Raw genomic sequence first — 72089 nt, forward strand, 5'->3', positions numbered from 1 at the left:
CACCAACTCTCCCCCCTCTATGCAGCAGTTGATAAGTCTCCAACGTATCTATAATTTTTGATTGTTCCATGCTATTATATTATCCATCTAGGATGTTTTATATGCATTTATATGCTATTTTATATGATTTTTGGGACTAACCTATTAAGCTAGAGCCCAGTGCCAGTTTCTGTTTTTTCCTTGTTTTTTAGTTTTACAGAAAAAAGAATACCAAACGGAGTCCAATTGACGTGCCAATTTTTTGATGATTTTTTATGGACCAAAAGAAGCCCCCGGAGTAAAAGAGTTGGGCCAGAAGAGTCCCTAGCCATCCACGAGGGTGGGGGGCGCGCCCTACCCCCTGGGCGCGTCCCCCTATCTCGTGGACGGCTCGGAGACCCCCCTGACGTGAGACCTACGCCAAAAATTCCTATAAATACAGAAACCTCCAGAAAATAACCTAGATCGGGAGTTCCGCCGTCGCAAGCCTCTGTAGCCACCAAAACCCAATCGGACCCTGTTCCGGCACCCTGCGGGAGGGGGGATCCCTCACCGGTGGCCATCTTCATCATCCCGGCGCTCTCCATGATGAGGAGGGAGTAGTTCACCCTCGGAGCTGAGGGTATGTACCAGTAGCTATGTGTTTGATCTCTCTCTCTCTCTCTCTCTCTCTCTCTCTCTCTCTCTCTCTCTCTCTCTCTCTCTCTTTCTCTGTCTCGTGTTCTTGATATGGAATGATCTTGATGTATCGCGAGCTTTGCTATTATAGTTGGATCTTATGATGTTTCTCCCCCTCTACTCTCTTGTAATGGATGTTGGAAATATGCCCTAGAGGCAATAATAAATGGTTATTATTATATTTCCTTGTTCATGATAATTGTCTATTGTTCATGCTATAATTGTGTTATCCGGAAATCGTAATACATGTGTGAATACATAGACCACAACGTGTCCCTAGTAAGCCTCTAGTTGACTAGCTCGTTGATCAACAGATAGTCATGGTTTCCCGATTATGGACATTGGATGTCATTGATAACGGGATCACATCATTAGGAGAATGATGTGATGGACAAGACCCAATCCTAAGCATAGCACAAAAGATCGTGTAGTTCGTTTGCTAGAGCTTTTCCAATGTCAAGTATCATTTCCTTAGACCATGAGATCGTGCAACTCCCGGATATCGTAGGACTGCTTTTGGTGTACCAAACGTCACAACATAACTGGGTGACTATAAAGGTGCACTACGGGTATCTCCGAAAGTGTCTGTTGAGTTGGCACGGATCGAGACTGGGATTTGTCACTCCGTATGACGGAGATGTATCTCTGGGCCCGCTCGGTAATGCATCATCATCATGAGCTCAATGTGACTAAGGAGTTAGCAACGGGATCATGCATTACGGTACGAGTAAAGTGACTTGCCGATAACGAGATTGAACAAGGTATTGGGATACCGACGATCGAATCTCGGGCAAGTAACGTACCGATTGACAAAGGGAATTGTATACGGGATTGATTGAATCCTCGACATCATGGTTCATCCAATGAGATCATCGTGGAACATGTGGGAGCCAACATGGGTATCCAGATCCCACTGTTGGTTATTGACCGGAGAGGCGTCTCGGTCATGTCTGCATGTCTCCCGAACCCGTAGGGTCTACACACTTAAGGTTCGGTGACGCTAGGGTTGTAGAGATATTAGTATGCGGAAACCCGAAAGTTGTTCGGAGTCCTGGATGAGATCCCGGACGTCACGAGGAGTTCCGGAATGGTCCAGAGGTGAAGAATTGTATATAGGAAGTCCAGTTTCGGCCACCGGGAAAGTTTCGGGGGTTATTGGTATTATACCGGGACCACCGGAAGGGTCCCGGGGGTCCACCGGGTGGGGCCACCTATCCCGGAGGGCCCCATGGGCTGAAGTGGGAGGGGAACCAGCCCCTAGTGGGCTGGTGCGCCCCCCATGGGCCTCCCCCTGCGCCTAGGGTTGGAAACCCTGGGGGTGGGGGGCGCCCCACCTTACTTGGGGGGGAAGTTCCCCCCCCCTTGGCCGCCGCCCCCCCATAGATGGGATCCCAGGGCCGGCACCCCCCCAGGGGGCCTATATAAAGGGGGGGAGGGAGGGCTGCAGTACCCTAGCCCCTGGCGCCTCCCTCTCCCTCCCGTGACACCTCTCCCTCCCGCTTGCGCTTGGCGAAGCCCTGCCGGGATTCCCCGCTACTTCCACCACCACGCCGTCGTGCTGCTGGATCTCCATCAACCTCTCCTTCCCCCTTGCTGGATCAAGAAGGATGAGACGTCGCTGCTCTGTACGTGTGTTGAACGCGGAGGTGCCGTCCGTTCGGCACTCGGTCATCGGTGATTTGGATCACGACGAGTACGACTCCATCAACCCCGTTCACTTGAACGCTTCCGCTCGCGATCTACAAGGGTATGTAGATGCACTCCTTTCCCCTTGTTGCTAGTAAACTCCATAGATGGATCTTGGTGATGCGTAGAAAATTTTAAAATTCTGCAACGATCCCCAACAGTGGCATCATGAGCCAGGCCTATGCGTAGTTACTATGCACGAGTAGAACCCAAAGCAGTTGTGGGCGTAGATGTTGTCAATTTTTCTTGCCACTACTAGTCTTATCTTGTTTCGGCGGTATTGTGGGATGAAGCGGCCTGGACTGACCTTACACGTACGCTTATGTGATACAGGTTCCACCGACTGACATGCACTAGTTGCATAAGGTGGCTAGCGGGTGTCTGTCTCTCCCACTTTAGTCAGAACGGATTCGATGAAAAGGGTCCTTATGAAGGGTAAATAGAAATTGGCATATCACGTTGTGGTTTTACGTAGGTAAGAAACGTTCTTGCTAGAAACCTATAGAAGCCACGTAAAAACTTGCAACAACAATTAGAGGACGTCTAACTTGTTTTTGCAGCATGTGCCTTGTGATGTGATATGGCCAGAAGATGTGATGAATGATATATGTGATGTATGAGATTGATCACGTTCTTGTAATAGGAATCACGACTTGCATGTCGATGAGTATGACAACCGGCAGGAGCCATAGGAGTTGTCTTTATTTTTTGTATGACCTGCGTGTCATTGAATAACGCCATGTAAATTACTTTACTTTATTGCTAAACGCATTAGCCATAGAAGTAGAAGTAATCGTTGGCGTGACAACTTCATGAAGACACGATGATGGAGATCATGGTGTCATGCCGGTGACGAAGATGATCATGGCGCCCCGAAGATGGAGATCAAAGGAGCAAAATGATATTGGCCATATCATGTCACTATTTGATTGCATGTGATGTTTATCATGTTTTACATCTTATTTGCTTAGTACGACGGTAGTAAGTAAGATGATCCCTTATAATAATTTCAAGAAAGTGTCCCCCCTAACTGTGCACCGCTGCGAAGGTTCGTTGTTTCGAAGCACCACGTGATGATCGAGTGTGATAGATTCTAACGTTCTCATACAACGGGTGTTGACGAGCCTAGCATGTACAGACATGGCCTCGGAACACACGCAATACACTTAGGTTGACTTGACGAGCCTGGCATGTACAGACATGGCCTCGGAACACGGAAGACCGAAAGGTCGAGCATGAGTCGTATAGAAGATACGATCAACATGGAGATGTTCACCGATCTTGACTAGTCCGTCTCACGTGATGATCGGACACGGCCTAGTTAACTCGGATCATGTTTCACTTAGATGACTAGAGGGATGTCTATCTGAGTGGGAGTTCATTGAATAATTTGATTAGATGAACTTAATTATCATGAACTTAGTCTAAAATCTTTACAATATGTCTTGTAGATCAAATGGCCCATGTTGTCCTCAACTTCAACGCGTTCCTAGAGAAAACCAAGCTGAAAGATGATGGCAGCAACTATACGGACTGGGTCCGGAACCTGAGGATCATCCTCATAGCTGCCAAGAAAGATTATGTCCTAGAAGCACCGCTAGGTGAAGCACCCATCCCAGAGAACCAAGACGTTATGAACGCTTGGCAATCACGTGCTGATGATTACTCCCTTGTTCAGTGCGGCATGCTTTACAGCTTAGAACCGGGGCTCCAAAAGCGTTTTGAGAAACATGGAGCATATGAGATGTTCGAAGAGCTGAAAATGGTTTTCCAAGCTCATGCCCGGGTCGAGAGATATGAAGTCTCCGACAAGTTCTTCAGTTGTAAAATGAAGGAAAATAGTTCTGTCAGTGAGCACATACTCAGAATGTCTGGGTTACACAACCACTTGTCTCAGCTGGGAGTTAATCTCCCGGATGACGCGGTCATTGACAGAATCCTTCAGTCGCTTCCACCAAGCTACAAGAGCTTTGTGATGAACTTCAATATGCAGGGGATGGAAAAGACCATTCCTGAGGTATATTCAATGCTGAAATCAGCGGAGGTGGAGATCAAAAAGGAACATCAAGTGTTGATGGTGAATAAAACCACTAAGTTCAAGAAAGGCAAGGGTAAGAAGAACTTCAAGAAGGACGGCAAGGGAGTTGCCGCGCCCGGTAAGCCAGTTGCTGGGAAGAAGTCAAAGAATGGACCCAAGCCTGAGACTGAGTGCTTTTATTGCAAGGGAAGTGGTCACTGGAAGCGGAACTGCCCCAAATACTTAGCGGACAAGAAGGCCGGCAACACCAAAGGTATATGTGATATACATGTAATTGATGTGTACCTTACCAGTACTCGTAGTAGCTCCTGGGTATTTGATACCGGTGCGGTTGCTCATATTTGTAACTCAAAACAGGAGCTGCGGAATAAGCGGAGACTGGCGAAGGACGAGGTGACGATGCGCGTCGGGAATGGTTCCAAGGTCGATGTGATCGCCGTCGGCACGCTACCTCTGCATTTACCTACGGGATTAGTTTTAAACCTCAATAATTGTTATTTAGTGCCAGCTTTGAGCATGAACATTGTATCTGGATCTCGTTTAATTCGAGATGGCTACTCATTTAAATCCGAGAATAATGGTTGTTCTATTTATATGAGAGATATGTTTTATGGTCATGCCCTGTTGGTCAATGGTTTATTCTTGATGAATCTCGAACGTGATGTTACACATATTCATAGTGTGAATACCAAAAGATGTAAAGTTGATAACGATAGTCCCACATACTTGTGGCACTGCCGCCTTGGTCACATTGGTGTCAAACGCATGAAGAAGCTCCATGCAGATGGACTTTTGGAGTCTCTTGATTACGAATCATTTGACACGTGCGAACCATGCCTCATGGGTAAGATGACCAAGACTCCGTTCTCCGGAACAATGGAGCGAGCAACAACCTTATTGGAAATCATACATACTGATGTGTGCGGTCCAATGAGTGTTGAGGCTCGCGGTGGCTATCATTATGTTCTCACTCTCACTGATGATTTAAGTAGATATGGGTATGTCCACCTAATGAAACACAAGTCTGAAACCTTTGGAAAGTTCAAGGAATTTCAGAGTGAGGTTGAGAATCAACGTGACAGGAAAATAAAGTTCCTGCGATCAGATCGTGGAGGGGAATATTTAAGTCACGAATTTGGCACACACTTAAGGAAATGTGGAATCGTTTCACAACTCACGCCGCCTGGAACACCTCAGCGAAATGGTGTGTCCGAACATCGTAATCGCACTCTATTGGATATGGTGCGATCTATGATGTCTCTTACCGATCTACCGCTCTCATTTTGGGGCTATGCTTTAGAGACTGCCGCATTCACATTAAATAGGGTTCCGTCGAAATCCGTTGAGACGACACCGTATGAATTATGGTTTGGGAAGAAACCTAAGCTGTCGTTTCTAAAAGTTTGGGGATGCGATGCTTATGTCAAGAAACTTCAACCTGAAAAGCTCGAACCCAAATCGGAAAAATGCGTCTTCATAGGATACCCTAAGGAAACCATTGGGTATACCTTCTACCTCAGATCCGAAGGCAAGATCTTTGTTGCCAAGAACGGGTCCTTTCTGGAGAAAGAGTTTCTCTCGAAAGAATTAAGTGGGAGGAAAGTGGAACTTGATGAGGTGATAGTCACTCCTTCCGAACCGGAAAGTAGCGCATCGCGGGAAGATGTTCCTGTGGTACCTACACCGACTGGGGAGGAAGTTAATGATGATGATCATGAAGCTTCGGATCAAGTTACTGCTGAACTTCGTAGGTCCACAAGGACACGTTCCGCACCAGAGTGGTACGGCAACCCTGTCCTGGAAATCATGTTGTTAGACAACGGTGAACCTTCGAACTATGAAGAAGCGATGGCGGGCCCGGATTCCGACAAATGACTAGAAGCCATGAAATCCGAGATAGGATCCATGTATGAAAACGAAGTATGGACTTTGACTGACTTGCCCGATGATCGGCGAGCCATAGAAAATAAATGGATCTTTAAGAAGAAGACAGACGCGGATGGTAACGTGACCATCTATAAGGCTCGACTTGTCGCTAAGGGTTATCGACAAGTTCAAGGGGTTGACTACGATGAGACTTTCTCACCCGTAGCGAAGCTGAAGTCCGTCCGAATCATGTTAGAAATTGCCGCATTCTATGATTATGAGATATGGCAAATGGACGTCAAAATGGCATTCCTTAACGGCTTTCTTAAGGAAGAATTGTATATGATGCAGCCGGAAGGTTTTGTCGATCCTAAGAATGCTAACAAGGTATGCAAGCTCCAACGCTCCATCTATGGGCTGGTGCAAGCATCTCGGAGTTGGAACATTCGATTTGATGAGATGATCAAAGCGTTTGGGTTTACACAGACTTATGGAGAAGCCTGTGTTTACAAGAAAGTGAGTGGGAGCTCTGTAGCATTTCTCTTATTATATGTGGATGACATACTATTGATGAGAAATGATATAGAATTCTTGGAAAGTATAAAGGCCTATTTGAATTAGTGTTTTTCAATGAAGGACCTTGGAGAAGCTGCTTATATATTAGGCATCAAGAACTATAGAGATAGATCAAGACGCCTCATTGGTCTTTCACAGAGTATGTACCTTGACAAGATATTGAAGAAGTTCAATATGGATCAGTCCAAGAACGGGTTCTTGCCTGTATTGCAAGGTGTGCAATTGAGCACGGCTCAATGCCCGACCACGGCAGAAGATAGAGAAAAGATGAGTGTCATCCCCTATGCCTCGGCCATAGGGTCTATTATGTATGCCATGCTGTGTACCAGACCTGATGTAAACCTTGCCGTAAGTTTGGTAGGAAGGTACCAAAGTAATCCCGGCATGGAACACTGGACAACGGTCAAGAATATCCTGAAGTACCTGAAGAGGACTAAGGATATGTTTCTCATTTATGGAGGTGACGAAGAGCTCGTCGTAAAGGGTTATGTCGACGCTAGCTTCGACACAGATCTGGATGACTCGAAGTCACAAACCGGATACGTGTATATTTTGAATGGAGGGGCAGTAAGCTGGTGCAGTTGCAAGCAAAGCGTCGTGGCGGGATCTACATGTGAAGCGGAGTACATGGCAGCCTCAGAGGCAGCGCAAGAAGCAATCTGGATGAAGGAGTTCATTACCGACCTAGGGGTGATTCCCAATGCGTCGGGCCCGATGACTCTCTTCTGTGACAACACTAGAGCTATTGCCCTTGCCAAGGAGCCCAGGTTTCACAGGAAGACCAGGCATATCAAGCGTCGCTTCAACTCCATTCGTGAAAGTGTTCAAAATGGAGACATAGATATTTGTAAAGTACATACGGAACTGAATGTAGCAGATCCGTTGACTAAACCTCTCCCTAGAGCAAAACATGATCAACACCAGAACTCTATGGGTGTTCGATTCATCACAATGTAACTAGATTATTGACTCTAGTGCAAGTGGGAGGCTGTTGGAAATATGCCCTAGAGGCAATAATAAATGGTTATTATTATATTTCCTTGTTCATGATAATTGTCTATTGCTCATGCTATAATTGTGTTATCCGGAAATCGTAATACATGTGTGAATACATAGACCACAACGTGTCCCTAGTAAGCCTCTAGTTGACTAGCTCGTTGATCAACAGATAGTCATGGTTTCCTGACTATGGACATTGGATGTCATTGATAACGGGATCACATCATTAGGATAATGATGTGATGGACAGGACCCAATCCTAAGCATAGCACAAAAGATCGTGTAGTTCGTTTGCTAGAGCTTTTCCAATGTCAAGTATCATTTCCTTAGACCATGAGATCGTGCAACTCCCGGATACCGTAGGAGTGCTTTGGGTGTACCAAACGTCACAACGTAACTGGGTGACTATAAAGGTGCACTACGGGTATCTCTGAAAGTGTCTGTTGAGTTGGCACGGACCGAGACTGGGATTTGTCACTCCGTATGACGGAGAGGTATCTCTGGGCCTGCTCGGTAATGCATCATCATAATGAGCTCAATGTGACTAAGGAGTTAGCAACGGGATCATGCATTACGGTACGAGTAAAGTGACTTGCCGGTAATGAGATTGAACAAGGTATTGGGATACCAACGATCGAATCTCGGGCAAGTAACGTACCGATTGACAAAGGGAATTGTATACGGGATTGATTGAATCCTCGACATCGTGGTTCATCCAATGAGATCATCGTGGAACCTGTGGGAGCCAACATGGGTACCCAGATCCCGCTATTGGTTATTGACCGGAGAGGCGTCTCGGTCAGGTCTGCATGTCTCCCGAACCCATAGGGTCTACACACTTAAGGTTCGGTGATGCTAGGGTTGTAGAGATAGTAGTATGCGGAAACCCGAAAGTTGTTCGGAGTCCCGGATGAGATCCCGGACGTCACGAGGAGTTCCGGAATGGTCCAGAGGTGAAGAATTGTATATAGGAAGTCCAGTTTCGGCCACCGGAAAAGTTTCGGGGGTTATCGGTATTGTACCGGGACCACCGGAAGGGTCCCGGGGGTCCACCGGGTGGGGCCACCTATCCCGGAGGGCCCCATGGGCTGAAGTGGGAGGGGAACCAGCCCCTAGTGGGCTGGTGCGCCCCCCATGGGCCTCCCCTGCGCCTAGGGTTGGAAACCCTGGGGGTGGGGGGCGCCCCACCTGACTTGGGGGGAAGTTTCCCCCCCTTGGCCGCTGCCCCCCCATAGATGGGATCCCAGGGCCGGCGCCCCCCAGGGGGCCTATATAAAGGGGGGGGGGGAGGGAGGGCTGCAGTACCCTAGCCCCTGGCGCCTCCCTCTCCCTCCCGTGACACCTCTCCCTCCCGCTTGCGCTTGCCGAAGCCCTGCCGGGATTCCCCGCTACTTCCACCACCACGCCGTCGTGCTGCTGGATCTCCATCAACCTCTCCTTCCCCCTTGCTGGATCAAGAAGGAGGAGACGTCGCTGCTCCGTACGTGTGTTGAATGCGGAGGTGCCGTCCGTTCGGCACTCGGTCATCGGTGATTTGGATCACGACGAGTATGACTCCATCAACCCCGTTCACTTGAACGCTTCCGCTCGCGATCTACAAGGGTATGTAGATGCACTCCTTTCCCCTTGTTGCTAGTAAACTCCATAGATGGATCTTGGTGATGCGTAGAAAATTTTAAAATTCTGCAACGATCCCCAACAATATTCACGTGATCTACTTGATGTATGTTTTGGTGATCAACTTGCGGGTTCAGTGACCTTGTGAACTTATGCATAGGGGTTGGCACACGTTTTCGTCTTGACTCTCCGGTAGAAACTTTGGGGCACTCTTTGAAGTTCTTTGTGTTGGTTGAATAGATGAATCTGAGATTGTGTGATGCATATCGTATAATGATACCCACGGATACTTGAGGTGACATTGGAGTATCTAGGTGACATTAGGGTTTTGGTTGATTTGTATCTTAAGGTGTTATTCTAGTACGAACTCTATGATAGATCGAACAGAAAGAATAGCTTCGTGTTATTTTACTACGGACTCTTGAATAGATCGACCATAAAGGATAACTTTGAGGAGGTTTCGTACCCTACAATAATATCTTCGTTTGTTCTCCGCTATTAGTGACTTTGGAGTGACTGTTTGTTGCATGTTGAGGGATTGTTATATGATCTAATTATGTTATCATTGTTGAGAGAACTTGCACTAGTGAAAGTATGAACCCTAGGCCTTGTTTCCTAGCATTGCAATACCGTTTACGCTCACTTTTACCACTCGCTACCTTGCTGTTTTCATATTTTCAAATTACAAAAACCTATATCTACCATCCATATTGCACTTGTATCACCATCTCTTCGCCGAACTAGTGCACCTATACAATTTACCATTGTATTGGGTGTGTTGGGGAAACAAGAGACTCTTTGTTATTTGGTTGCAGGGTTGTTTGAGAGAGACCATCTTCATCCTACGCCTCCCAAGGATTGATAAACCTTAGGTCATCCACTTGAGGGAAATTTGCTACTGTCCTACAAACCTCTGCACTTGGAGGCCCAACAATGTCTACAAGAAGAGGGTTGTGTAGTAGACATCAAGCAATTTATGGTGCCGTTGCCGGGGAGGTGAGTGCTTGAAGGTATATCTTTAGATCTTGCAATCAAATCTTTTTGTTTCTTGTTTTATCACTAGTTTAGTCTATAAAAGAAAACTACAAAAGAATGGAATTAAGGGTGCCTCATATGCTTCATCTTTTTAATGTCTTTCGTGAAAATGATGGGAAGGAAAATTGTGCTCAAGTACTAGAAGAACAATTACATAGAATGCTTGGCATAAAATATGTGAATGATGAGCATGATTGCAATGTAGTTACTATGAATTCTTTGAATACCCATGATGCTAATGATATGCAAAGCCACAAGCTTTGGGATGCTATGTTTGATGAAGATGATATTTTTTTCTCCCCCAAGTTTTGATGAGCAAATTTATTATGATGAAAGCATGCCACCTATCTATGATGATTATTGTGATGACATGTATGCTATAAAGAATAGTGATAACCATGGAACTTGTCATCATGATTTTAATTTTCAATTGGATTATGCTTCACATGATAGTTATTTTGTTGAGTTTGCTCCCACTACTATTCATGAGAAGAAATTTGCTTATGTGGAGAGTAATAAAAATTCTATGCTTGTGGCTCATGAAAAGAATGCTTTATGTGATGGTTATATTGTTGAATTCATTCATGATGATACTGAAAATTATTATGAGGGAGGAATATATGCTTGTAGGAGTTGCAATAATATCAAGTTTCCTCTCTATGCGCTTAAAGTTTTAAAGTTATGCTTGTTTTGCCTTTAAAGTTATGCTTGTTTTGCCTTCCTATGCTAGTTGATTATTGTTCCCATAAGTTGTTTGCTCACAAAATCCCTATGCATAGGAAGTGGGTTAGACTTAAATGTGCTAGTCATATTCTTCATGATGCTCTCTTTATGTTTCAATTCTTATCTTTTATGTGAGCATCATTGAAATCATCATGCCTAGATAGGGGCGTTAAACGTTAGCGCTTGTTGGGAGGCAACCCAATTTTATTTTTGTTCTTTGCTTTTTGCTCCTGTTTAGTAATAAATAATTCATCTAGCCTCTGTTTAGATGTGGTTTTATGTTTTAATTAGTGAGATTACATTCATCGTTCCAGCTGTAAACACAGTTTCTAGTTTGACTGAATGAGAGTCATGCAATAGGCATCAGTAGGGAGTGCGAAAGCAAAAGCTAAGTGATCGGACTAACACAGAGTGCATTTCTCCCGGGTAAGCTTATTTTCTGCCAAGTAGAACCTTTGGGAAGACTTGGGTGAAGTCTTTGTGATCTTGCTGTAAAAAACAGAAACTTTTGCGCTCACGAGATTAGCTGCCATTTTTTACTGGAGAGTGCTCTTAGGTCGATTCTTTTTGAGGAAGATTAATAGACAAATTCCTCACGTCCACCAACTTATTTCAGAATTTTTGGAGTTACATAAGTATTCGAATGATACAGATTGCTACAGACTGTTCTGTTTTTGACAGGTTCTGTTTTCTATGTGTTGTTTGCTTAGTTTGATGAATCTATGAGTAGTATCGGAGGGTATGAACCATAGAGAAGTTGGATTACAGTAGATATAACACCAATATTAATTTATAATGAGTTCACAACAGTACCAAAAGTGGTGATTTATTTTCTTATACTAACGGAGCTTACGAGTTTTGTGTTGAGTTTTGTATTGTGAAGTTTTCAAGTTTTGGGTAAAGATTCGACGGACTATGGAATAAGGAGTGGCAAGAGCCTAAGCTTGGGGATTACCAAGGCACCCCAAGGTAATATCCAAGGACAACCAAGAGCCTAAGCTTGGGGATGCCCCGGATGGCATCCCCTCTTTCGTCTTCATTCATCGGTAACTTTACTTGGAGCTATATTTTTATTCACCACATGATATGTGTTTTGCTTGGAGCGTCATTTTATTTTATTTTGTTTTGCTTGCTGTTTGAATAAAATACCAAGATCTGAAATTCTTAAATGTTCTTCACATAGTTAAATAATTATTCAACTACTCATTGATCTTCACTTATATCTTTCGGAGTAGTTTGTTGTTTGCTCTAGTGCTTCACTTATATCTTTTTAGAGCACGGCAGTGGTTTTATTTTGAAGAAATAGATGAACTCTCATGCTTCACTTATATTATTTTGAGAGTCCTAAACAGCATGGTAATTTGCTTTGGTTATGAAACTAGTCCTAATATTATAGGCATCCAAGATGGGTATAATAAAAACTTTCATATAAAGTGCATTAAATACTATGAGAAGTTTGATACTTGATAATTGTTTTGAGATATAAAGATGGTAAAATTAGAGTCGTGCTAGTTGAGTAATTGTGAAATTGAGAAATACTTGTGTTGAGGTTTGCAAGTCCCGTAGCATGCACATATGGTAACCATTGTGTGACAAATTTGAAGCATGAGGTGTTCTTTTGATTGCCTTCCTTATGAGTGGCGGTCGGGGACGAGCGATGGTCTTTTCCTACCAATCTATCCCCCTAGGAGCATGTGCATAGTGCTTGGTTTTGATGACTTGTAGATTTTTGCAATAAGTATGTGAGTTCTTTATGACTAATGTTGAGTCCATGGATTATACGCACTCTCACCCTTCCATCATTGCTAGCCTCTTCGGTACCGTGCATTGCCCTTTCTCACCTCGAGAGTTGGTGCAAGCTTCGCCGGTGCATCCAAACCCCGTGATATGATACGCTCTATCACACATAAGCCTCCTTATATTTTCCTCAAAACAGCCACCATACCTACCTATTATGGCATTTCCATAGCCATTCCGAGATATATTGCCATGCAACTTTCCACCATTACATTTATTATGACACGCTCCATCATTTTCATATTGCTTTGCATGATCATGTAGTTGACATCGTATTTGTGGCAAAGCCACCTTCACAATTCTGTCATACATGTCACTCTTGATTCATTGCACATCGCTGTACACCGCCGGAGGCATTCACATAGAGTCATATTTTGTTCTAAGTATCGAGTTGTAATTCTTGAGTTGTAAGTAAATAAAAGTGTGATTATTTTCATTATTAGAGCATTGTCCCATGTGATGAAAGGATGATGGAGACTATGATTCCCCCACAAGTCGGGATGAGACTCCGGACGGAAAAATAAATAAATAAAAGAGGCCAAAAAAGCCTAAATAAAAAAAAGAGGCCATAAAAAAGGAGAAGGACCAAATAAAAAAATGAGAGAAAAAGAGAGAAGGGGCAATGTTACTATCCTTTTTCCATGCTTGTGCTTCGAAGTAGCACCATGATCTTCATGATAGAGAGTCTCTTATTTTGTCTCTTTCATATACTAGTGGGAATTTTTCATTATAGAACTTGGCTTGTATATTCCAATGATGGGCTTCCTCAAAATGCCCTAGGTCTTCGTGAGCAAGCAAGTTGTATGCACACCCACTTAGTTTCTTTTGTTGAGCTTTCATATATTTATAGCTCTAGTGCCTCCGTTGCATGGCAATCCCTACTCCTTGCATTGACATCAATTGATGGGCATCTCCATAGCCCGTTGATTAGCCGCGTCAATGTGAGACTTTCTCCTTTTTTGTCTTCTCACACAACCTCCATCATCATATTCTATTCGACCCATAGTGTTATGTCCATGGCTCGCGCTCATATATTGCGTGAAAGTTGAAAGAGTTTGAAAAGGCTAAGTATGAAACAATTGCTTGGCTTGTCATCGGGGTTGTGCATGATGGGAGCATTTTGTGTGAAGAAAATGAAGCATGGCCAAACTATATGATTTTGTAGGGATGAGCCTTCTTTGGCTATGTTATTTTGAGAAGACATAATTGCTTGGTTAGTATGCTTGAAGTATTATTGTTTTTATGTCAATATTAAACTTTTGTCTTGGATCTTTCGGATTTGAACATTCATGCCACAATAAGGAAAATTACATTGAAAATTATGTTAGGTAGCATTCCACATCAAAAATTCTATTTTTATCATTTACCTACTCGAGGACGAGCAGGAATTAAGCTTGGGGATGCTTGATACGTCTCCAACGTATCTATAATTTTTGATTGTTCCATGCTATTATATTATCCATCTAGGATGTTTTATATGCATTTATATGATATTTTATATGATTTTTGGGACTAACCTATTAACCTAGAGCCCAGTGCCAGTTTCAGTTTTTTTCCTTGTTTTTGACTTTTACAGAAAAGGAATACCAAACGGAGTCCAATTGACATGCCAATTTTTGATGATTTTTTATGGACCAAAAGAAGCCCTCGGAGTAAAAGACTTGGGCCAGAAGAGTCCCGAGCCATCCACGAGGGTGGGGGCCGCGCCCTACCCCCTGGGCGCGTCCCCCTATCTCGTGGACGGCTCGGATACCCCCCTGACGTGAGACCTACGCCAAAAATTCCTATAAATACAGAAACCTCCAGAAAATAACTTAGATCGGGAGTTCCGCCGCCGCAAGCCTCTGTAGCCACCAAAACCCAATCGGGACCTTGTTCGGCACCCTGCCAAAGGGGGGATCCCTCACCGGTGGCCATCTTCATCATCCCGGCGCTCTCCATGATGAGGAGGGAGTAGTTCACTCTCGGGGCTGAGGGTATGTACCAATAGCTATGTGTTTGATCTCTCTCTCTCTCTCTCTCTCTCTCTCTCTCTCTCTCTCGTGTTCTTAATATGGCACGATCTTGATGTATCGCGAGCTTTGCTATTATAGTTGGATCTTATGATGTTTCTCCCCCTCTACTCTCTTGTAATGGATTGTGTTTTCCCTTTGAAGTTATCTTATCGGATTGAGTCTTTAAGGATTTGAGAACACTTGATGTATGTCTTGCATGTGCTTATCTGTGGTGACAATGGGATGTTCACGTGATCTACTTGATGTATGTTTTGTGATCAACTTGCGGGTTCAGTGACCTTGTGAATTTATGCATAGGGGTTGGCACACGTTTTCGTCTTGACTCTCCGGTAGAAACTTTGGGGCACTCTTTGAAATTCTTTGTGTTGGTTGAATAGATGAATCTGAGATTGTGTGATGCATATCTTATAATCATACCCACGGATACTTGAGGGGACATTGGAGTATTGAGGTGACATTAGGGTTTTGGTTGATTTGTATCTTTAGGTGTTATTCTAGTACGAACTCTATGATAGATCGAATGGAAACAATAGCTTCGTGTTATTTTACTACGGACTCTTGAATAGATCGATCAGAAAGGATAACTTTGAGGTGGTTTCGTACCCTACAATAATCTCTTCGTTTGTTCTCCGCTATTAGTGACTTTGGAGTGACTAAGGATTGTTATATGATCTAATTATGTTATCATTGTTGAGAGAACTTGCACTAGTGAAAGTATGAACCCTAGGCCTTGTTTCCTAGCATTGCAATACCGTTTACGCTCACTTTTACCACTTGCTACCTTGCTGTTTTAATATTTTCAGATTACAAAAACCTATATCTACCATCCATATTGCACTTTTATCACCATCTGTTCGCCGAACTAGTGCACCTATACAATTTACCATTGTATTGGGTGTGTTGTGGAAACAAGAGACTCTTTGTTATTTGGTTGCAGGGTTGTTTGAGAGAGACCATCTTCATCCTATGCCTCCCACGGATTGATAAACCTTAGGTCATCCACTTGAGGGAAATTTGCTACTGTCATACAAACCTTTGCACTTGGAGGCCCAACAACGTCTACAAGAAGAAGGTTGTGTAGTAGACATCAGAAGTGTAACACCTCTTCTCCCTGATGTAATTTCTACCTAAACATGGTGCTTAATGTTACATATTATTATCCAATGATGTGTTGCCATCCTATGAAATTTGAGTAGATTCGTTTTGTCCTATGGGTTGATGATGGTCATGATTGGTTTGGGTTGTTTGTTTTATTTTGTTGCAGTCCTATGGTGCCCTCGCTGTCACGCAAGCGTGTGGGATTACCGCTGTAGGGTGTTGCAATACATTCAAAATTCTCTTATAGTGGGTGGCTAGAGTGATAGAAGTTAACACCCGAGTATGGGGGTTGTTGCGTATGGGAGTAAAGAGGACTTGATACTTAATGCTATCGTTGGAAGTTTTACCTTAATGATCTTTGGTAGTTGCGGATGCTTGCTAGAGTTTCAATCATAAGTGCATATGATGCAAGAATGGAAATTATGTTAGCTCATGCCTCTCCCTCATATAAAACTGCAATAATGATTACCGGTCAAGTTATCGATTGCCTAGGGACAAATCTTTCTCTTTGTGTTACAAAAAGCTCTCTACTAAAACTAACTTAATTGCTTCTTTATCTAAACAGCCCCTAACTTTTATTCACGTGTTGTTTATTGTCTTGCAAACCTTCCCTTTACACCTACAAAGTACTTCTAGTTTTATACTTGTTCTAGGTAAAGCGAACATTAAGTGTGCGTAAAGTTGTATCGGTGGTCGATAGAACTTGAAGGGAATATGAATCCTACCTTTAGCTCCTCATTGGGTTCGATACTCTTATTTATTGAAAAAAGTTACAATTGAACTTCTATACTTGTGGGTTATCAAGACCTTTTTTGGGCGCCGTTGCCGGGGAGCAATAGCGTGTGGTTGATATTCTCGTGTATGCCTGTTTGCTTTATCACTAAGTACATTTTATTTTGTGCTCTTGTTTTCTACTTTAGTTATGGGTACAAAACTTAAAATACTTAAAAAAATAGTTGTACTTGCTAACCCAATGGTTGAAGAACCACCCAAAATCCATCATACTGTTGAAGCTTTCTATTTGGATAATCTTCGATCCCTTTGTGCTCGTGCTGAAAATCCAACTAGCTTAGTTGAGGGAAAATCATTAGATTAGCATGCTTATTTTGTGCAACACCGCTTGTCTCCAAAAGGGAAACAATTATGGGATCAAATGAATTGTTCGCAATGCTATGCTTGGAATTTATGCAAAATATACGGTCTTACTTGTTGTTCTGAAGACCCTAAAAAACACCTTCCTACGAATGTGATTTTAAGGATAATGGAATCTTATCTTCTTATGCCAAAGGTGTTTATATTTACTTTGATATTGAACAAATTGAAGGATTTGTTGCTTTTAAGGGTGCCTATGAAATTGCTTCTTTGATTGAAAGGTATGATGTTACTCTTTACAAATATGAAAATTTTGCCATACTTAAATATTGCTACGAAAACTATCTTATATCTTATATTTACTAATTGGAAGCACCAAATGAGCTCCCACGTTAATCCTGATAAATAAGAGAAATTGTCCGCTAGATCTCCTCATCAATTATGTTCAACCGTCGGAGGAAGTATATCACAGGAGTCCTTGCCCAATATCCCACGCAATAGTCTATTCCCTAGTGAACTCTTTTGTGCTCTACCGAAAAAAATTGCTTGCACGCCGGCTCTCTCCCCTATCCTCCTCGCATGACAGCTGATGCCCTAATAGTCGACTTTCCATTGATATTGCATGGGAGCTAGCTTAGGACGATGCTGCACGAGGGCTAGCTTAGGAAAGATCTGAGAATTGCATATTGACAGAGGATACTAGCAGCTAATATCATATCCGTGCTGGTCTTTGACGGCGGAGGTGGCAAGGTGTACACCAGAGGCAGCGGCGTGTATGGCATGCCGGCGCTCGACAACAATGGCAGGATGCATGCAGCAAGAAAAAAATATCCCTTGAAGATTGGTTCCATCAAGGAGAAGCGTCCTCGAAAAACCCTAGCGCCGTTCTTCTTCTTGCCATCGTCAACTTTAAAGTCCAACATGAGAGAGCAAGTTTCATGATGAGGGCGTCAGATTGGATGACCTCTAATCAGGACTGCATGCACGGCAGTGTCGGCACATCACCGATGCATGGATATGACTCGGCTTGATTCAGAGGCGCACAGACACGACTTGGCTTGATTCCTATTAGAGACGTAAGTGCACGGTCTAGATTTGGGTCAGGCTGCTGGATTAACTCGATGCAAAGCTAGCTACCTTTTGATCGGCTGGAAACACACGTAGCTAGCTAGCTTTCAATCAGCCCGAAACACACGTACGTACTATAATCAATTGGCCTCATCAATTGCTTTTGTTCTGCAGCAAAACGCACATGTGCCAAGCATGTTGCATGTGGGATGACGAGATGCTTGGCAGCACGCGGCCGTCAGCCGGGGACGCCCAGATGGACGAGACGCCGACCACAGCCTCGGATGTGCTCACGGTGCACTGCAAGCAACCTCGCAAATTCAGAATATGGTTTGTATTCTCTCATAGTCTATTCATTTATGTTCCCTTCATTGCCATATGTATATGGTTAACTGCATGTATAGGAAAGATATATATCTACAATATTACTTACATATAGGTTACCACATGTGTAAGAACATGCTGAATGCTGAGTAGTGTTAAGCATCTATCTATCTATCTATCTATTATTATATTATTAAAACAAGAGGCAAACAAAGCATTACGTTCTTCCACATATATTAAATTATACTAACCGTTAATTTTAGATATTAACGCCTGAGATTCAAAACAATTTGCGTTACATAGAAATAGTATTATTAGGTGCAAACACCATTGACATGTCACGTACAAAGAGTTCCACACGTTTTTGGGCCACCTCTTATATGGAAAAAAAAACAAAGAGTTCCACGTTTTTGGGCCACCTCATATAAGAAAGAAAAAAAAACAACCAAGTCACGTACAAGTACATGACATATAACACCCAGGCGAACAGGCTATGCATCGCGTGAGACATACCCAGCCGGACAAGAGTCTAAATTAGACACGGACATTAACACATGCATGCATATGGAACTTGACCCGGACACTCGGCCACGGCTGTAAGTCACGCCACCTGCAAGGCGCCAATGCTAACTGCATATTTCAAGCTACAAAGCATTGGAAAATTTTCAATTCTAAAAAAACATTGGAAAATAAAATAATCTGAGCATGTTTTAGTATTGAAAGTACGCATACATCCGAAACATAGTTGATCACAATGGACGCCATTCGGCCGCACAGCTTGGCGGATTAATTAGAGAATAAGAATGGCAGGAAGGGACGAATGTGTGCAAATTTTGTGCAGATAATTTATGAAAATTATTGATGGAAATAGAAGGGGCGGAAGATCGTATTAAACTATAGTTGCAGACATGCATTCAGTTTTCTACTGTTGAATAAGGGCTTTGCTGGCATCCAAATACACAATTATTATAATGCCTTAGATGGCCAAGAAATATTGTACGCGATGATTAGTAAAACAACAAAGTATGGAAGAATTATGAGGCACGAGTGTGTACAAACAAAAATACGCAACTACAATACAACCAGTATGAGGCAGGCAGAAAGAGAGAACACAAAGTCTTTGTACAAAAAAGTCAATGTTTAGATACAATTCTTAGTGTAAAAATCCTCAAGAGAGCGATGATGGTAACACATAAACCAACAGGTGCGCATACGTGGAAGAGAAAACTTAAATTATGGAACTCTAATTGTGTATATGGTGCACCATACAATGCCCTGAGCCTTTTAATTTACAAACTAACGATGTATCAATGAAATTCTCAGTCTAAAAAATTGCCACCAACAATTGAGAGAAGAATAAGTAGACAATTGCTATATGCGTGCAAGTAAAATTATCACACAAACCAAAATTATGTTGTAGGTGCAAGAATAAAAAGTTGGAAGCAACAAAACATGTCAGGTGTAAAAATAATTAGTTGGGCTTTACAGCAGAATGGGCACGATAACCGAGAGAAATGAGTAAGGTGCAACACATGAGAATATCTTAGCAATTTTTTATGATTATAAACAATTTTTATAATGCCTTGAATGACCAAGAAGTACTATAATTATGATTTGTAAAAAATCAAGCATGGAAGAATTATGAGGCACGAGTATGTACAAACAAAAATACACAACTAGAATACAAGCAATATGAGGCAGGCAGAGGGACAGAACACAAAGTCTTTGTACAAAAAAAATCCAATATTTATATGCAACTCTTAGTGTAATATTCCTCAAGAGAGCATTGATGGTAAGCCAGAAACCAACAGATCCACATATGTGGAAGAGGAAACTTAAATTATGGAACTCCAATTGTGTACATGGCCCACCATACAATGCCTTGAGGCTTTTAATATACAAACTATCGATGTATCGATGAAATTCTTGGTATAACAAATTGCCGCAAACAATTGAGTGAAATTAGACACCAATAGATACAGAGAAGTGGAAGATAAAAAAATAGAAAATATAACAAACAACAGGTTTGTGCATGGTTAAACGTGTCTTTGGTCTTTTGGTGACACACACCACGATGGTCTTATGAACCAACTAATACACCCTATTTGAAAAATGTGAAGACGTACTCCTTCCACCAGTCCAGTTACTGTTCCTAAAGATTTTCATCTTGGCTGCAACAATTTCCTATACTTTGATTAGGACATAAATACCCCATCTGTTTTTATTTTGAATGCCACTGTTTGTAGAGAACTATATAGACATTTATAATAACAAATCTATGCAGTGTAAAAATACAATATTATTGCTTGGGCATTGTAGATGTCAATACATCTTCTATAAGGTTGGTCAAACTTTACAAAGTTTGACTTCAGTCAAAACTAATATGCATAGTAAATAATAAAGGATGTAGTATTTATGAAGTGTCAACTTAAATAAGACCAAAATTTTAATTGGCACAGGATTACTAGAGATGAAACAATTGAAATAACCATTTTCTCATGATATATAAGATTTTATTAAATTTCAAGTAATACCTACGTCCTATCACAATATGCCAACCTAATAACAGAATAGATAGTCAAAACAAAAATAGAATTCTAGCCGCGCAAATGCGCGGGTCACCCCACTAGTTACGTATTATAACACAATTCTGTTACATTTGTGGCTTCTTTATTTTCCCATCATAAGAAAAGTGAAAGTGAACAAATGCTCAAGTTGGGTAAATGCATTGGTGTGTGTTATTTGTCAATAAAAAAATTATAATTTTTGTCCAATGGTTGATTATATTATATTTGAGAAAAAAACAGGAATTAGAAAATGAGATCATAACGTGGCAAGTAGAACACAGGGCAATGTCAATTTTTTTAAAATTGCAAATACTAGAGGAACAGACTCGCCTAATATAAACAAAATTACACAATAATTTTTTCATGACCGTTTACTTGATTTGATTTTTTTGTATGTAAGTTTTGCGCAATAACCTTTGTTCAACTACAAAAAAAAGGAGCACTAACTATAACATCAAATTTTACCAACAAACTTACACATTCATGTCTTAGATTTCAGATATTACAAGTTTGATCTGTAGCTCAGTATCTAATCCAGTGCTTAATCCTTTTTTTTATCATGGAACAACTTGAGTCCATTGCAATTATTAAATATTTTTTCCTTTCATGAAAAAACCATCAAAATTGTGCAGCGACACTGGAAGTTGCAGGTTTACATGCAACATGGCCAACATGTTTCAACTTTTGGTATTACAAGCAGTAGTGTATATTCAACCGTCTCCATGTTGTAGTTTTTTTTCGTTTCTTTCAGTCATCCTTCATTGCTCAGGGACAAGTGAGTTGTACGAATCCCTAAATGATTTGTATATGTAAAAATATTGCAACGTTTTAACACGTATGATCAATCCCTAAATGATATATATATATATGTATGTATGTATGTATGTATGTATGTATGTATGTATGTATGTGTGTGTGTGTATATATATATATAGGGTCGCGCTATTCGTCACCCCGGGTGAGGAATAGTTATTCTTCACCCCCCTCTATTTTAACATGAATGCACCGCAATTTTACGTTCCGTAAATTTTATCTTATTTCAGACATAAAAGGAGAATGTAAGAAAATATATAATCGCCGTAAAAAATATTTTATGTTACGCAAATTTCAAACGTAAAAACATAGTGTAAAATGTACATAAAATGTAATTTTTCTGGTCTTCTGACCTTTTTTATGCCAAATTTTACGCAGTAAATCAATATGACTGTAACTATTTGTATTTGAAGCATAATTTATTGATGAAATGATCGTAAGATTACCTGGGGTGAAGAATATATTTTTTCTTACAATTATAATAGTACTGATTGTAATTTAGTCAGTTTTCTTCCATCCATCTCAATACGACAATCTTCCTGGTGCGAACATTTTAACTTAGATTAAATGTATTTCTAAATTATATTTGTATTTGCAGAAACTAAAGAACATTTTTACACATTACCTGATAGGTAAAACTTCACACATGAGAAAATCAGTTGTTGTTTGTTGACCTGGATGAACTGGTACCTTCCATTTATGGCAGTGTTTAAATACAAGTATAGTTTATCACATTGCTACAATAACATCCGGTCTAATAGTAAACCCAACATGATTATTAAGCCTTGGTTTGACATTTACCACATCCACTTTTTTCTATTTGGTTTTTTCGCCCCACTCTTTCCGTCCTTTCATTGTTAGCTTTTCATGGTCATTATAAAATAACGACATGAAAACACAATTTATCAAATGCGAACCAAGCGTAGCCGAACAAAACATTGCTTCAAATTCTTTGCATCCATTTTATGGCATAATTATAGAAGGTTGAAGACATATTATTTATGTTTTCTATACATGATAGTAAGAATTCTTAGTACATTTCATTTTTCTTTCAATATTTCACGTTCCAAAAAATGCAAGTACAAATCAATATTTTTCATGAACTCGTAAGTATAACTATGTATACCGTGCTGACACGGGTTGATGACTAGTGCTTCTAATGCTTATGTTAAAGAATATATTGAGGATGCCTCCGCTGTCGAATAGGAGACTTACATTTTGCAGGAATATATGAAAGAAGAAATCAATGAAACTGTGAGCTCATTACATTAAAGAGATGACGAGGAGAGTGAAGAACAAACGGAGGAAGAGTGGATTGATCACCCGTGCCCACCTTCTGATGAGAGTAACTCTTTATCAAATCGATATGTCTCCAACGTATCTATAATTTTTGATTGTTCCATGCTATTATATTATCTATCTCGGATGTTTGATATGCTATTTTATATCATTTTTGGGACTAACCTATTAACCTAGTGCTCAGTGCCAGTTGCTGTTTTTTCCTTGTTTTTTTACTTTTACAGAAAATCAATACCAAACAGAGTCCAAATGGAACGAAACTTTACGATTATTTTTCTTGGATGACAAGACACCTAGGAAGCTTCGGGAGGAGGCCAGAGGACCTACGAGGAGGCCACAAGCCCTAGGGGCGCGCCCCGTAGGCTTGTGGGCCCCTCACAGACCTTCTAACCCTAACTGCCAAATATCCCCCCTACGTCAGAGGGCACACAAAAAAAAAACTTTTCTGCCACCGCAAGCTTCTGTTCTCGTGATATCTCATCTTGGGGCCTTTTCCGGCACTCTGCTGGAGGGTGATTTGATCACGGATGGCCTCTACACCAACCTTGTTGCCCTTCCGATGATGTGTGAGTAGTTTACCACAGACCTACGGGTCCATAGCTAGTAGCTAGATGGCTTCTTCTCTCTCTTTGATCCTCAATACAATGTTCTCCTCGATGTTCTTGGAGATCTATTCGATGTAATCTCCTTTTGCGGTGCGTTTGTTGAGATCCGATGAATTGTGGATTTATGATCAGATTATCTATGAATATTATTTGAGTCTTCTCTGAACTCTTTTATGCATGATTGAGATAGATTTGTATTTCTCTCCAATCTGTCGATTTGGTTTGACCTACTAGATTGCTTTTCTTGCAATGGGAGAGGTGCTTTGTGATGGGTTCAATCTTGCGGTGTCCTCACCCAGTGCCAGCAGGGGTAGCGAGGCACGTATTGTATTGTTGCCATTAAGGATAAAAAGATGGGGTCTTTACCATATTGATTGGATCTATCCCTCTACATCATGTCATCTTGCTTAAGGCGTTACTCTGTTCTTATGAACTTAATACTCTAGATGCAGCAGGAGTCGGTCGATGTGTGGAGTAGTAGTAGTAGATGCGGAATCATTTCGGTCTACTTGTCATGGACGTGATGCCTATATTCATGATCATTCACTACAAGAAATATGTCAACTTGTGACCCTCACATTGGCCGCTGAAAGGTCATTGTTTTTCATTTGCGACATTTTTTTGACCAAAAACAGAAGGTCAAAAGCTGGTGATCGTAAACTGAAATTAGTGACCTTCTTTGTGATATGTAAAAGGTCGTTGGTTCCACGACCAAATTTTTGGTCACTAGCAACCTCCCCAGGCCACGTAGGCATCCCGCGTGGCAAGCTGATGTGGCACAAGATTCAGCCCGGTCCAATTCGGTTTTCTACATGGGCCTAGCCCAACAATTCGTCCTTTTTACTGTATATTTTTTCTATTAATTTTCTCTAGCTACATGGGCCTGGCCCAACAATTTAGCCTTTTTATTTTCTATACATGGCCTTTTGCGGTCCATTTCATTTTTATTTTCAAGGGTTTTTTGCGGTCCAGTTTTTAGATGGGTCCCAATTGTCAGATTTTTCCTGGCAGTGGATCCACATCGCTTTTTAAGCAGTATATATCAAACAGAAAGAAGGAAAGAATATGAAAATCTTCAAATAACAACCAAAATAGGTTTATTACAATATATTCTGTACATAACAGAACATGTGAAACTCCATACACTCGTTCACATCACAACAACCAGTTTAACCTACAAATATTGCATGCCCGGGAACTTAAAACTTCACGTACATAACCATACAATATTCCACACAATCACAAATAATGCGATTGAAAAATAAAACGCTCTGCCAAGTTAAAGCTAGCTACTCTTGGATACCACGGAACATGCTCTTCAACATAGGAAGAAGTCATCAACGGTGTTCTATCAAAAACACAAGCTCCATTCACATACAAGAACAGAATGGAATATCAAGTACTTGGATCGTTCAAGCAGATTACAACCAACATATATATGTAGAAGTACATCAGGAAATATGATGGAGCAATCGGACAACAAATACATTAAGTAAACAGCCCACCGATGAGTGATGACGACAAGCAAAGAGTATAAACCCAGGTTTGGACATAAATAGTGTCAACTCAAGCAGAACATAATAAGGCAGTAAACTCAAGCAGAACATAATTAAGCACGATGAAAGGGACCATCCAATTAAATTCCATTCTTATCTTCTTCAGTAAGGACAGGCAAAACATCCGAGCATATCTCAAGTCGATGAATTATTCTAGCAATAACCAAATTAGAAACATCCCTCGTTGTTCCATTTAACCATACTACAGGACTGTAGAAGAATCACTCTTGGTGAATCAAATCATAACAAATCGAGCAATGGATACAAGAGGCACATCAGGCCTAGCCATTTTCGTTTCAGTAATTTAGAAAGGGGGGCGATGGGGCACAGAACCTTGAGGCCCTGTTATGGGGTTGTGTTTGATGAAGGTTGCCCTTTGGGGCGGCAGCTGCAGCTCCGCCAGATGCAGCAGCAGCACCTCCAACCGGCACGACGGCGGCGACAGCAGAAATGGTCACCTGTGTGACATTTCAGATCATCATTACAGAATTTTATTTATTTATTCAAGACACAAGCAGCAAAGATAGTGTCTACCTTCGCATATAGAACCGAGCATAGATTTACAGCACATCAATGATTCAAGTAGTTCAAGACTTAATTACTTTTTCAACATCAGGGTAAGAGATATGGAACAGAAATGGACAAATGGTGCCTATTGAGTGAGAGCAAGCAATATAAAGGGGCAGAACTGTGTGAAACTGTTATCAGTATTGTTTCAAAGTTTACTGTGGCATATTTTTCATGATCAGTATGACTTGTTATAAATAATAACCAATAGTACTGCCGCCAGATGAGCTGCTTATACATAACGATAAGTCAACTAACAACTATGTAAAGATGATGATAGGCCATCTGATGGCTCAGTATTTCCCAAAATAATTGAGCTCAGGTTCAACATGGGATCAGCATATATATATACCAAGACTTGGTGCGAGAGTATGGCATACAAGCGAAACGACATCACAGTGTTTTTGGCAACAGCAATGTGCTGTCTGATCCCACTAAGAAGACTTGTTGTCATCCTGATGATAAAGGAATAACAGATTCCTGAGGGCACGTGAGCAATCATTAGAGAGCATCAAATTTCAAAATCAACACTGACTCGTATAATACTACTTGTTCATGTACTTGTACTAGTGCAGGATGACTCATTGTCCTACTACTGCCTGTTTCTTTCAAGTTGGGAAATAACTGAAACTACTCATCATTCATGAACATACATCTGTAATCTTAATCTATGAAACACTGAAATTACTGCCGAAAGAACTACTGTAATGAACCATTCATGAAATAGTGGGGGTAGTAGCTGTAGGTAATGTAGCACTTGTCGAGGTAGACCTGGCCGGAGGGGGCGCCGCCGCACTTGACCGCGACGCGCTGCACGGCCTGGGTGATTTTGTTTCCAGACCACAAAATGTACACCAGATAATCTACAGCAGCTTAAAGTGGCAGTAGCTCAAAAACAAGCAAAACAACTATTGATAAGAAAAGGCACAAGGCTAAAGCACATGTTTGGCCAGAAGAACTAAAAGCTAAATCATAAAACAAGGAAGGGGATATAATGGTTTCCCTTGCTCAGTTTGTTAAGCCTACATATAGCATTAGTTCAATTATTGCTGCTACTGTCACATCGGTTCACCAGATTAAGCTTCTCAATTACACATCAGTTAATTAGGTGTGCTAGAGTAGTTATGCACCTGCATCAACTTAAAGTTACCACATGCCTGCAGTTACTACTACTGCAAAAAACAAGTGCCATGCTTTCAAGTTCAGACAAAGGAAAAGGCGGGTGTTAGGATTCAGTTTCGGTTTTAGTTCACTCACGTGGTCTGACCAGGCGTGCTCCCTGTTGTAGATGATGGCCGCGCCGAGGCTCCTCGCCAGGTTGATGCCGGTGCCGGTGATGGGGATGGTGGCCAGGTGGACCAGGAACACGGCGAACCCGATTGGCAGCGGGGCAAGGATCTGTCGACGTTCCACACACCATTAAGCACACACAGTAAGGAGATTCAACAGGGGGAAGAACGGATGTGATGGTACTCACGGGAACGTGGGAGTCCCTGGCGTTCCTCTTGGCATCGGTGGCGGAGAAGACGGTGTAGACGAGGAAGAAGGTGCCGATGATCTCGCCAGGAACAACCCGAAGGTCACCGCCGGGTTGATGTGCCCGCCTGCATCCATCCATCCCTTAGCAGTTGGAGCCGCTGCCACGCACGGCACCATCACGTCGACGGCGTCGTCGTGCTGCACGGCCCGGCAGTGAGCGTAGGCCACGGACAGACAGAGGCCCATGGGAGCAGCCGAGCAGGAGCTGCCAAAAGCTCTGTCGATGTGTGCATCTGGATCGGGATGCGGAGCGAGGTGGGAGGGAGGGAGTTCCTGCCAGATCTGGCCACGACATGAGCAGCTCGAGTCGATCTAGGAGGAAAGGGGAGGGGCTGCCAGCGATGAGGTTGGAGGTCGCCGGTGCGACTGGAGAAGAGGACGGCGGCGGATTGGGTCTGGCGTTAGGGAGAGAGGCGGATAGGGAGACGACCGACCGTGGCCTCCGTCGTCCTCTTCTCCAGGGAGACGACCGACCGCGGCTTCCTCGGCTCCTCGCCGCCGCCACCTCCTCCCCGTCCCGCAGCGGCACCCACCGCGTCACCTGCCGGCCGCCCTCGCGGGTGGCTGCGTCCACGGCGACGACGGAGGGAGGCGGATAGGGAGACGACCGACCGCGACCAGGGAGAGAGCCGGATGGAGCACGTTGTCTCCAGGTTGTCCGCTGTTGCTGGGTAGAAATTGAGGAGCAGTTCTGTCTAATCATGTGCCCTTTTGTTGGTTATATATTGACAAATATGTTAAGCATGCCAAATGGGGGAATTAGCAACAACTAGACCAAACTGAGGGGCTTAGAAGGGAGGCATACAAAGAAAGGGGCTTAAGATTGAAGGCACACGAACCAGGGGGGTTATAATCAATTCTCCCGCCGAGGAAGGAGGAGTGCGGTGCGGGTTAGGGTTAGGGATCTAAAATGACCCATTTTACCTAGTTTAGCTCCAAAATGACCCATCATACCTAGGTTAGCTCTAAAATGATGCATTTTACCTAAGTTAGCTCATAAACGATCTATTTCACCTAGGTTAGCTCATAAACGATCCATTTCACCTAACTTAGCTAAAAAACGATCCATTTCACCTAGGTTAGCTCCAAAATGACCCATTTTACCTAGGTTAGCTCATAAACGATCTATTTCACCTAGGTTAGCTCATAAACGATCCATTTCAACTAAGTTAGCTCATAAATGATCCATTTCACCTAAGTTAGCTCATAAATGGCATATACTTCTTCTTCTAGTTACCTTTTTCTAACTTTCTTATTTGCCATTTTGCAGATTTCATTCACTTCACAGAAGCTAGCTTGCTATGATGGAGTGCTTGTTTTTTTCTTTCATTCTCCTCTAGTATTCTTCTAGCTTGCTATGATGGAACTTGCTATCTTGATGAAACTTTGCATTGTAAGAGCATCTCCAGCCGTTGGCCCCCCAGGGGGCGCCTAAAATCGCCGCCTGGGGGTGACCCGGCGAAAAAAATGGACCTGGGGCGAGTTGGCCCCCAACCGCCGCCCCCAGGGCCGGCCCCAGGCGCAGGGAAAAAATTGTGTAGCAAATTTACGCAAAGTTCGGCTAAAACACGCCAAATTTCGGCAAACTTGGGCTTATATTCGCGGATTTAAGTCGAGTAGTCGCCATTACATATAAAAACTAATCAAAAAAAACTTGCTGAAGGCCGAGAAGTCACCGTCGTCGCCGCCATCGTCGGCCTTCTCCTCCTTGACTCGGGCGCCCCTGCTGGACCCCTCCCCGGCTGGTGGCGGCAGCGGCGCGTCGTCGTCGTCGTCGCTGTCGTCGATGATGACGACTCCTCCTTCGTCGCGGCCTCGGCGGCGCTGCTCGAAGCGCCGGAGGGCGGCGCGCTGGCGCTCCGTCGCCATCTTGATGGAGTCCTGGCGTGCCCATTCAAGGGCCGCGTCGTCGTCGAGCTCGACCTCGCCGTGCTCCGTCTTCACCGGCGCCAGCCCCGACTCCGTCTTTACCGGCGCGAGCCCCGACTCCGTCTTTGGCTTGACGAAGCGCGGAGGAGGAGCCGACGAGGAGGCGCGCCGGTCGCCCTCGTTGATGACGATGCCGGGCTCGGCCTTGACGCCGAGCAGCGTCGGAGTGCCGGAGGAGTGGGAGGAGGAGCGGTAGGAGGAAGAGGAGGAGGACGCGCCGAAACTGCTTGGCACCCATTGCCCGTCGCGTCGGTGGTGCGCCGGGGCGGCCGCCCTCGCCGGGGGGTACGCCAACGGCGGGTTGTTGCCGCCCTCGAGGTGCGTCAGCACGCCCTCATGTGTGTGGCCCGGGGCGCCCCACCACAGGTGGCGCCCCTCGCTGTTCTTCACGCTGCCGACCACCGGCGCCCCGTTGGTGGACGCCAGCCGCTGCTGCTGGCGGCGCTCGAAGTACGCCGCCCAAGCCGCGTGGTTGTCGGCGATGTACTGGGGGAGGGAGAGCTCGGCGTCGGTGAGGGAGGCGCGCACGATCTCGACCTTGTCGACGAAGTAGGATGGTTTGGCCACGGCGTCGGGCAACAGGGGAATGGGCACTCCCCCATTGCTGAGCCTCCAGCCTGTCGGCCCGGCGCGCATATCCGGCGGTGCCGGGATGTTCGCCTGGAACATGAGCCAGGACTCCTGTTCGCGGAGCGAACGGCGGCCGAAGCCGTTGACCGCCGCCTCGTCTCCGGGGAAACGCTCGGCCATCGGGGAGATGGAGTGGCTGGGGAGAAGAGATCGGCGGCGGCGCTCGGGAGATGAAGTGGCTGGGGGAGAAGAGATCGGCGGCGGCACTCGGGAGAGAGAGGGCTGGGGGAGAAGAGCTCGGCGGCGGCGCTCGGGAGAGGTGGAGAGGTGGCACTCATCACAGGCGAGCGAGGCCATATATAGCCGCGCCGCGTCCGTGTGTACGCGTCCGAGGGAGGAGAGGCGTCGGCGCGCCGCCCCGTGAACGCGCCGCCCGTGAGGAATCAATGGCAAAGCTGACCGGCGGCAGCCTTGCCATTGATTCCCCGCGGGAAACCGATGCGTCGGGGGAAGACGAGGCGGGCGGTGTCGCTGACGCGGCTGACCCGCGGCGCTTTCGCGCCAAAAACGATTCGCCCGGCGCCCCCGAGCGCCCCCCAGCGCGCCGGGTTCGGGTTGGGTCCGCCGGCGCCAATTTCGGCCCGAGCCGGCGAAAAAAGGGCCCCTGGGGCGTGACTGGGCCGATTTTTTGGCGCCGGCGGCCGAAAAATCGCCTGGGGGGCCTTGTTGGGGGCGCAGCTAGAGATGCTCTAATATGTATGGATGGAACAATGTGTATGTGCAACTTGCTATGTATGAATGGATGGAACTATATATGTATGCACGATGAAACTTATGTGCCGGATATGTCATATGTTTGCTGTTAAATAGCCCTGTGAAATATATATATATATATATATATATATATATATATATATATATATATATATGTCATATATTTGCTGTGAAAATTGCTGGATTTAAAAAAAAACGAAAAAAGAGGCACCTTTGCCGTCAGCCGCTGATGGCAAAGGCTCCTTTGCCGTCTGCCGCGGACGGCAAAGAAGCCACGCGTCAGCCGCAGTGACGTCCAGCTGACGTCATTCGACGGACGGCAAAGGCCGGATGCTCTTTGCCGTCAGCGGCGGACGACAAAGGCTGTCGTTAGCCGCCTAACGGACTAACAGCGCATTTATTGCCGTCGGCTTTCTTTGCCGTCAGCCGCTGATGGCAAAGGCCCCTTTGCCGTCCGCTTTAAAAAGCGGACGGCAAAGAAGCTCTTTACCGAAGCCTACTTTGCCGGAGCCTTTTGCCGTCCGCGGCAGACGGCAAAGGCCTTTGCCATCCGCCATCCTTGCCTTTGCCGTCTGCCGTGGCAGACGGCAAAGTAGTTGATTCTAGTAGTGGGAGGGATGGGATAGGGGGTGGGTGGGAGACGAGAGGGGGTGTGGGAGGGATGGGTCGGGGTGGGTGGGTCTGTGGGGTTTCCCCTTTTCATTTTCTTTTTTCTTTTTTGTTCTCTATAGATAAATGGATGGATGGATGTGGGATGATGGATGGATGGATGGGCGCCATGTCATCAATCCGTGTCAAACCAACTCCACCAATGGGAATAGACTATATGTGATTTGTGTATTTTCTTTTGTTTTTCTTCTACTTTTACACATGAAAAATTAAAATAAATGGTCTCACATTGTGCACAAGTTTGTATCTTGAATGACAAACAATGTTGACTAAGGCATTTTTCATCTTCTTTGCACGAAAAAATCATTTTCCATTTTTCGAATGCCCAAAATGCGATTTTTTGTGAAGAACCTACCAAATAATTGTTGCAAAATTGGACCAAATCAAATTTATAAAATACTAGGCCATATTTAATGCACAATTGACCAAATGGTTGGGTGTCAAAAGCCTTGACCCACCTCTTGTGAAAAAGACAAATTTCCGCCGATTCAGTAGGAAGCGGGTCAAATTTGAACTGCAGCTGCCTCATAGTTTGCTCTTTATTTTTTCAAAAAATCATTTCTAGGTACATAAGTATCTATTTAATCAGAGAAACACCAAAAAAATTCCAAGATTCAACCACTAGCTACGAATGGTCATGCCCGCCGTTTTGACCGCATTTTGGAACGGGCATAAAAAATTCAAAAAAAAAATCAAAAAATAGGAAAACCTTCGCATTGTGTCATTATATGTGACCAAGTTTCCAGGAAAAATAATAAACTTGTAATACGACAATTATTTCAAAAAAGTGTTATCAGAAATGAGCTATCATGCGTGAAGATTCATGGCTTTCAAGCCAAATGATCAATCTTATGGCCACATTCATGGCATAGTTTGTTCAAATGATCTCATATTGTGCACAAGGGTTCATCTTGGAATTCGAATCAATGTTTCCTAAGGGAGTTTTCATTTTCTTTGCACGGAATATTCATTTTCCATTTTTTGAGTGCTCGAAATGAGTTTTTTTTGTGTGAAGGACCTACCATATAGTTGTTGCAAAATTGGACCTAATCAATTTTATAAGATACTAGGCCATATTTAATGCACAATTGACCAAATGGTTGGGTGTCAAAAGCCTTGACCCACCTCTTGTGAAAAAGACAAATTTCCGCCGATTCAACAGGAAGCGGGTCAAATTTGAACTGCAGCTGCCTCATAGTTTGCTCTTTATTTTTTCCAAAAATCATTTCTAGGTACATAAGTATCTATTTAATCAGAGAAACACCAAAAAAAATTCCAAGATTCAACCACTAGCTACGAACGGTCATGCCCGCCGTTTTGACCGCATTTTGAAACGGGCATAACAAATTTAAAAAAATCAAAAAATTGGAAAACCTTCGCATTGTGTCATTATATGTGACCAAGTTTCCAGGAAAAAAAATAAACTTGTAATACGGCAATTATTTCAAAAAAGTGTTCTAAGAAATGAGCTATCATGCGTGAAGATTCATGGCTTTCAAGCCAAATGATCAATCTTATGGCCACATTCATGGCATAGTTTGTTCATATGATCTCATATTGTGCACAAGGGTTTCATCTTGGAATTCGAATCAATGTTTCCTAAGGGAGTTTTCATTTTCTTTGCACGGAATATTCATTTTCCATTTTTTCAGTGCTCGAAATGAGTTTTTTTTGTGAAGGACTTACCATATATTTGTTGCAAAATTGGACCTAATCAATTTTATAAGATACTAGGCCATATTTAATGCACAATTGACCAAATGGTTGGGTGTCAAAAGCCTTGACCCACCTCTTGTGAAAAAGACAAATTTCCGCCGATTCAACAGGAAGCGGGTCAAATTTGAACTGCAGCTGCCTCATAGTTTGCTCTTTATTTTTTTCAAAAATCATTTCTAGGTACATAAGTATCTATTCAATCAGAGAAACACCAAAAAAATTCCTAGATTCAACCACTAGCTACGAACGGTCATGCCCGCCGTTTTGACCGCATTTTAAAACGGGCATAAAAAATTCAAAAAAATAAAAAATTGGAAAACCTTCGCATTGTGTCATTATATGTGACCAAGTTTCCAGGAAAAATAATAAACTTGTAATACGGCAATTATTTCAAAAAAGTGTTCTCAGAAATGAGCTATCATGCGTGAAGATTCATGGCTTTCAAGCCAAATGATCAATCTTATGGCCACATTCATGGCATAGTTTGTTCAAATGATCTCATATTGTGCACAAGGGTGCATCTTGGAATTCCAAACAATGTTTCCCAAGGGACTTTTCATTTTCTTTGCACGGAAAATTCATTTTCATTTTTTGAGTGCCCGAAATGAGTTTTTTTTGTGAAGGACCTACCATATATTTGTTGCAAATTTGGACCTAATAAATTTTATAAGATACTAGGCCATATTTAATGCACAATTGACCAAATGGTTGGGTGTCAAAAGCCTTGACCCACCTCTTGTGAAAAAGACAAATTTCCGCCGATTCAGTAGGAAGCGGGTCAAATTTGAACTGCAGCTGCCTCATAGTTTGCTCTTTATTTTTTCCAAAAATCATTTCTAGGTACATAAGTATCTATTTAATCAGAGAAACACCAAAAAAATTCCAAGATTCAACCACTAGCTACGAACGGTCATGCCCGCCGTTTTGACCGCATTTTGAAACGGGCATAAAAATTTCAAAAAAAATCAAAAAATTGGAAAACCTTCGCATTGTGTCATTATATATGACCTAGTTTCCAGGAAAAATAATAAACTTGTAATACGGCAATTATTTTTAAAAAGTGTTCTCAGAAATGAGATATCATGTGTGGAGATTCATGGCTTTCAAGCCAAATGATCAATCTTATGACCACATTCATGGCATAGTTTGTTCAAATGATCTCATATTGTGCACAAGGGTGCATGTTGGAATGAGAAACAATGTTGCCTAAGGGAGTTCTCATTTTCTTTGGACGAAAAATCAATTTTCCATTTTTCGAGTGCCCAAAATGAGTTTTTTTGTGAATTACCTACCATATATTTGTTCCAAATTTGGACCAAATAAATTTTATAAAATACTAGGACATATTTAATGCACAATTGACAAAATGGTTGGGTTTCAAAAGTTTTGATCCACCTCTCGTGAAAAAGACAAATTTCCGCCGATTCAGTAGGAAGCGGGTCAAATTTGAACTGCAGCTGCCTTATAGTTTGCTCTTTATTTTTTCCAAAAATCATATCTAGTTACATAAGTATCTATTTGATCAGAAATACATGGTTTGGTGGTGATACGTCGATGTTTGGATGGTGGCACAGGGCCCCAACTCCAAAGCGCGTAGACTCGCATGCCCGCCGCGTGGTCACCGCGTGACCGTGGCGTTGCCGTGCGTTCTTGGCAGCCTAAGCATGTCTAGTAGGTTGGGCACTCCCCTGATAGGTGTCAGGAAGAAGAAGGCAATATAATAATCTCACGAGGAGACTGAACTGAGCTCAAACATGAATTAGCACCCAAGTGTTTGATTAGTGGTACGGGAAATGTGCATGGCCAATGGGCCTGAGTTTTGGCCGAGGATGATCATCTACTAAGGACACTATCTTGGAAAATTTGCAGCTCAAATGGAGGACCCTAGGTGTCACTTGCTTTGCAACGTACCACACTGGACAGAAATATGAATGTTGAAGCCACACTCACATGTATTGTTAGATGGGGCTCAAATTTTGTGGAGAGCAATGATTTGGGAATATAGAAGATGTGGCAAAAATTCACCTCATTAGGATATGCCTAGCTAGTACTTCCTTCACAACAGTTCGAGTTGAACAAAAACTTTGGAAATTTGCTAAGGAAGATTTACTAGGCAAATGGAGTTGAATATTGTCATGAGGCAATGATTTGGATAGTAAAGAATGCCCAATTGTTTTGGGAATTTTGGGAATGACAGAAATATAGGTTGCTTCACAACCTAGGGCAAAAATTGACACATGGACATGACACATAGGCAAAACTGATGAGGTGGCGCCTAGTCATAGCAATAAGTACCAATGCATCCATGTTCACAACCTCATGACCATTTATATTGGTCGTAATCAGGTAGAAATAAGGTCATTGGCCACTCTTGTCTGCTTTGTGACCATTTGGTGTAAGCAATTTCAGGGTTTGAGCCCTTCCAAGCGAAATGGCCGTGGATTTACGACCAATTCAGCTGGGGTCACTAAGAGAAGGTCACAAGTTGACATATTTCTTGTAGTGATTGCCTTAGATATCATCATAACTTTGCGCTTTTCTATCAATTGCACAACAGTAATTTGTTTACCCATCGTATGCTTTCTTCGAGGGAGAAGCCTCTAGTGAAACCTATGACCCCGGGTCTATTTTCCATCATATATTTTTAGATCTATAAACCAAAAACCCAAAAATACATTGCTGCAATTTATTAATATTTACTTTATTTTGCCTTTTACTTATTTTTTAAATCTATCTCTAGTAGATCTCACTCTTGCAAGTGACCGTGAAGGGATTGACAACACCTTTTTTGCGTTATGTGCAAGTGTTTGTTAGTTTGTGCGGGTGCATCTATTGGAGACTTGCTTGTCGGGGGGATGAACCCCGGGCAAGCAACGGAACCCGGATCCTTTTCAAAAAACATCGGGGCTGGCATCGCCCTCGCGCTTGGTCGGGTTCGTCAACCCGGCCAAGTCCCTCGACCCGGCCAAGACATGAACCTGGCCTTGACGGCTGGCGCAAGCCGACAGAGCCCGGCACACCAAGACTTCTACAACAAGCCGGCTCCCCCGTGGCGTGTTCCTCAACCCGGCCACGGGTCAGCCCCCGTCCCATCCCAGCCGTACGATGGGACGACTCTCCATGACAGGGATGAGCGAGGCAACGGTGCCCCACCAACTCCTCTGACCGGCAGAGGCGTGGCAACAGTGCCCCACCTACCCTGCTAACCGAGGCCGGCATGGCTACAACGCACCCATCGTCACCCCTGACGCCAGCAGACGGCGACCTGGCAGTACGCCACTGTAACAGACTCGACCCGGCCACTCTGTGACGATCGACAAGACGGCAAATAGTGCTTCTTGGCACACGGGGCCTGCGCCCGGAGAACCCGGCGGGTCCCAGCACCGGCTTCTCAGACGATGACAACCCGACCCCATGGCTTTGTAACATTACCATTGTACCCCTGGGGGGTTAACCTATAAAACCCCCCAGGAGCCCTCATGCATACGGGCATGCAACATACGATCAGACTAGCCACACACACACATTCACCTACAGGGAGAGGGAGCAGCCTAAGCCTTGGCCTGCCTTCCTTCTTCTTCCATACAGCTCTAGGAGCAATTATGTACTATTTCATATAAACCACACTCGGCAGGACTAGGGGTATTATCTCTCCAGTGAGCCCCGAACCTTGGTATGTCTTGCGTTCCTCGCTCGCTCATGCCGACCTCGCCTCTGGAGCTCACCGGTGCCCTCGAGCCTCCTCCTGTCTTTAGCATCTGCCGTGCACCCACCATGACATTGCTTGTACCTCCTACTGGATTGATACCTTGGTTCTTAACTGAGGGAAATACTTATCTCTACTTTGTTGCATCACCCTTTCCTCTTCAAGGGAAAAATCAACACAAGCTCAAGAAGTAGCACACATACATTGTTAAATGTCCCTACCTTCTTACCAAAGGATGTATGCTATGATCCCGTTGATTCATTTGAAATAAGCCTTTTTGATGAAATTAATGCTTGCTATGCTTGTGGCCATGATGCCAGTTTTAATTCTGCTTATGAAGATGAACTTCCTATAGTTCCTCATGTTAAAAATGAAATTCTTGTTATTGCACCTACACATAATAGTCCTATTATCCTTTTTAATTCTCCCAACTACACTATATTGGAGAAGTTCGCGCTTATTAAGGATTACATTGATGGGTTGCGTCTTACTACTACACATGATGATTTTAATGGATATAATATGCATGTACTTGCTGCTCCTACTTGCAATTATTATGAGAGAGGAACTACATCTCCTCCTCTCTATGTTTCCACTATGATAAAATTGCAAGAAACTGTCTATACTATGCATTGCCCTTTACTTGATGTGCATGAATTGTTCTTTTATGACATGCCGATGGATAGGAAGAGAGTTAGACTTCATCATTGCATGATATATGTTGCTTTGTGTTCACTACTAAATTACAAATCATTGTTAATTAAAATTGTCTTTGATATACCTTGGGATCCGGGTGCATCAATTACTTGAGCACTTTATGCCTAGCTTAGTGGTTGCCTTCCAAAATAGGAGATTCTTTTTAATCAAGAGGAAATAATGATATTACAATCTCCGGATTATGCTGCTTATAATGAAAATTTAAGAAAAAGGGTTCCGACCGATGTTTTGATTGATAAGATTTCAGAACTCAATGATAATTTTGCTATACAAAATAATGGATTAGGGTTTGTGCTTAGATATAGACTTAGAGATTTCAATCAAAGGAATGTTTATAATGAAGAGATAGTTATCAATTACAAAGGGCCAAAAGAGGAACCTATTCCTCCCAAACTTGATCTTATAGATCCTTACCCATTTAAATTTAGCCCCTTTGATTATTTTTGCTTGCCATAAAGAAAACTTGCTGCTGAAAGGAGGGAGTATGAGATGAACATGGATGATCTCTATCACTTCTATTACAATACCTAGATCTATGCAATATGCCTAGCTACGGGCGTTAAACAATAACGCTTGTTGGGAGGCAACCCAATTTTATTTTGTGTTTTTTGTTTTTGCATTTGTTTTTCAAAACAATACACAATATTACTTATGTAGTAATTGTGTTTTAGTGTTTTAATTAGTGTTTGAGCCAACTAAGACCTTTGGGATGGTCTATGGTGATAGTTGATTTGATCTTGCTGAAAAATAGAAACTTTTGTGCTCATTGACAGAATTTTAAAAAATCACAGAAGTGCGCTTTTGATATGAATTTCCTAGGTTTTCCTAATTTTTCAGAATTTTTGGATTACATAAGTATATGGAATTTCCATATTACTATAGACTGTTCTGTTTTTGAGAGAATCTATTTTCTTTGTGTTGTTTGCTTATTTTGATGAATCTATGGGTAGTATCGGGGGGTATGAACCATGGAGAAGTTGGAATATATTAGATATAACACCAATATAAATTTAGAATGAGTTCACAACAGTACCTAAAGTGGTGATTTATTTTATTATACTAACGGAGCATATGAGTTTTTTGTTGAGTTTTGTGTTGTGAAGTTTTCAAGTTTTGGGTAAAGTTTTGATGGAGAACGGAATAAGGAGTGGAAAGAGCCTAATCTTGGGGATGCCCAAGGCACCAAGGTAATATTCAAGGACAACCAATCATCTAAGCATGGGGATGCCCTGGATGGCATCCCCTCTTTTGTCTTGAATCCATCGGTAAATTTACTTGAGGCTATAGTTTTATTCACCACATGATATGTATTTTGCTGGGAGGGTCTTGTATTATATGAGTTTTTGCTTTCTAGTTTGCCACAATCATCCTTGTTGTACACACCTTTTGAGAGGGACACACATTAGAATACTTTATGTGCTTCACTTATATATATCTTTTGAGCTAGGCAGTTACTCTAGTGCTTCACTTATATCTTTCTAGAGCACGGCGGTGGTTTTATTTTATAGAAATTGATGAACTCTCATGATTCATTTATATTATTTTGGGAGTCTTGAAAATAGTATGGCAATTTTTATAGGTTATGAATTTGGTCCTAATATGATGGGCATCCAAGAGGGATATAATAAAAACTTTCATAAAGGACATTGAATATATGAGAAGTTTGATTCCTTGCATTTGTTTTGAGATATAAAGATGGCAATATTAGAGTCATGCCAGTGAGTAATTGTGCATTAGTAGAAATACTTGTGTTAAAGTTTGTGATTCCCGAAGCATGCATGTATGGTCTATCGTTATGTGATGAAGTTAGAGCATGATTTATTATTGATTGTCATCCTTTGTGTGGAGGTCGGGAGCGCGTGATGGTTAACTCCTACCAACCTCTCCCCTAGGAGCGTGCATATTAGTACTTTGCTTCGACGTCTAATAATTTTTTGCAATAAGTATGTGAGTTCTTTATGACTGATGTTGAGTCCATGGATTATACACACTCTCACCCTTCCACCATTGCTAGCCTCTCTAGTACTGCGCAACTTCCGCCGGTGCATTAAACCCACCATATACGCTTCCTCAAAACAGCCACCATAGCTACCTATTATGGCATTTCCATAGCCATTCCGAGATATATTGCCATGCAACTTCCACCATTCTATTTATTATGACACATACCATCATTGTCATATTGCTTTGCATGATCATGTACTTGGCATAGTATTTGTGGCTTGGCCACCGTTCATATTTTTTATACATGTCACGCTAGATCATTGCACATCCCGGTACACCGCGGAAGGCATTCATAGAGTCATATCTTTGTTCTACTATCAAGTTGTAATTCTTGAGTTGTAAGTAAATAAAAGTGTGATGATCATCATTATTAGAGCATTGTCCCATGTGAGGAAAGGATGATGGAGGCTATGATTCCCCCACAAGTAGGGATGAGGCTCGAGACTTATTATAATAAAAAGAGGACAAAATAAAAAAGAGAGGCCAAAGAGCCCAAAAGAAAAAAAAAGAAAAAAAGAGATAAAAAGAGAGAAGGGACAATGTTACTATCCTTTTTCCACACTTGTGCTTCAAAATAGGTCCATGTTCTTCATGATAGAAAGTCTCCTATTTTATCACTTTCATATACTAGTGGGAATTTTTCATTATAGAACTTGGATTGTATATTCCAATGATGGGCTTCCTCAAATTGCCCTAGGTCTTCATGAGCAAGCAAGTTGGATGCACACCCACTTAGTTTTCTTTTGAGCTTTCATACACTTATATCTCTAGTGCATCTGTTGCACGGAAATCCCTACTTACTTGCCTCGATAGCAATTGATGGGCTTCTCTATAGCCCATTAATTTTCCTAGTTGATGTTAGACTTTCTCCTTTTTGTCTTCTCCTCACAACCTCCACCATACTCTATTCCACCTATAGTGCTATATCCATGTCTCACGCTCATGTATTGCGTGAAAGTTGAAAAAGCTTGAGAACACTAAAGGTATGAAACAATTTCTTGACTAACACCGGGGTTGTGCATGATAAATACTTTGTGTGATGAAGATAGAGCATGACAATACTATATGATTTTGTAGGGATAACTTTCTTTAGCCATGATATTTGGAGAAGACATGATTGCTTTATTAGTATGCTTGAAGTATTATTGTTGTTATGTCAATATTAAACTTTTCTTTTTAATCTTATGGATCTGAACATTCATGCCACGATAAATAAAATTACATTGATAATATCTTAGGTAGCATTCCACATCAATAATTCGGTTTTTATCATTTACCTACTCGAGGACGAGCAAGAATTAAGCTTGGGGATGCTTGATACGTCTCCAACGTATCTATAATTTTTGATTGTTCCATGCTCTTATATTATCTATCTTGGATGTTTTATATGCATTTATATGCTATTTTATATCATTTTTGCGACTAACCTATTAACCTAGTGCCCAGTTCTAGCTGCTGTTTTTTCCTTGTTTTTGACTTCTAAAGAAAATCAATACCAAACGGAACTAAACTTAACGATGATTTTCTTGGACGACAAGACACCTCGGAAGCTCTGGGAGCAGACCTTCTAACCCTAACTCTAGCACTATAAATTCCCAAATATTCCCCCTACGTCAGAGGGCACACCAAAAATACTTTTCCGCCGCCGCAAGATTCTGTTCTCGTGAGATCCCATCTTGGTGCCTTTTCCGGCAGTCTGCCGGAGGGGGATTCGATCACAGAGGGCCTCTACTCCAACCTTGTTGCCCTTCCGATGATGTGTGAGTAGTTTAACACAGACCTATGGGTCCATAGCTAGTAGCTAGATGGCTTCTTCTCTCTCTTTGATCTTCAATACAATGTTCTCCTCGATGTTCTTGGAGATCTATTCGATGTAATCTTTTGTGGTGCGTTTGGTGATATCCGATGAATTGTTGATTTATGATCGGATTATCTATGAATATCATCTGAGTTTTCTCTTGTCGGTGTACAAAAATAGGGGCACTACTTTTTACCCCTTTACTTGTGCACGGACAGTCGGAGCTGCACCCACGGCCACACTAAGCATGGCAGAGGAGGGAAACCGAAGCACGAGACAAACAAGGCGACACCAAGACCAGAAGGATGAAAGAGCAAAGGGGCGAGGTGGACTCCCCTGGCAAGACCCTTGCCGGGGCGGCCTCCGCGGCCCCGGCAAGTGCCTTGCCGGGGCAACTTGCCCAACGCCAGCAGAGCGAGCCACCCTTGAGCCCAAGGGTTCCAAACGCCGCCAACAACTACATTGGACCCAGGGCTCGGGAGGCACCTCTGTGTTGGCATGCAGATCTTTGTCAAGATCATGAATAGATGAGATCAGGTGAGAACCAGAAGACGACGACCCTCAGCGGGATTCTAGCCGAGGAAATCCACAAGACCCCCGGCAAGATCCTTGCCGGGGACGACCACGGCGCCACGGCAAGACCCTTGCCGGGGCCCCGGCAAGACCCTTGCCGAGGGCATCAGTAGGGCCACAGCCAGGCCCGCACCAGCCAAGACTCTACCACCGTCGCCTAAGCAGCTGCTAGCTCAACCAGCTGGGCAGGCACCTGCGTGGCGACGGGCGGCCTCTACACCGAGTCAGCAAGCACCTGCGTTGTGGCATGCAGATCTTCGTGAAGGCCCTGCCACTGCACCACCTCAGCAGCCTGCCTGCCTACATGGCGCTGCACGCATCGCTGGCCTGGGTGCGTGTCGAAGCGAGGCAGAGCGGTGACGGACGGGACGGGCCTCGTTCCCGTCCCCGATAAAGCTGATGGACACCTAAGTAGCGCATTTAATGCGCATTGTCCCGTAATACCGGGCAATAAGCTCTCGCGTTGTACACCTTTCCACCTCCTGTGTGCCACTGTGGCAACCCCTTTTGCCTATAAAAGGAGGCCCGAGGCGACCAGGAGAAGGATTCGGCTCTTTTGAACTACGCAGCCACCGTAGCTAGTTCGAGAGCTCAAGAACACTCTGAAATACACACCAAAGCAGGACTAGGGTATTACGCATCCTCACGGCCCGAACCTGGGTAAACGATCTTTGTGCTAGATCCTAAACCTGCTCTTCTCACAACCCCGCGCCCGCCAACCGTAGAAGGGATTCCAGTGATCCCATAGGTGTCGTTTCCCCGACATCTTTGGCGCGCCAGGTAGGGGGCGCCGTTGTGATAATCTGGTTTAGCAGCCAGCTTAGCAGTTCTTCATCGCCATGGCTTCTAAAGAAGAAGACGACCAAGAGAACAGCGCAGCCTGCAAGCGCGAAGGGCGCCAGTGCGGCGACAGGAAAGCTAAGTCATGTTGAACTTTAAATATTTCCTTTTATATAAGGTTATTCCCCTCGGAGATCTCATGCTTTGTATGGAAAACCTGCACGCAATGGGGCCATTCCGCTATTGGCAACGCCCTTACTCTGTTTCGAGTCTGCTCAACAGCTTAAGCGGCCGCGTCGAGAACGGCACGGTAGCCTTCCGCAATTGGCAACGCTCTCGATTCTGACTCGAGTCAAGCTCGACAGTTCGAGCGGCCGCGTTGAGAGTGGTAAGGTGGTTTGCCTGGCAGCAAGCATACCCGGTAGGCTATTGGGGATCCGTCCTCAAGGCGCCGTGGCCTGGGTTACGCGCTGGCAAGCCCACCCGATTAACATAGGGTGAACATACAAAGGGGGGATTGAACAGGAAAGTAACATGCGTAATATCAAAAGTACTGCAGAGTTATATTACATCAATTGCTGCTGCGGTTCTAACTAAAGATAGAAATTGTCTTGGTCGTGAACCTACAGCGGCGATGAGAAACGGGGTGCCTAGTCCCGGCGCAGGCCCTCCACCCTCTGGATTCCGTCGATGCGGCTGATGATGGGCTTGATACGCTCCTTGAGCGTCGCGAGGTCCGCATCCTCCGGCAAGCTCTCCAGCGCGGCGTCGAAGTCGAGGTTGGGGTTCCAGTGCGCCACCTTTGTGAGGACCTTGGTCATGGCACCCAGGCAAAGCCTCCGGGCCTCATCGGCCAGGGAGGCCGCCCGATTGGAGCGGAGACGCTCTAGGGCTCCGAGAACGCCCTCGAAGAACAGAGTCAGCTTGGCGTTGAGGCTCACATTGCGCTCCGGGGTCTACCTCACATTTCGCATCCCCATGGTAGCCAGCTGCGTGGTGATCCTACCGGCGACGTCTTCGAGGCAGCCAACCCAGCGGGTCTTGCCCTCCACAAAATCCTTGTGGTTGGCGGCTTCGTTCTTCCACTGCTGCTTCTCGGCTCCAGATCCTTGGCCAGGGTCTCCTCCCGGGCCTTGGCCTCCGAGAGCGTCTCCTCAAGACCCTCCAGCTTCTGCTTCAGGTCTTTGATGGAGTCGTTGGCCTTGCAGAGCTGCTCGGCCTTGCCGAGGATTGCGCCCTGCGCCTCCGCCAGGGCACCGTTGAGCGTGTCCTTGTCCTTGGACAGCTTCAGGACCTGGTCCTTCAGCTCGTCCCGCTACACCTCCAGCTCCTTCACCCTACCGGCATGAACTAGAGCCTGGGCATTGAGTGCCTCCTTGTGCCTTTGCTCCAGCTCCTGGGTCCGCTGCACGACGAGTTTCTCCACCTCCGCGTCCTTGCCACGGAGCGTTGTGGCGAGCTTCTCCTCACGCGCGGCAAGGTCCTCCTGCTCGGAGTTTAGAGCAGCCTGCTGCTGGTGCCGAGCGGCCTCGGCCTGAGCGGCCTCCTGCTTCGCCAGCTCCTGGGCCTTCTCGATGTCGGCCTGCTTCATGACGAGCGCCAGGTCGTGCTTAGCCAGCGCGTCCTGGGCGGCCTTTAGGTCCTTGTGGCCTGGCGGAACCAAGCCTATGCCTCGGCAACATGCCCCTAGAGGTCCGCCTCCGCCTTGTCCACCACCGCCATCCTGGACTTGGCCTTGTCCAGGCGAGCGCGGTGAAGCGCCCGGAGCTTCTAGAAGTTGGTGCCCATGGCCTGGAGGAGCCGCTCTTCCTGGGAACCACCGCCACCGGCGCTCGGCTCGTCAACGACCCCAAGCCCGGCGGCGGCGAGCACCTCGTCATCAAATACCTCCCCCCTCGACGGGCGCCCCGGTGCTCGCCGTCCCTGGGAGGTGGACGAACAGGTCGTCGCTCACCCTCAGGTACCTGCCTGAGCCAGAGGCAGCGGAGGAGGAAGGTTGGTCGTCAACCACCTCCTCCTCGGCAGCGGCCTTGTCGGCTCCTCGGCAGGCCCCTTCCCGGCCTCCTCGGCAGCAGCCTTGTCGGGCTCCCCGGCAGGCCCCTTGGCGGCGTCCTCCGTGGCACCCTTGGCGGCCTCCTCGGTGGCGATTTTCTCGGCCTCCGCCGCGGCATCCTTGGCGACATCCTTGATGACGGTGTCTATATCCTCCGGATCCGCCGAGGGAGGATTTGGATATCGAGAAGGGGATGAGGCGAAGCCAAGACCAAGATTCAGAAAGAACAGAAAAAGAACAGGGACGGAAGGCGAGTGACTTACCAGTGCTGGGCTGGGAAGCAGAGGTCCCCTCCCCACCAACATTTGGCGCCGAGGCGAAGCCACCAGCGCCCAAGTTCACCTCCTCCTCCTCCGTGTGCATGGGCTTGGTGCTTGGCGCCCTTGCCGGGGATGCCCCTCGGGGCGGCGTGGTTGATGGGGGCGGCGTGTTGGGGGTAGCCCTCTGTGGCTCCTCCTGCTGCTGTCCTCCTCCTGCAATCACGGCAAGATCAGCACCAAGGGATCGGGCCCGCAACACACGTTGACAAAGGGCGAGTGATGAACTTACGCTGGGGGCTGTGCCGGGGGCTGCTGTCTGGGCTGCTCAACACCACCAGCGGTGTACCAGAAGTACCTGCCGGGGGATGGCCGCTCGCCGAAGCCCTGGCCCTCTTCACCCTCTGGGCCGGTGTCTCCGCGTCCTTGCAATGAAAGAAACGAATAAATATAAGTGGCACGGTCTAAGGAGATGGAGATGACAGAAAGGGACAAGATACTTACTCGTCCTCCACCTCCTCCTCTGCCGCCTTCCTCTTCCTCCTTGGGCTGATGGACCCAAAATCGAAGACGACCTCCGGGTCGACATCTGCCGGAGGAGGGGAAGCTGATGGAGTCCGAGGACGCTTGGCCGAAGAAGAGGCAGTTGCTTTCTTCATCGCCACTGCAGCCTTCACCAACTTATTCGCTCCCGCGGCCCTTGTCTGGCGCGCGGACCCCTCCTGGGCTTGCCGCGGTTGTACGGCCCTGCCGGGCCGGACCGGCTCGCCAGTGGTGGCCCTCCGCAGGACTCGCCCTCTCCCCGTGACCGGAGGGTAGACAGCTCGGCCTCCTCCTCCTCCGACTCGTCGACCACATCTTCGACGAGAGGGCCCCGGTGCCGGTGCTGCTGGCTTCCCTAGCGGACTCCGCCCACTGGGCAAGCTCCTTCTCCTCCGCGACCGCCGCGGCCTTATCCTCCACGCCACCGGTGCCGCCGGCCTCCTTGGCAAGCTCCGCCTCCGCCGCCCTGGCGGCGATGTAGTCCAGCTCCGCCTGGGTGGTGTCCTGGACGAGCCGCGGCTCATCGCGGACGTATTTCTCCTCCAGGGTGTCAAAAAACTCCTGCACCGGATCCTCCGGCGGCTCGGCCCAACTTGGGACGAGGCCGTGCGGGTTGGACTCCGGCATCATGGCGATGATGTCGGTTCGACACGAGTTGTTGCTTAGCGGGACCACCCCCGCCGGCAACTTAAACAAGGGCCCCTTGGTGACCTTGCCGGCCTTCGCAGCCTTGCCGGACCGCTCGACCTTGCCGTCGCGGTTCATGTCGAGCTGGAAGAGCCGCTGGCAGAAGTGGGCGTGCCCCATCACCGTGAGGTTGTGGTCCAAGCGGGGGCGGAGCCTCATGATGTCGGCGGCGTTCGTGAAGAGCCAGGTCGGCCTCCCCTTGTTGTGCAGCGGGGCGATTCGGTGGCGGATGAAATCCGCCCCGATCATCTCAAGGGTGAGCCCGGCCTCGGTGAGACGAAGAATCCTGGTGGTGGCAACCGTGAGCTTCTTGTCGTTGACGTCGACATCACTCCAGTCGTTCCTGCGGCGGCGGTGCGTGGCAGACCTGGCAAAAGTCCTGCGGATCCTTCTCTTCAATCCAGCACCATCGGCCCCGCCACTCCTCCCACCTTTCCTTCTGGGCGCCGTCCAGATATGCCCTTTTCTCCTGGGTCCTTGGGATCCAGGTGACACAATCGGAAATGGTGCCCCCCTTTTGGATCCGAGGGAAGAAGTAGTGGCGGAAGAGCGCCGTGTTCGGATGCACCCTGGCGAAACCCTCACAGAGGTGCGCAAAAAGAGCCATGCACGCCGCGACATTTGGAGTAAAATCCAGAAGGTGGAAGCCGTAGGTGTGCATGACGTCATTGAAGAAATCGGAGAAAGGGGGACAGAGCCTGCAGGAGAAGTAATCGACGAAGAATGGGTACCGATTCGGGCCGGCTTCGGCAAAGGCGGCGGGGATGACGCGCGTGGCCGGATGCCCTGTCGTCTCGCTTCCCGTCTTGCACCCCCACAGGTGCTTGAAGTAGTCCCGGAGTTCGACCGCGTCGACCGTCGACGGGAAGTAGGCGTGCTGCGTCCGCCGCACCGCCAACTCACTCTCCGGCGGCTCCTTCTCCCCGGCGTCCTTGGCCATTCCCTTGCCTCTGCTAGTCTTGGGTGCCATGGCGACTGCGGGAGGCGAGGAATGAAGGATGGCGAAGGCGCGGCGGCGGCGAGCGAAGGCAAGAGCTTGAGAAAGAGGAAGAAGGGGACGGCGGTTCCGAGATTGGGGAAAGCACGGAGGGTAAAATGAGCAGCGCGCCCGCGGTTATTCCTTTTTACGGGGAAGGCGCGGGCCGCCTCGTTTCCTGTTAACTGCGATGTGACGCATGCGTGCGGGGACCGCCCCACGCATGACCCCCACGTCACGCACGACCCTCCACGTCGCGCGTTCAACGCGGGTCGTAGGGAAGCGCAGCGGACGAGAAGTTACCACAGTAAAAATCCCGCCCCGACTGCCCGCGGACCGTTCTGGGCCTGGCCCAACAACGTGTCGCGCTTAGGTGTGGCCCAGGCCCGGGGGCTCCTGTCGGTGTACAAAAGTAGGGGCACTCCTTTTTACCCTTTACTTGTGCATGGACAGTCGGAGCCGCACCCACGGCCACACTAAGCAGGGCAGAGGAGGGAAACCGAAGCACAAGACAAACAAGGCGACACCAAGACCAGAAGCATGAAAGAGCAAAGGGGCGAGGTGGACTCCCCTAGCAAGACCCTTGCCGGGGCGGCCTCCGCGGCCCCGGCAAGAGCCTTGCCGGGGCAACTTGCCCAACGCCAGCAGAGCGAGCCACCCTTGATCCCAATGGTTCCAAACGCCATTAACAACTACATTGGACCCAGGGCGACGACCCTCGGGTGAGAACCAGAAGACGACAACCCTCGGCGGGATTCTAGCCGAGGAAATCCACAGGACCCCCGGCAGGATCCTTGCCGGGGACGACCACGGCGCCATGGAAAGACCCTTGCTGGGGCCCTAGCAAGACCCTTGCCGAGGGCATCAGCAGGGCCACAGCCAGGCCCGCACCAGCCAAGAGTCCACCGCCGTCCCCTAAGTAGCCGCTAGCTCAACCAGCTGGGCAGGCACCTGCGTGGCGACGGGCGGCCTCTACACCGACTCAGCAAGCACCTGCGTGGTGGCATGCAAATCTTCGGGAAGGCCTTGCCACCACACCACCTCAGCAGCCTGCCTGCCTACATGGTGCTGCACGCATTGCTGGCCTGGGCGCATGTCGAAGCGAGGCAGAGCGGCGACGGATGGGACGGGCTTCGTTCCCATCCCCGATAAAGCTGATGGACACCTAAGTAGCGCATTTAATGCGCTTTGTCCCCTAATGTTGGGCGATAAGCTCGCACACTGTACACCTTTCCACCTCCTGTGTGCCACTGTGGCGACCCCTTTTGCCTATAAAAGGAGGCCCGAGGTGACCAGGAGAAGGATTCGGCTCTTTGGAACTACGCAGCCACCGTAGCCAGTTCGAGAGCTCAAGAACACTCTTAAATACATACCAAAGTAGGACTAGGGTATTACGGATCCTCGCGGCCCAAACCTGGGTAAACGATCTTTGTGCTAGCTCCTAAACCTGCTCTTCTCACAACCCGCACCCGCCAACCGTAGAAGAGATTCCAGTGATCCCATAGGTGTCGTTTCCCTGACATCTCTAAACTCTTTTATGCATGATTGAGATAGATTTGTATTTCTCTCCGATCTATCGATTTGGTTTGGCCTACTAGATTGCTTTTTCTTGCAATGGGAGAGGTGCTTTGTGATGGGTTCAATCTTGCGGTGTCCTCACCCAGTGACAGCACGGGTAGCGAGGCACGTATTGTATTGTTGCCATTAAGGATAAAAAGATGGTTTTTTTACCATATTGATTGGATCTATCCCTCTACGTCATGTCATCTTGCTTAAGGCGTTACTCTGTTCTTATGAACTTAATACTCTAGATGCAGGCATGAGTCGGTCGATGTGTGGAGTAATAGTAGTAGATGCAGAATCATTTCGGTCTATTTGTCACGGACGTGATGCCTACATTCATGATCACTGCCTTAGATATCGTCATAACTTTGCGCTTTTATAACAATTGCTCAATAGTAATTTGTTTACCCACCATATGCTTTCTTCGAGAGAGAAGTCTCTATTGAAACCTATGTCCCCGGGGTCTATTTTCCATCATATATTTTCAGATCTATAAAACTGAAACCCAAAAATACCTTGCTGCAATTTATTTATATATACTTTATTTTGCCTTTTACTTATCTTTGAAATATATCTCTATTAGATCTCACTCTTGCAAGTGATCGTGAAGGGATTGACAACCCGTTTTTCGTGTTGTGTGCAAGTGTTTGTTAGTTTGTGCAGGTGCGTCTATTGGAGACTAGCTTGTACCTCCTACTGGATTGATACCTTTGTTCTTAACTGGAAGAAAGACTTATCTCTACTTTGTTGCATCACCCTTTCCTCTTCAAGGGAAAAATTAACGCAAGCTTAAGAAGTAGCACACATACATTGTTAAATGTCCCTTCGTGCTTACCAATGGATGAATGCTCTGATCCCATTGATTCATTTGAAATAAGCCTTTTTAATGAAATTGATGGTTGCTATGCTTGTGGCCATGATGCCAATTTGAGTTATGCTTATGAAGATGAACTTGCTATAGTTCCTTATGTTATGAATGGAATTGTTGTTATTGCACCTACACATAATACTCCTATTATCCTTTTGAATTCTCCCAACTACACTATATTAGAGAAGTTTGCGCTTATTACAGATTACATTGATGGGTTGCATTTTACCACTACACATGATGATTTTGATGGATATAATATGCATGTGCTTGCTGCTCCTACTTGCAATTACTATGAGAGAGGAACTACATCTCCTCCTCTCTATGTTTCCACTATGATAAAATTGCAAGAAACTGTCTATACACTATGCATTGTCCTTTACTCACTAGTAAAAAAAGGGCCTATTGTCCCGGTTGGTAAGGGCCTTTTGTCCCGGTTTTTGAACCGGGACTAAAGGGTCGTTACTAATGCCCTAACCCTTTAGTCCCGGTTCTTACACGAACCGGGACAGATGGGCCTCCACGTGGCCGGTGCGGCGAGCCCAGGCAGGAGGGCCTTTGGTCCCGGTTGGTGGCACTAACTGGGACCAATAGGCATCCACGCGTCAGCATTTCAGGGGCTGGGGTTTTTTTGAAAGGGGGGCGGGCGGGGGGGGGGGGGGGGGGATGCCGCCAATTCCTCTTGAATTGCTCGCATACGATCTGGTGCTAGGAGTTCATCCCGCTTGAAACATCTAATTTGAAGAAGGGGGTCAATACATATATATATGATTAAATGAAACTCAACACAGATGATGGCAATAAAATAAAATTGTGAATATTATTGCTTACGCACTTCATATTATTCGTCAGAGTAGCCCCGCTAACAGGTCGTGTAGCGGATGGACTCGCAAATGTAGTATCCACAGTAATTATTCCCAGGTTCCTGCCACAACCACTTTACAAGAAATAGAGGTCAATCAAACTGATAAGAAAGCATGCTAAATGGTATTGATGAAACTAGCGCTTGAATCACTAGGAGATGCGCGGAATATGCTACCATAGTACTTACTTTCGGGTGTTTAAATTGCAGCTTCTTCGGCAGTCCCGGAGCTTTTTTGGTGAATTTTCTCCAAACCCTGCCAGACAAAGAAAACAATTACTTGATATCAGGAAATGAACAAAGTTGCTGATATGGTGGATAATGATCGATTTAACTTACTTCTCGAGCATTTGAGTCATGTCCGCATAGTCTTGGGGATCTTTTCGTCTCGAGTCTAAGACGGTTACTACTCCCTGCTCAAGCTTAATCTCTAGGAGAATATAGTGGAAGCTGCGCACGCATGCATAAGTCATCAATTACATTACTATAACCTGGACTAATAAGGGAAACCAAATATGCACAAGACAGTAACACTCACTTGAAGTTGTAAGGAAAGAGTATTATATCTTTGTTTTCATTTATTACCAATGATCGTAGCAAGTTGGCCTCGGTATTTTCGGCATGATATTTAACCTCAGTTGCATCTATGAGATTTGTGTTAATGAACCCAATATCACCGATTTGTCTTTTCTTCAATTTGGCGATCTTCAATCTGCATAATATAGTGAGGATAATTATAAATACATGCAATGAAAGAGCTGACCTATATAGAGAGACTTAATGACAGAAGTAGTACTACTTACAGACAGTAGCAAGTGACCGTTGATTTATCGAGGGCCTTTTGATTGAAAAACTGGAAGAACTCCTCAAATGGAACATTCAACAATTCAATTCCAATGAGGTCATTCTCCGGTTTAACTCTCAGCGTCAAAGTATCCCTCCCCCCAGACTCTCTGCAGGTTTTCATGTACCAATCATGTAATTCGCATCATCGTTGTTAGAGATCTTTCATCTTTGACGACAGGCTTCCCGTAATGGTATTTGTGTTCGTCCACCTCCAAGATATCATAATGTACATCGTCGGGCAGGTAATCTCCAAGATTGCTATAACCGGGCACCATCCTCGGATCATTAGCGACGATGTCGCTAGACACCTTGAGCGGGGGGCACGATTGGTTCGCTTGTTCACCGAGCTGGGCAATTTTTTTCCCAGCTCGTCGTTCTTTTAACCTTTGATCACTGACAGTAGTTCCCGACCGCTCCGCTTCGCAAATGTCTTTGCAATAATGCGCTCATAGTTGCCTTTCGGCGGAGACTTTGGTGGTTTTGTCAGGGCAGCCAGAGTGCGCTTCGCTTTCACCGGATCAACCTTCTCCTCCGGAGGTGGATGTTTATTTGCTTTCACCCCTTCAAAGAAGTTCGTCACTTCAGCTCGGACGATCTTCCTGGTTTCCTCCTCGGTCCTCTCGTATGGTAACTTCTCTGGAGTCTTAAGAGAAGGACCGAATCTGTATTGCCTCCCGCCTTTGGCTGTACTGCTAGACGCCGGTAGAGCAGACGGAGCGGCTGCGGCTGTCTTCTTTCCTTGCTTACGAGGCGGAGGAGAAGGACTACGACGCGCCGGAGCAGCCGGAGCGGCGGCGGGTCTCTTCTGCCCTTGCTGACGAGGCGGAGAAGGAGGAGGCTGGCTGCTCTGGCGCGCCGGCGCAGGCGGAGAAGGAGGCGAAGTGCCGCCACGCACCGGAGAAGGAGGCTGAGTGCCCTGATCACTCGCCGGAGGAGGAGGCGGAGTGCCGCCACGCGCTGGAGAATGAGGCTGAGTGCCCTGATCACTCGCCGGAGGATGAGGCGGAGGAGGAGGCGGAGTGCCCTTACTCGCTGGAGGCGTCCAGTTCGGAAGGTTGATGAGCTCCTTCCGCCATAGGCATGGAGTCTTCAGAGCAGAACCCAGCCGAGTCTCCCCTTCACTGGTAGGGTGGTCAAGCTGGAGGTCCTCAAATCCCTCTATTATTTCATCGACCATCACCCTAGCATATCCTTCTGGAATCGGCTGGCAGTGGTAGGTTGCGCCGGGTTCAGGAGGTAAAACAGAGCCAACAGCCACCTTGACTTTGAAGTTCTGCCATTGCGTCATAAGGTGGCAATGTTGAGACTCCGTGATAGCATCCACGGGGTAGCTAGCAGGAGCCGTCAAGACATGCTCCGGCTGAAGCAGCTCGGTGGAAGCCACACTGCTTCTCCGCTGAGATGGTGGGGTAGCTTCGGGGGTAGTTTCGGCATGTCGATTGGCGTCTCGTTCCTCTAGCGCTTGAACCCTTTCGTGCAGCTTCTGAATTTGGGTCTGCTCCACTTTTTTCCTCCTCTCCTGGCTTTTGTAACCGCCTGCGTCCGGAAAACCAGCCTTCCACGGAACGGAGCCTGGCATGCCTCGTGTCCGTCCAGGGTGCTCAGGATTCCCGAGGGCCATTGTGAGCTCGTCGTTCTCTCTGTCTGGAACGAACGTCCCTTGCTGCGCTGCATCGATACAGTGCTGAAGCCTCTTGACTAGTATTCTCAAAAGCTCGTCCGTCCAAACGCACCTCCCTGATACAGGGTCCAATTTTGCGCCAGCCCCGAAGAACCAAGTCCGGCAACGGTCTGGCCAGTTCATTGTCTATGGTTCGATCCCTTTATCAAGCAGATCATTCTCAGCCTTGGCCCACTTAGGCCGGGCTTTGAGGTAGCCACCTGACCCCGTGCGATGGTGAAGCTTCTTCTTCGCAGCATTCTTCTTGTTTGTCGTTGACATCTTCTTACTCTTTTCCGATGTCTTGTGGGCCACAAATGCGGGCCAGTGATCTCTGATCTTCTCATACCGGCCGATGAATTCTGGTGTCTCTTCTTTGTCGATAAATGTTTTCAGCTCATTCTTCCACCTCCTGAATAGGTCTGCCATCTTCTTAAGAGCATGAGACTTGATTAATTGCTCTTTAACTGGCTTCTCCGGATCCTCCTCTGGCGGTAGGGTGAAATTTGCCTTCAGCTTAGTCCAAAGATCATCTTTTTGCATATCATTGACATAAGACACCTCAGGGTCTTCCTTCTTAGGCTTATACCATTGGTGGATGCTGATCGGGATCTTGTCCCTAACAAGAACCCCGCACTGAGCAGCAAATGCTTCCTTTGTCCGGATGGGTTCAATCGGTTGGCCGTCGCGCGCGATTGCTGTGATCTCAAACCTTTCATCCGAGCGCAACTTTCTCTTCGGGCCTCGTCTCTTTACCAAAGTTGTGCTCGATCCGGAGGGCTAGAAAAAAGAAGAAAGACGAGAGTTAATTAATATGTGTACATACCAAAACAACGAATGCATCAATTAGCTAGTCAGCACAGGCTTAACTAATATATTTACCTGGCCGGACTCTGTTCGGTCACCGGAGCTGTCACCACGGGCTCCTTCTTGCACCAGCATTGGGTCACCGGAGCCACCATAATCATGTCTTTCCTCCTCCACTCTTCGATCACCGTAGCCTGCTTCTTCACCCTGTTCTTCCAGACCATCATTGTCGTTAAGATACGACAAGATATCACCTCCGGCTAAGATTATGTCCCCCAACACCTCTTCTGCTTCCTCGTCTCGTCCGTGCTCCATTGTTTCTGCAAATATTACAACATGGCAATTATTACACAAACATGACAACAGGTGGATATATTAGTGCAAACGTAGACCTAGCTTATTCCGGGTTTGGGGTGGCCTCGGCAACGCTTCAAGGGTAGGGGCGCGGCGAGAGGGGGTAGGAGACCGACATCGTTTTTTTCTAGGGTTTGGGTGTCCTTGAGAGTTTTGGTCGAGCGAGAGGGCCGGGGGGTGGTGGTATAAGTTATCACGGTCGAAGTTATCCGGGAGGGGGTTATATCGACAACGACGACATACATACATGGGAAAATAATGTTATCGGGGAGGGGGTAGGTCGACCCCCCCCCCCCCTCATGTTGAAGTTATCGGGACACGGGGTATATCGACAATGACATATCCGATAAAAAAATAAGAAGACGAAGAAGAAATAAAAAGAGGAGAAGAAGATATTAATAGAGGAGAAGATTGAAGAAAAAAAGAAGAAATAAAAAGAGGAGAAGAAGATAGGAATAGAGGAGAAGATCGAAGAAAAAAAGAAGAAAAAAAAGAGGAGAAGAAGAAAAAATAGAATATCTATTTTTTCTTCTATTTTTTCTTCTTCTCCTCTATTCCTTTCTTCTTCTCCTCTTCTTTTTCTTCCTTTTTCCTCTTCTTTTTTATTTCTCCTCTTTTTCCTCTCCTCTTCTTCTCCTTTCTTCCTCTTCTTATTTTCGTTTTTCCTCTCCTTCTTTTTCTTCTTCTTCCTTTCCTAGCTAGATATATAAAACTTTTCTAAAAATGTAACTTTTGCATATATAAAACGTTTCCATGGATCATCATTTCTCATATATATCCATCTATAGCCACATACATATATAAATGGAAAAAAATGCTATGAACAAAAATACATATATACTTGGTAAATATTCTATGAACATCGTTTCTCATATATATCAATGCATACATCCATGGATCATCATTGCTCATATATCCATAGTCATATATAAAAACTTTCTGTATATGAACAAAAAACTTTCTATGAACAAAAAAACATTTTTGACATATTTAGCACATTCTAAATTTTCCTAACTCTTTTACAACCACAAAAATTAACATCATTAACTCTTTTACAACCACAAAAATCTAACCATCATTTTTGACATTCTTGACATATTTAGCACATTCTAAATTTTCCTAACTTTGATGTATTTTTACAAACTTTTCTAAAAATCTAACTTTTGCATATATGTATTTTTAAAACATCATTACAATTGAAAAAATACATACATACATACATACAAAACACATGTAAAAAATACATAGATACATACATGAACATACATAAAAATACATATATCTAAAAAATACATCGGGGCAGGAGCGGCGCGCGGCGATGACGTCGGGCGAGGGCGCGGCGACGGCGAGGGCGCGGGCGACGGCGACGACGGGCGCGGGCGACGGCGACGAGCGAGGGCGCGGCGACGGCGAGGGCGCGGGGCAGGGGCGGCGCGCGTCGGGGCAGGGACGGCGCGCGGCGACGACGTCGGGTGAGGGCGCGGCAACGGCAAGGGCGCGGGCGACGGCGACGACGGGCGCGGGCGGCGTCGGGGCAGCCTGGCGGCGTCGATGTCGTCGAGGGGTCGTCAGGGGCAACTGCGAGATGAAGATGAAAATTTTCACAAGTGTTGGTTATATACCCAGAGCTTTGGTCCCGGTTCATGGCACCAACCGGGACCAATGCCCCCCTTTAGTCCCGGTTGGTGCCACCAACCGGGACCAAAGGTCTCTTTTCAGCAGCCCAAAGGGCGGGAAGCGGCGGCCTTTGGTCCCGGTTGGTGGCACCAACCGGGACTAAAGGGGGGCATTGGTTCCGGTTGGTGCCACGAACCGGGACCAAAGGTGTGCATTGGTCCCGGTTCGTGGCACCAACCGGAACCAATGTCCTGCGCCTGCCAAAGCCGCGGTGCGGTGGGATGTTTAGTCCCACCTCGCTAGCCGAGGAGCGGCAGGACCTGTTTATAAGCCCTGCCCCGCCATCTCCATTGAACTCCTCTGAACTGCAGGCCTCTGGGCCTAATCTTGCACTGCTATGCCTGTGGGCCTGCTGGGCCTTCTGCGGGCCGGAATCCTGGCCCATGGATGGGTTTCTAGTCGTATTCAGGCCGTGGTGGCCCAGTAGGTAGCAATTTTTTTATTTTTCCCAGTTTTTTGTTTTCTTTTTTGCTTTATTTATTTTATTTTGTTCCTACTTACAACAAAATACTTATTTATTTTATTTTATTTTGTTTCTAATTACTTATTTATTTTACTTTATGATAATTCTTTTTGCTATTAAAGTTTCAATCAAAAGAAGTTCTTTATGAAAATTCTTTTTGCTTTTAATGATTTTGAACAGAAAATACTTCGATAATTTTAGTTGCATCAATTTTATATGATTTTAGTTTCAATAATACTAGAGGTTTCTTATAATGTTTTGAACAAAAAATACTTTGTTAATTTTAGTTTCATAAATTTTATTAAAGTTTATTTTATTTTGTTTCTACTTATATATTTTAATACAGTTTATATTATTTTGTTTCTAATTACTTATTTATTTTATTTGTTATTTTTCATGCACCATTTTTCATGCATTTACTAATTATTTTGAGCTATAAGACCCTAAAATTGAAAAGCATTTCAAATGAACTCGGAAAAGGTTGAAAGTTGGCATGGTATCATCATTTCATCCACATAGCATGTGCAAGAAAGTTGAGAGGGTTACGGCAAAAACTAGATGCACTTCGTGTACAAAACGGACAATGGTATCATACTCGTGTGTTACAAAGTTGGCATGGTATCATCATAATAGTTGCGGGAGAAAGTCTTCACCTTTTCTTCGCTTGTGTCATTTGCTTATTGCGCCGTAACCATGGATAATCTTCATCGTTTATCAGGATGCTTGGGTCAGCCTTGACTTTGAAGGGAGGAATTTCATGAAACTTTTCATAATCTTCAGACATGTCTGTCTTGCCCTCCAGTCCCACAATGTCCCCTTTTCCTGAAAGAACTATGTGGCGCTTTGGCTCATCGTATGATGTATTCGCTTCCTTATCTTTTCTTGTTCTCGGTCTGGTAGACATGTCCTTCACATAGATAACCTGTGCCACATCATTGGCTAGGACGAACGGTTCGTCAGTGTACCCAAGATTGTTCAGATCCACTGTTGTCATTCCGTAATGTGGGTCTACCTGTACCCCGCCTCCTGACAGATTGACCCATTTGCACTTAAACAAAGGGACCTTAAAATCATGTCCGTAGTCAAGTTCCCATATGTCCATTATGTAACCATAATATGTGTCCTTTCCCCTCTCGGTTGCTGCATCAAAGCGGACACCGCTGTTTTGGTTGGTGCTCTTTTGATCTTGGGCGATCGTGTAAAATGTATTCCCATTTATCTCGTATCCTTTGTAAGTCAATACAGTTGAAGATGGTCCCCTGGACAACGAGTACAACTCATCACAAACAGTGGTATCACCTCTGAGACGTGTTTCCAACCAACTGCTGAAAGTCCTGATGTGTTCACATGTAATCCAGTCGTCACACTGCTCCAGGTGTTTGGAGCGCAGACTGTTCTTGTGTTCATCGACATACGGGGTCACCAAGGTAGAGTTCTGTAGAACTGTGTAGTGTGCTTGAGACCAAGAATGCCTGTCCCTGCATATTATTGAGTCCACTCCTAGCGTGCCTTTTCTAGTCAGTCTCCCCTCATACCGCGATTTAGGGAGACCTATCTTCTTAAGGCCAGGAATGAAGTCAACACAAAAGCCAATGACATCCTCCGTTTGATGGCCCATGGAGATGCTTCCTTCTGGCCTAGCGCGGTTACGGACATATTTCTTTAGGACTCCCATGAACCTCTCAAAGGGGAACATATTGTGTAGAAATACAGGCCCTAGAATGACAATCTCGTCGACAAGATGAACTAGGACATGCGTCATGATATTGAAGAAGGATGGTGGGAACACCAGCTCGAAACTGACAAGACATTGCGCCACATCACTCCTTAGCCTTGGTATGATTTCTGGATCGATCACCTTCTAAGAGATTGCATTGAGGAATGCACATAGCTTCACAATGGCTAATCGGACGTTTTCCGGTAGAAGTCCCCTCAATGCAACCGGAAGCAGTTGCGTCATAATCACGTGGCAGTCATGAGACTTTAGGTTCTGGAACTTTTTCTCTGGCATATTTAGTATTCCCTTTATATTCGACGAGAAGCCAGTCGGGACCTTCATACTGAGCAGGCATTCGAAGAAGATTTCTTTCTCTTCTTTCGTAAGAGCGTAGCTGGCACTACCTTCATACTGCTTCGGAGGCAAGCCGTCTTTTTCGTGCAAACGTTGCAGGTCCTCCCGTGCCTCAGGTGTATCTTTTGTCTTCCCATACACGCCCAAGAAGCCTAGCAGGTTCACGCAAAGGTTCTTCGTCACGTGCATCACGTCGATTGAAGAGCGGACCTCTAGGTCTTTCCAGTAGGGTAGGTCCCAAAATATAGATTTGTTCTCCCACATGGGTGCGTGTCCCTCAGCGTCATTCGGAACAGCTAGTCCGCCGGGACCCTTTCCAAATATTACGTGTAAATCATTGACCATAGCAAGTACGTGATCACCGGCACGCAAGGCGGGCTTCTTCCGGTGATCTGCCTCGCCTTTGAAATGCTTGCCTTTCTTTCGACATTGATGGTTGGTCGGAAGAAATCGACGATGGCCCAGGTACACATTCTTCCTGCATTTGTCCAGGTATATACTTTCGGTGTCATCTAAACAGTGCATGCATGCGTGGTATCCCTTGTTTGTCTGTCCTGAAAGGTTACTGAGAGTGGGCCAATCGTTGATGGTTACAAACAGCAAAGCGTGCAGGTTAAATTCCTCCTGTTTGTGCTCATCCCACGTACATACACCGTTTCCATTCCATAGCTGTAAAAGTTCTTCAACTAATGGCCTTAGGTATACATCAATGTCGTTGTCGGGTTGCTTAGGGCCTTGGATGAGAACTGGCATCATAATGAACTTCCGCTTCATGCACATCCAAGGAGGAAGGTTATACATACATACAGTCACGGGCCAGGTGCTGTGATTGTTGCTCTGCTCCCCGAAAAGATTAATGCCATCCGCGCTTAAACCAAACCATACGTTCCTTGGGTCAGCTGCAAACTCAGCCCAGTACTTTCTCTCGAATTTTCTCCACCGCGACCCGTCAGCGGGTGCTCTCAACTTCCCGTCTTTCTTACGGTCCTCACTGTGCCATCGCATCAACATGGCATGCTCTTCGTTTCTGAACAGACGTTTCAACCGTGGTATTATAGGAGCATACCACATCACCTTCGCAGGAACCCTCTTCCTGGGGGGCTCGCCGTCAACATCACCAGGGTCATCTCGTCTGATCTTATACCGCAATGCACTGCATTCCGGGCATGCGTTCAGATCCTTGTACGCACCGCAGTAGAGGATGCAGTCATTAGGGCATGCATGTATCTTCCGCACCTCCTATCCTAGAGGGCATACGACCTTCTTTGCTGCGTATGTACTGTCGGGCAATTCGTTATCCTTTGGAAGCTTCTTCTTCAATATTTTCAATAGCTTCTCAAATCCTTTGTCAGGCACAGCATTCGCTGCCTTCCACTGCAACAATTCCAATACGGTACCGAGCTTTGTATTGCCACCTTCGCAATTGGGGTACAACCCTTTTTTGTGATCCTCTAACATGCGATCGAACTTCAGCTTCTCCTTTTGACTTTCGCATTGCGTCCTTGCATCGACAATGACCCGGCGGAGATCATCATCATCGGGCACTGGTTCCTCTTGATCTTCAGCAGCTTCCCCCGTTGCAGCATCATTGGGCACATCGTCTGGTTCCTCTTGATCTTCAGCAGCTTCCCCCGTTGCAGCATCACCGTATTCAGGGGGCACATAGTTGTCATCGTCTTCTTCTTCTTTGCCGTCTTCCATCATAACCCCTATTTCTCCGTGCCTCATCCAAACATTATAGTGTGGCATGAAACCCTTGTAAAGCAGGTGGGTGTAAAGGATTTTCCAGTCAGAGTAAGACTTCGTATTCCCACATGTAGGGCATGGACAACACATAAAACCATTCTGCTTGTTTGCCTCAGCCACTTCGAGAAAATCATGCACGCCCTTAATGTACTCGGAGGTATGTCTGTCACCGTACATCCATTGCCGGTTCATCTGCGTGCATTATATATAATTAAGTGTGTCAAAAACCATTACAGAACATCATGAATAGATAATTAAGTGACCAAATTAATAGAAGTTCATCATCACATTAAAACCAAAGTACATACATAGTTCTCATCTAACAACATATAGCTCTCCAGAGCATCTAATTAATTAAACCATACATTGAAACTATGTAAAACATTTCAATGCGAAAACAAATGCGATCATAATCACAACCAAGGTAACAATTGATCCAACAACATAATGATACCAAGCCTCGGTATGAATGGCATATTTTCTAATCTTTCTAATCTTCAAGCGCATTGCATCCATCTTGATCTTGTGATCATCGACGACATCCGCAACATGCAACTCCAATATCATCTTCTCCTCCTCAATTTTTTTTATTTTTTCCTTCAAGAAATTGTTTTCTTCTTCAACTAAATTTAACCTCTCGACAATAGGGTCGGTTGGAATTTCCGGTTCACATACCTGCTAGATAAATAAAATCTATGTCACGTTGGTCGGCATAATTTTCATAAACAATAAATGAACCAATAGTTATAAAGATAATATATACCACATCCGAATCATAGACAGGACGAGGGCCGACGGGGGCGGATACCAAAACCGTCGCACTATATAATAAGAAGGAATAATAAAAGTAACAAAATTAGACAAGTATCTATCTGAAGTAAGAATTTTTTTTTCTTTCAGAAAGAAGATAAGAACAAGAGGCTCACCACGGTGGTGCTGGCGACGAGATCGGCGCGGGCGATCGACGACCGTGAAGACGGGGACGGGACGTGACGGACCGCTAAACCTAGACAAATCTCGGGGAAAATGGAGCTCGGAGGTCGAGTTTCAAGAGGAGAAAGATTAACTAGTGTGGCTCAGACATTTCATCGAACACCTCATGTGCATAGGAGGTGAGCTAGAGCACCCAAATGCCCTCCCCTCGACGGCCAGAAAAAATAGAGCACTGTGGAGTGCTCTGCTGCGGCAACGGGGTATATATAGGCAGCTCATTTGTCCCGGTTTGTGGCTAGAACCGGTACTAAATCCGGGCCTTCTGTCCCGGTTCATGCCAAGAACCGGGACCAATGGTTGTGGGCCAGGAGCGAGGCCCATTAGTCCCGGTTCGTGCTTCGAACCGGGACAAATGGTTCCATACGAATCGGGACCAATGCACACGACGCCCCGGCCGCCCCCCTGGGCTCACGAACCGGGACGAATGCCCCCATGGGTCCCGGTTCGTGACTGAACCGGGACTAATGGGCTTGCCATGCCCGAACGAAAGCCCTGTTTTCTACTAGTGACTTGATGTGCATGAATTATTCTTTTATGACATGCCGATGGATAGGAAGATAGTTAGACTTCATCATTGCATGATATATGTTGCTTTGTGCTCACTACTAAATTACAAATCGTTGTTAATTAAAATTGGTTTTGATATGCCTTGAGATCTGGGTGCATCAATTACTAGCACTTTATGCCTAGCTTGATGTCTTTAAAGAAAGTGCTGCTAGGGATTCAACCCAGAAGTTTTAGAGAGTCATTTATTTCAGTTCTGTGCTTTTGAGCACCATTGAAGCGGGAGCATGCCCTGAACTTTGTTCATGCCCATGGAAACTTTGTGAATCTTGAATTACAGAAAATTTTCAACAAAAACAAATATCCCCTTGTACAAATCCATTGTATTATAAAAATAATGTTCCAAGATTTGCCTTTACGATGTTTAAATTGCTTGTTCGGTATGTGCAGTGCAAGAACATAAACTTTGGCTGTAGTGCGTGAATTTACATTTTTTCACTGGAACGTCAAAAGTTTCTGAAATTTTGCCACGGTACTTCTATGCAATTTTTTTATTTTTCCTAATTGTTCGGATTTTTTTGATTTACATAAGTATATGCACCATCCGCATCTTTACAGACTATCCTGTTTTCACAGATTGCTGTTATCATTTTGTGATTTGCTTATGTTTGAAATCTTGTTGAGCCCCATTGACTTGGGAGCCATAGAATTGTGATAGCATACAGTGGGTAATGTTTGATTATAATCTATCTATTACTCCCTCCGTCCGAAAATTCTTGTCGGAGAAATGGATGTATCTAGACATATTTTAGTTCTAGATACATCGACTTTTATCCATTTGTGCGACAAGTAATTCCGGACGGAGGGAGTATATACTTAAGACAAAAGGCAAACAAGCCATCACGTTAATCCACATATGCTGAAAATTTATTATCCATTGATTCTATTTAGAATGGTCGAGATTGAAAGATAAACAAAGTTACGTACAACATCTATTCGGTGCAATAAATTGTTTGACACGTACAAAGGGGTGTATCATGGAGAAAAAAAGTTCAATCTTTGGCACGTACAAAAGAGATTATCATGGGCATCGTACGCGACCATATCAGGAAACTCAAGGAGCTCTACGCTTGGCTACGAAAAGGCCAAATCCGGCTCAACTTCAAAAATAATAGCAAGTCCGGTTGCAATACTGCTTCCTTGCCGGAATTTAACAGAATTTTTGCGGATCGGTCTCTCAGTTTCCCCCCATAGAACGATCAATCTCTCACTTTCTTTCCCATGCTTTTTTTAGGCAAGTGTTTTTTTTTTTGCCACGTAACGATCCATCTCCCATTGGCACAGGGAAGGATCGATCTCTGCTTCGCACCAGCACAAGAAAGCCCAATCAGCCTAGCGTGGATCAGAAAAAAAAAGCCCACCCTGCAGCTTAGCGAGATAGCGTGCGATCGATCGCTCACGATCTTTACTCGAACGTGACGCCAGCGATCTTTACTCGGACGGTGTTTCCTGCTGGGTTTATATGCTGCTATGCTACACCACGCACACAATGCACGCCCTAAAAAAACTACTCACACACATACGATCATCTCTCTCTAGATAGCTACTAGAAAAGCACAAGCATGCATGCGTCGTTCATCTGGCTGGGTGCAATCATTTGCTTTATTTACTAACATGACACACAAACTAGATAAACTTTAGACTTTAATTAGTATGGCCCGTCATCACATTTTTGTCACATAATAATCTTGATAGAAAGAGCCTAGCTATACTGTCTCGGAATGTGTTTGTATGTATACATTTTTCTATGTTTTGTATGATACGTAAAGAATAATATAATAAAGAATTCATAAATGAAACAATAATTGCGGGAGAATGAGAAATAACTCACATAAAAATATTCATTCTGGAAATACATAGTAAATTATATATGCAATGCACCCTGCAAATTTTACTGGATGCATATAATGCACAACTCCTCTTAAGTTCATAAGCATACAACTTCATTTATGTATGAAATTTGGATTACAAGTTAACAATTGCTAAGTGTGCATTACAAGCTAACTGGTATGCTCACCTTTCGTGAAATTTAATTTCGTAGAAGCTTTGTCAGGTGTTGATAAATAGCTAAATTTATTAGAAACAAGTTCATATAGAGAACTCTCATTACGTAGACAAAGCAAAGAGTCCGGGTATATATGAGATCTTACTTAAGCCTTAGAAGGACATAAAAGTTTATTATTTTAGCCAATGCATAAATAATACATCTCTTTCATATCTGAAATTCGAATAAAATACAGTTTGAATTCTCGCTTCATAATTCTCCCAGAAAAAGATGCATCATACATACAAGTTGACGTGTTCATTCACTGTTGTTTAATTACCCATCAATAAGGTAGTGTAGAAGGTAGACATAGTTTCATGAGAATTGCGACCTAGCATTTGTGGTCAGGATTCCAATTTTTTTTAAATAAACATGTTTAATGAGGATTGGCCTCCTGAAAGATAACAAAAGAGTGGCATGCTAGGTGTGTTGCATTTGAAATAATGATTCACAAGGCATATTTGAGTATTACGTTTTATTTTTGAAATCAACACACCAATTTTATAATGCAACTACTATATGAATTTTTTATGGACAAGTAATATATCTTTTGATTTAATTTTAATTTAGAAAATTACTAAAAAGTTGAAAATACGGAAACTTTTCAACCATTTATGGAAAGGTGTGAGGAGTGGAAGAGGGAAAAACTATACAGCAAAGACGATGGTCTTGCATTGTGAGTCACATACCTCTATGCCTTGTGAGGGCAATCGCATATGTGTGATCACAAGAACCTACCATGCCATGATCACATTAGTTTACCTGTCTTAAAGGTCTTATATTACTTTACATAGGGAGTAGTTATATATCCGAAGGGCATACGTTGAGCCTACAATCTTAACAAGCGCAACTAATGTGGCTACTAAGAGCTTTGTTATACATATATTAATTCTAAATTGTAATTTGTAAACTGAAGACCATTTCAACTCAAATATGAAAACTATAACAACATGGAAAAATCTAGCCGCACGAATGTGCGGGTCACACCGCTAGTTATACAATAATGTTACAGCAGGACATGATGGGATTTGATGTTATATGTACTAACCCTTCTAATAAAAAGTTCGGTTAACTTTTGTGTGGATGAAGTGTTCGAAGATCGAGGAGGTATCGATATGAGGAGAATAAGGAGAGGCAAGAGTTAAAGATTGGGGATGACCAAGGCACCCCAAGTAAATATTCAAGAAGACTCAAGCATCTATGCTTGGGGATGCCCCAGAAGTCATCCCATCTTTTGTCAACAATTATCGGTATCTCTCGGTTTTTGTTTTGTTCACGTCATATGCGTTAATTCTTGGAGCGTCTTTTGTGTTTATTTTCCCCTTTTATTTTATGCACCATGATGGTATGAGATTGTCCTTGGTTGATTTATAGAATGCTTCATGCACTTCACTTATATCTTTTGAGTATGGCTTTATAGAATGCTTCATGCGCTTCACTTATATCATTTGAAGTTCGGATGCCAGTTTCTCTACCTATAGAAAACCGTTATTTGTAGAATGCTCTTTAGCTTCACTTATATTTAGTAGAGTGTGGTCTTTTGTAGAAAGAATTAAACTCTCATGCTTCACTTATATCTATTTATAGAGTCAACATGAATTGGTCATTCACATGGTTAGTCATAAAATCCTACATAAAACTTGTTGATCACTGAATATGATATGTTTGATTCCTTGCAATAGTTTTGCGATATAGAGATGGTAATATGTGGGAGGTACTAGTGAATGATTGTGGTTTAGTAAGATTATTGGTGTTAAGGTTTGTTATTCCCGAAGCATGCATGTATAGTCTCTAGTTATGCTAATAAGTTTGAGCATGATTTATTATTTTTGTCTTCCTTATGAGTGGCAGTCGAGGATGAGCGATGGTCTTTTCCTACCAATATAACCCCCTAGGGGAATGCCTAGTAGTACCTTGCTTCGAGGGCTAATAAAATTTCGCAATAAGTAAGTGAGTTCTTTATGACTAATGTGAGTCCATGGATTATACGCACTCTCACCTTTCTGCAATTTGCTAGCCTCTTCGGTACCGTGCATTGCCTTTTATCACCTCGAGAGTTGGTGCAAACATCGTCGGTGCATCCAAACCCCGTGATATGATACACTCTATCACACATAAGCCTCCTTATATCTTCCTCAAAACAGCCATCATACCTACCTATCATGGCATTTCCATAGCCATTCTGAGATATACAGCCATGCAACTTCCATCATCATCATATACATGACTTGAGCATTCATTGTCATATTGCTTTGCATGATCGTAAGATAGCTAGCTCGATATTTTCATGGCTTGTCCATTCTTTATATCTTTGCTACGCTAGACCATTGCACATCCTGGTACACTGCCAAAGGCATTCATATATAGTCATATGTTTTAGTTTTATTGACTTGTAATATCGAGTTGTAAGTAAATAGAAGTGTGATGATCATCATTGTTAGAGCATTGTCCCAGTGAGGAAAGGATGATGGAGACTATGATTCCCCCACACCGGGATGAGACTCCGAACACGAAAAAAGGAGGCCAAAAAGATCCCAACAAAAAAAAGAAAACAAAAAAGAGAAAACAAAAAAATGAAATGAGAGAAAAATAGTTAAGGGGCAATGTTACTATCCTTTTACCACACTGGTGCTTAAGAGTAGCACCATGTTTTTCATATAGAGAGTTTCCTATGTTGTCACTTTCATATACTAGTGGGAATTTTTCATTATAGAGCTTGGCTTGTGTATATTCCGATAATGGGTTTCTCAAATGCCCGAGGTCTTCACGAGCAAGCAAGTTGGATGCACATCCACTTAGTTTTCATGTTGAGCTTTCGTACACTTATAGCTCTTAGTGCATCTGTTGCATGGCAATCCCTACTCTTCGCGTTGACATCAATTGATGGGCATGTCCATAGCCCATTGATTAACCGCACGATGTGAGACTTTCTTCCTTTTTTTCTTCTCCATATTAAAAACTATGAACCAATTGCTCTGCTTGTCATTGGGGTTGTGCATGATAAATACTTTGTGTTAAGAAGATGGAGTATGACAAGACTATATGATTTTGTAGGGGTAGCATTCTTTAGCATTTTTATTCTGCAAGGTATGATTGTTTGTTGGGATGCCTGAGTATTGGTGTCTTTATATCAAATTATAGACTATTGCTTTGAATCACTCCCGTCTTAATACTCATGCCATGATTAGATTATATGATCAATATTATGCTAGGTAGCATTCCACATCAAAAAATATCTTTTTTATCTTTTACCTACTAGAGGACGAGCAAGAATTAAGCTTGGTGATGCTGATACGTCTTCGTCATATCTATAATTTTTTATTGTTTCATGCCCAGTGCCAATTTCTATTTCTTGCATGTTTTTTGTTTCGCAGAATATCCATATCAAACGAAATCCAAACGCGATAAAAATTTATGGAGATTTATTTTGGAATATATGTGATTTTTGGGAAAAAGTATCAATGCAAGATTGTGTGTGAGGTGTCCACATGTGACTAGGGCGCACCAAGGGGGTGGGCGCGCTGTGGTGGCTTGTGACTCGCTCGTAAGTCGGTTGACCCCCTTCTTTCGCCATAGTAAAGGTAATATCCAAAAAAATCGTGTTAAAATTTCAGCCCAATCGGAGTTACGGGTCTCTGGGAATTTAAAAAACGGCGAAGGGCCAGAAAACAAGAAAGTGAAACAGAAGAGGACAGAGAGAGAGAGATCCAATCTTGGAAGGACTCCTTCCCGTCCGCCGTCATGGTGGACATGGACTAGAGGGGGAACTCTACTCCCATCTAGGGTGGAGGCCAAGGAAGAATGAGAAGGAGGGGGCTCTCTCCCCTCCCTCGCGGTGGCGCCGGAACGCCGCCGGGGCAACCATCGTGACGGCGATCTACACCAACAACTTCGCGGCCGTCATCACCAACTCTACCCCCCTCTATGCAGCGGTGTAACATCTCCTCTCCCCACTGTAAACTCTACTTAAACATGGTGCTTAATGCTACATATTATTATCCAATGATGTGTTGCCATCCTATGATGTTTGAGTAGATTCGTTTTGTCCTATGGGTTGATTGATGATCGTGATTGGTTTGAGTTGTATGTTTTATTTTGGTGTTCTCCTATGGTGCCCTCCGTGTCGCACAAGCGTGTGGGATTACCGCTGTAGGGTATTGCAATACGTTCATAATTCATTTATAGTGGGTGGCGAGAGTGACAGAAGCTTACACCCGAGTAAGGGGGTTCTTGCGTATGTGAGTAAAGAGGACTTGATACTTAATACTATGGTTGAGTTTTACCTTAATGATCTTTTGTAGTTGCGGATATTTGCTAGAGTTCCAATCATAAGTGCATATGATCCAAATACGGAAAGTATGTTAGCTCATGCCTCTCCCTCATATAAAATTATAATAATGATTACTGATCTAGTTATCGATTGCCTAGGGACATATCTTTCTCTTTGTGTACTAACTTAATTGTTTCTTTATCTAAACAGACCCTAACTTTTATTTACGTGTTCTTTATTATCTTGCAAACCTATCCCTTTACACCTACAAAGTACTTCTAGTTTTATACTTGTTCTAGGTAAAGAGAACGTTAAGTGCGCGTAGAGTTGTATCGGTGGTCGATAGAACTTGAAGGGAATATAAATCCTACCTTTAACTCCTCCTTGGTTTCGACACTCTTATTTACCGAAAACGCTACAATTGATTCCCTATACTTGTGCGTTACCACATAGCTAGGGTTTTCTGCATTAGTGACTCTTTGGAACATTTGGAAAGCCCGGAATGATCCCCTTTTCAATTAGAGAACATGGGGTCCGATGCAGGTTCTACATGCTACAAGAGCTATGCTTAATGCAGGTGTGAGGGAGGAAAAAGAGGAGAAGTCCACATCTCCTGAAGATGGCAATACTAATCTTATGCCTTATATAAATATACATACTCCATCTGCAGGTGTCCTTGCTTATATTGACGCCGCCTTTAATCCGTTGGTTGCAAAGGACGAAGCCTCTTTTGGAGTTTATCTCAATAACATAGTGACCAAGCATGCGATATTCATTCAAGCAGCTGCTACAAATGTGAATCTGTTTTGTAGGCAGAAGCAATGGCTCTTTTACTTGATGCATCGCTGTCAAATCATTAAATTGGAGCAATGTTTCTTTTTATTTGGATTGCAGGACTTTAGTGGAAGCAATGGAAATAAGAAATCTACAGGAGAAAGCTGGACATTGGAAGATCAGACCAGTGCTTGCAGATTGTTTTCAACAATACTGCTGATCTCAACTCTAGTATCTACCATATTCCTGGATCTCAAAATCTGATCGCTCATAATCTAGCAAAGAAAGCTTTCTCTGTCAGGTCATCTCCTACTTGCTCTTTTCTTTGTAGCAAGGTTTCTAGATATAAAATCAATATGGCTTTGAGAGCCATAACTTTCCCCCTTGGAAAAATCCTATCTATACATTGCTTAGGGTGTTAATGAATAAAACATAAGCCCTCATTGAGGGCTTCGGTTTGAGAAAAAAGGTTTCAGATTTGTTTGTTTCTGCGTGGTACATGCTATCAGTCAATGTTGTGGACTTGATTGTGCAAATGAAGCCTTCTATTTATCCAATGATCTCTTGGGCGTACTAGACAATAGTATAGTTTTAATAGTATATTTTAGTATTTGAGGCACTTATATTTCCGGGCGTAGGGCGGTTTCCTGGTACTCATGCAATTTATCTAGAGGACCATGCTTGGTTATTAACCAAGATAAAAATCCTGGTACTCATGCTTAATGGCTGTATGCATCCTTAGTTGGTGCAGAGGCCAGGGAAGTGAAATTCTCCCCCATTTTAAGCAAAGAGAGCCTTGGCTCAGTGGGTGGGCATGCGTTTGTGCAGCCTAACGACCCGAGTTCAATTCCTATAACTGACTGGTGATGCACATGAGTTTTTCCCCATTTATTAAGGGTCAAACTTGGTGTGTGGTGAAACCACCCATCAAGAAATATCTTCATATTCATTAAAAAAATATGAGGACCATGTTTATCTTAGTACTCGTACTAAAATGGCTGTATGCATCACTAGTTGGTGCGGAGGCCGGGAAGTGAAAATCTCTCCCATTTTTACCTAGGGGATGCATGCATCAATCTAATACTGAGGCCGGGGGTGATCCTCCTTTTTTAAAGAAAACCCTTAACCCTTTACCCACATCCATCTATTTTCGCAAAAAATGGACCTATTGGCATACTTTTGAAATCTAGCCTTGATTCTATCATTGATTTCCCCTTATCTTAGACTCCAGAAATCATCTATATATTGCATGATAACTTCATTTACCCCCACTCTCATTGTTTTCATGCTCCTCGAGAACACGTATGAACCATGACACTTCACATCTTAGGCTGATCCATAAATATCTTCTAAACATGGAAGGAATGTGTGTTTAGTATTGAATGTGACCTAAAAACACATACCTTGTTTTTTTTCCCACATCATTGAGCCAATAAGAAAACACAGAACCAGTTGGTACACTGATAGTATCTTCACCTTCGCTCCTATTTCATGCAACTCTATTGGTAACTCATCACTTGTATGTCACTTTTCTCTCCTTTTGTACCCATTGACCTTATCCCCTTATCAAACGTATTGTCTTACCATGTTTTTCCTTCCATTCGCAATGTGCTCATCCATGAGCTTGAAGCAATCATGCACTCTTCCAGTTTCTTTTGCACATCTATTTACTTATTTTCAGTGGCGGAGACCGGAGACACGGGGACCAGCAGGGTTCGGCCCTCCTAACACCACTCACAGTTTTTGCTGCTAAAATGATGTTATGATGGACTGACCCTCCTCAACAAGTCTTCACAACACTTGGCCCCATCATTAGATTTTTCTGGCTTCGCCACTGCCCATATTCCATAATAAGAGGACGTTTCAAATGTAAAATGTCGAAAGGTCAACTAGAAATGGTAAGTGTTTCCATACAACAAAAATATGACTACTTACTATAGATCACTAGGGATGGAAATGCGTGAGGGAAGGATGGAAAGTGTCACAATAGTTGGAGAGGGGTGCATTTTTCCTCTAGAGAATGGCTGGTCCTTATCATGTCTGTGTGTTCTAACATGATTCTTTACATGATGCCCTTCTTCCAAGCGCCAAATGAAGTTGAATGTATTTGTGTGGGTGCTTATTATTGACAGTTGTAATACATGAAATGTCTTGAAGCGGATACACATTAATGCTGGTAAATATTACTCTTGCCTCCTCTGTACTACTAATGCTGAAGATACCATTGAGCGCCTCATTTCTATTGGCCCTTTAGCATTTTCTTGTTGGACAAACTTCAAATCTAGTGGTCTCCGAATGCCACGCGGATTGCTTCAGTACCAAGTTAAAGTGCTATTTGCCGGTAATATTTTTTGATATCTTCATTACCATGGCTTGAATTTTCAAGGAGCGCAATAATTTCATTTTGAAGGTCAGTTCTTGGAGCTTGTATAGTTTATCTCTAGCAAAAAGAACTAGATAGGACATCATGGAACTAGCTCCTAATTGCAAACTTATATGCTGAAGGAGGCCAGGGTCAGTGGGATGATGTAGAGCTAGAGGACTGATGGAGTAGTGGTGTAGATGCCGTAGGTGCTTCGAGAGCCTCAGGGAAGCCAGACCATGATGCCTCCGCTGACCGAAACTGGCTCATTGCCACTGCTGCCATGGCAAGTGAGGCCACAGGGTCTCCTTCTCGCGTCTGATCATCGGTTATGACGTCGTCTTGCCAAGATATATGACTAAGGACGGAGTGGATGAAGAAAACGTGGTCTTCTTTGGCTTAATCACCTGAAACCAGACGTAGTCACCATGCACAGGAGACGCGCAAAAATCACCTAGCTCGAACTATGGGTTGGAGGCGAGCATCGACTGCACGGTGAACTCAGTAGTCAATGTGCATTGCAAGTGATCACAGTTCTTATTCTTACTTGGTTCTTCACTTGTTCTGAATTTTAATTACAGGTTCAGAAATATTGGTCAATCGGGACTACTGTGTGCCATTCTGTCGCAATGTAATAAAGTCGCAAATCGTTATCCAGGCAAGCATGAGCAGTCCAGAAAAAACTGTTACCATGCAATTAAGTCGCAAATAATTAATTCTCCAGCACATTTACATTGCTCCAGGACAGCATATCTTCAGCACGTTTCTACCCTCCAAAACGTAAGGTTTTAGACACCAGACATAGCATGAAATTAAAGGCCCTGCCACACATCTCCCGAAACACGACCATGTTTCTTTCTTTTAATCATGGTAGCA

General features: G+C 44.5%; 2 protein-coding genes across 2 annotated transcripts in view; both read right to left on the minus strand.

Moving 5' to 3' along the window:
• Window positions 1-27144: 27144 nt before the first annotated feature.
• Window positions 27145-27981, minus strand: LOC109746788 (aquaporin PIP1-3/PIP1-4-like). The gene is made up of 2 exons (XM_040396338.3): window positions 27476-27981; window positions 27145-27396 (listed from the first exon to the last, which is right to left on the minus strand). The coding sequence occupies exons 1-2, from the start codon at window positions 27614-27616 to the stop codon at window positions 27145-27147; spliced, it is 393 nt and encodes a 130-aa protein (XP_040252272.2). The 5' UTR covers window positions 27617-27981.
• A 43815-nt stretch (window positions 27982-71796) lies between these two features.
• Window positions 71797-72089, minus strand: part of LOC141026512 (MADS-box transcription factor PHERES 2-like) — a 1647-nt gene continuing 1354 nt past the window's right edge. The window contains exon 2 of the mRNA XM_073503192.1: window positions 71797-71896. Within this exon, the coding sequence (XP_073359293.1) occupies window positions 71797-71896 (100 nt within the window). The remainder of the gene's footprint in view (window positions 71897-72089) is intronic.

The sequence above is a fragment of the Aegilops tauschii genome, chromosome 7, assembly GCF_002575655.3.
Source record: "Aegilops tauschii subsp. strangulata cultivar AL8/78 chromosome 7, Aet v6.0, whole genome shotgun sequence".
Classification (NCBI taxonomy): domain Eukaryota; kingdom Viridiplantae; phylum Streptophyta; class Magnoliopsida; order Poales; family Poaceae; genus Aegilops; species Aegilops tauschii.

Bases quoted from the DNA above. Each gene is read 5' to 3' on its own strand.
- LOC109746788 (XM_040396338.3), bottom strand. From the start codon at position 27,616: ATGGATGGATGCAGGCGGGCACATCAACCCGGCGGTGACCTTCGGGTT. The intron at 27,397-27,475 runs GTGAGTACCATC...GAACGTCGACAG, and splicing joins CCAGGGACTCCCACGTTCCC to ATCCTTGCCCCGCTGCCAAT.